Here is a 72,089-nt window from a genome sequence, read left to right on the forward strand (position 1 = left end):
GCTGGTATTTTTCCAGATTTATTTTCTTAAGTTGTCCAGCATTTTTGTTCCCTCTCTGGACAGCTGTGTCGATTGACTCTATTGTGGTATTGAAAGGGGGCATTTATTCTTTCATAATTGGCAAAAAGAACATCTACAGGATTAGAGTTGAATGCAACAAGAGATTCTCTCTTGGAAAGCAGCTTTGGCAGCCTTACATTCTGCATGACATTAAGCATTCTTTCTGGCAAGAGCTGCACATGGTGTTTACCGTTTAACCATTCCATGGCTACACAAAGCATTAGAGAAGAAGAAAGGAGCCATGATTCAACAGTCCGAGGAGGTATCTCAGAAGAGATGGCATTTGAACCATTCTTGGAAGAAAATTTTGACTTAGGTAGTGATATAAGCAGTAACTGAGATGCCAATTTCTTAGCCAATGCTATACTCTTTCTTACCCTGCTTTTCAACATTTTTTCCCTTCACCCGAGGAACCTATGATTAACGAAAGTATTGACATAAATCTCTACTTGAAGGCAGTAAGTACTTAACAAAATCTTGAATTCTACAGTAATTTTTCTGAGGTATAAGAAAACCCTTCATTATCGTTCTCCACTTGGCTCTTGATCAAGGTTTTCATTCAAATTCTGTAGATCACCTTTTGATCTAGTAATGTATTGATTTTTACAATGTAATTTTTTTCTGATAAATTCCCAAGTAAAAGTCACTCATTTAGATGGACAAGAGAAAGAGTGGAAGAAAAAGCAGCATACGTGGGTCATGTAGATAAAGTGGAGTAGGAAGAGAAATAGACATGCAGAAGAATGACTTATCAGAAAGTTACACTCCTTGAGACTCTCTTGGAGTTAGAATTACAAGAACTCAGCGTACCAGTTAAGGAAGTTCACTTATTTTGTCTCCTAATTTTTCTAGCATGCAGAAAGTTAGAATTATAGTACAACTCCATATAGGAAACAATTTGGAAGACTTTGCCACTTTGACATAGACAAAAACATTACCAGTAAGACAGAGGGGACTTTTCTTTTGTTCACCAGGGTTTGCCGGTGCATGGCATCTCCAGTTCTCTGATCAAACAGAGGCTAAGAATGGGTGATAGGATCAATGAGCCAGCCAATGTTCAATCAAAAATACAAATAAAACAAAATGAACTTCTTTCACAAAATGACAAGCCAGGGAGTTCCCTCAATAAAAATTTTGTTTGGGAATGGAGACTTATTAAGCTTATGCTTCTATTTATACCAAATAGAATATTCCCTTATACACCAACAGAAACAGAGGACCATCCAGGCCAAAACAAAACCATATGAATACCTTGCGGTTAACATAAGAATTTTTTATATATAGACAAAGGTTTAATAATATTATACAAATACATAGGTTTAATTATCTGATACAAAATCCTATTTGGTTGCAAATCTTAGGGTAAGATATAATAAGTTCAGCAATGAGATACAAGGAACCTAGTCAGAGTTCAAATCCTTGCCGGTTCTTAGGAGGACAGAGTCTTGTGTATTCCTATAGGCTGAAGATTGGGCAGAATACTGTCTTCATCAACAGAGGGATGGTTTCTTGTTTATTTTATTCTACTCAGTGTCTGTACAATGTCACCTTTGAGATAAGATGGAATTAAAAATTACAAAAAGAGTGTAATATGTGAGTTCTAGAAAATACTTCATGGCTATACTTTTCCAATCTATCACACCTATTACCCTGCTTGGTGACTACAATTTTCCAAAGTAAGCATTTTTTTTGGGGGGGGGGTTAAGAAAGTTTTAACAGACTTGGAAAGTTTAAAATACACTACAATTCTAATGATCGAGTTAATATCTGTAGATATAGACATATACACACGTGTACTGAAAAAAATATAGATCCTTGGGGTTGGGGGAATGAGAGAGATGTGGCTTAAGTCAACTAGTAGTTAAGTCCTGGAGAGCTAATACTTAGTAAAATGATTATAGACAATAAAACTGTATTACAAACATTAAACTTCCTAAGAGACTAGATCTTAGCTGTTGCCACCACAAAAAGAAATGGTAATTACATGACACCATAGAGGTGTTAGCTAGTGCTACAATGGCAATTATATTGCAATATAAATGCATAAAATCAACATTTTGTTCACCTTAAGCACACAACGTTATATGTCAATTGTGTCTTGATTTTAAAAAATGCTGTAATAAAGTTGGCTTATCTCCAAAGCTCCTAACCATAGGTTAAAGGGAGAAAATAACAAAATGCCCACTCTGATTAAACTCTAACTCCTGTAAGATAATTTAAATCTCCCCTATATGTTATGTGCAATATCTCTTATTTTAAGACATTCTGTGGGTTAGACAATAATAAAACATCATCAAGTGCTCCCTCCTCCAATAACTTCATTTTCCTTTGCCATGTTAATGCTACACAGTTAATGCTAAATAATTGCTTGATAACTAAAGGCATGAAAATGAAGTTTCCTTTGAATTTTTTCCTGAGATTAACCCTGTGGTTACTAACAGTACCAGACAACATGTTAGGTACTCAAAAGCATTTGCATCAATACATAAGAATATTCTAGCATTTTAAAACTCTGAACATTAACAAACGATTTTATATACACACCTACAAAAACCATTCACATTTATATCTTTATCAAATTTCTCCTTGGCAGAAAAAATCCTCCCAAGATGAAGATAATGTTCTATAGCATTGTATAAACAGCATGAATAAAACTTTCTGGCTAGGAGATTTTTGTGCCCACCCCCCGACACCCCAATTTAAAAAAAAAAATGAAAAATTGGCATTCTAACTTGCAATTCTTAGAAAATGTTCATGAGATATGTAAATATATCTTTCAGCTTCACTTTTTAGCCTACAGTATAGTGAGCACAGTTGTGTTTCCTTGTCCCCTGGTCCCATTCTCATAGATCTTCTCTCACACCCGTGGATGTACTGGGCTGTAACTTATGGAGAATTGTATTCACAATACAGTTATAATCGGTTGTGATCCATCCTTGTATGAACAATGCTATAAAATTATATTGTATGCATGCTTCATTAAACACAATAGCCATTTTCAAGTGTAAATTAAAAACATTTCCCATTATGAATTATTAGGCTTCCAGGCTGAACCCACTTTAGAAAAGCCTTGTAAAGTTTGCAGCCTGATCCCTGCTTACCTAAATAATCTAGCCCATTAGATGTTGCAGATTTATTCTGGAAAACAGCTTCCCTAATGTCATTTCTCTTATGCTTGGAATGTTGTCTTAACTAAAGTGTCATAGGGACGAGTCAGCCTCCACAAATGTTGGCATTTGTCCTTTCTTCCTGGATTCCACCAGCTCTACAGTGACAAGCTAGTCTCAGGAAGATGTACATCTTGGAATTGGTGGAAGTGTTAGCAGCCATTGGCTTTCCCCACATTCTGTTTGAAGATTGAAATGAGATTCTAATAACTTAAAAAAGAATCTGGCTTCATATTTTTCCCAGCTGGATTGATGATAATGTTTCAATGAAATTTGGCTTATTCTTTTGAATTGGCCACAGATTGAAATCTAACATAGCCATAGGGAGAAAATGATGAGGTGAATTATTTATCTTCCTGTCCCACAATCTACAGACCTATGAGAACTCATTTACTTCCATTTTTTTAACTACTTCAATTCATGGAGACTAATCAAGTCAACCTTAGCTGACATCTTTCTCCTGACTTCCTGGCCTAAAGATTCAACTCTCTAATAAAATGTTCATTTTAATAATGCCTTCAAATGGAGCTTATCATCTTTTTCCAACTGTTCAGACAGTTCGGTGTGCACAGAAAACAAGTCTTCGTTCAGTTGGAATTCAGGGGGCTCCAGGCCCACATTGGATGAGGGCAAGTGAGAAGGAATGATGGGAAATGGGCCCAGGGTGTGGCAGCTCACTAAGAAAGCTTATAATGTGAGACTGGGTGGTATTAAAAACTGGTATTTTATATATATACAGATATATATAAAATATATAAAATACATATTATACTAATATCACATATTATATATTATATATAATTATTATATCATATACAATATAATATATAATTATATATAATATAATTATTATAATATAATATTATATTATATATAATATATTATAATATATGCATATTTATATTTTATATATGTATATTATAATATATATTAATATGTTACAATATATTAATAATATATTATAATATATATGTATATTATATAGTATTTCCACATTATTCTTGTGCCCTGACTGGCCTGGCCACCAGTTCCTACCCAACATACTGAATCTGGTCTACTGTGTAATCTAACTCAGTACCTTAACGATCTCAAACACTGAATCTGGTTTGTAGGGTGTTCAATTTCTCCTTCATCAGGAGTGCCACTCTGCCACCTGCCACCACTTGTGACATCTGAACTCAGGCCACAGAATGATTGTTCTAAGGAAGAAGTTCAACCCTTCTAACCCTTGAAAGTTAACTGGACATCATGGCCCTGTATGCAATTCCTACTTTATTCCTTCTATGCCCACATGGACACTTGTAGAAACCAATAATGAATCATCACCACTTTTCTATGAGCCAATTGATTTCTGAAAACTTCCTTACTTTGGATACCAGCACTTCAGAGTGTCTAGTTTATATTCATCCTGATACCATGTACCATTCCTAGATGGAGAGCCAAATAATACCCATTTCCTGAGTACTCAACAGGGACTGCAGTTCCTCCCTTCAATACTGCTTTTCTGATTCCTTAAATCCAAGGGAGGGAGGAGAACTTTAACAGATCTGAAGCAAAGAGTCCATCTCAGAAGAAAGGTAAGATATGAAGGGAATTCTGGACCTATAGTCTTGGTTTCCACCTGAAGTAATTCTACTGGGGAGACAGCTGTTAGAGAAAGCCGGAGATCTACCACAGGATTAGAGAAGGAAGAGTTAGGGTACTATTTCAGAAGAATTTGATTCTTTTTCTTTCAGACACGTTGTGTTCCCTCTAAAGGCCTCCCCACACCATGGCTTCATTAGTATTGCTTAAACAACTCCCTCCCCACCAATGTGGACATAATTTTAACATATCTGAATTTTAATATTCAAATCTTTGTTCCAAAAAGGGAACAAAAGCATTTTTCTCTAAGTAAATGCATACTCAGTTATCTAATGAAATGAGCATATTGTTTCTGACCTCCTAATTTCCATGATGAATCCTAAAACTTAACTTATATTGTGTCCACCATATGTCAGGACAAATGTGTATTAGTATACCTGGGTAACTAAAAGGATACGTGAACTCAGATAATATTAGATATCTCTATGAATAAAATATGAGAAATTACAGTAATAATAAAAAACAGGCCATGCTTAAATCACAAGTGAATGAATCCAGAGAGTATTCAAATATTTTCATGGACTACTGGCAAACGTTCTCTGTCTCTGGTTTTTGTTTTTTTGTTTTTTTAATTGCTCTTCTATCACTAGTTTCAAATTTAAATTAGTATCCATTTATTCTTGGAATAAAAACAATATTAAAAAAAAAAGAAAATTAGCGGATGACCCTAAATGTCACTGTAGTCAGTATTAGGAATAATTTCTTAATCCAAGGCAGATAACATGAAAAAAAAGAGACAGGTTTTCATATGTATAGCTTAAAATAAAGCAGATTTAACATACAGGTTATAGTTACTCCATGATCCAAAACACTTAATATGCTTAAGAAGGTCACTGGTGGAAGATTCCTCGATTTTCAAAGAACACAATAACCTCATTTATTGATCTCTCAATTCTTTAGAAATATATGCATCAAATGTGTGTGTGTATTTACAAAAAAATCATAGAAAAACTCAATATTGTTTGATCAGTAATCAAAGCCTTTGCTTTAGAAGATTTTTTTAGAATATAATAACAAAATATTCAAACATGGCAGAGGTTTTATAAATCCTCCTCCTCTTTATAGGTGACCTAATTATAGTTCCAGGAATGTGAATTTTTGATTGCAAGATTATACATCTATTTAGCATTAGATATAGGTCAAAATTCAGAATATATGACTGGCAAGCCAGTATGTCACTATATTACTTTCCTTTTAATTTAACAAGAACCACCAACAGGCAAATGATGTCCCCTGCTTATACATGTAATGCTGACTAAAATGTTTACTGAAGATTATAGACATTAGAAGCAAGTAGACAGTTACAGGCATATAAAGAAGAAAGGCTTGCCCATAAAGAAACAGGCCTGGCAAACTTAAAATGTTTATAAAGCCCCCAAACTGTCTAATCAAAACTTTTTTTCATATACATCATCCTTCACATCTTGATTTCTGTCTGTTTATGTTTTATTTCAATACACTTTTTCTTATCTCTGATATAATGTCCCTGAAGTCAGTTTTATTCAACAATAACTAGAGAATATATTATAATCATGGACAACGAATAGCACATAATGTTTTTAACAAAACCTTTTTTGAAGTACAGTATACATACAAAAAAGTGCAGAAATCATAAGCATGTAGCTTGATTAATTTTCAAAAAGCAAACACAGTCATGTAAATAGCCCCCGATCAAGACACTGTCATATTTTTATACCTGTAAACATATCCTATTTATATTTAACTTTGTACATTGGATTGCATTTCATGATCACATCAGAGAGTTCTTTAAGAGGATTGACAAAGCTCTAAATTGTCTGAATAATCAAGCCTGCATTCAGCTTTTGATTACTAACTATATTATTCAAGAGCTTTCAGTTGAGCCTGAACAAAGGAAAATGGATTTAAACCAGATATGAACCTGCTTTTTTCACATTTCCACTTCCTCATTTAATAAATAACCATATTAGGCAGTCACAATCCTATCAACTTCCTATCTAGAAATATTTATTTAGTGCCTGATTATGTGGTGCTGTGCCAGTAACTATAATTTTATAGTACACAGTGTACTTCTTGACCTCCTTCTTAAGATTTCTTAACTCTGCAGACCTAAAGTAATCAAATTATTGGATATTATCTGAAAGTTATTAATTAGATACTGATTACCTTTCCAGAAGACTCATCACCAAAATTTTTACTCTGTCTAGCATTTAATTAAATTTATTTCAGTAAGTTCACTTTTCTTAAGTTTGCTATTAATAAGTCGATTAATTCCCTTCCCAGGCTAGAGAAAAGGTCTTCCCCTGTACCACTCATCACTTGTATGCATAAAGTAGAAGTTTTGCAATATTAAGACCATCTCCATGATTCAGAAAGTAGTCGTGAGTTATGACAATTAATGTCACATGGGACATGGGAGGAACTACATAGAAGCTACACACATACACTTCTAGAACATTCTGTTTACATAGCAAGTGCTGCTTAGGGATACACAAGTTGATTGGCTTCACAAAGAGGATATGTCCCTTTTATTAGTACTATCACTCTGTTGTAGTGCATTTATCTCTTTACCCATTTATCACATATCTGTCTGGATTATAGGAGGGGTTTAATTAAGGCTTATTGAATAAACACTATGGTAAAAATCTATCTCACTAACATGCTGCTTTACAGAGAAAGCTGAGCCTTGCTTACTTACTCTCTCCATCAATGATAATACCATATAAAAGTACCAAATTACCCATGGCTTTTTTTTTTTTTAAGATTTTATTTATCTGACACAGAGAGAGCTCGCTCACGTGTGTGCATGCAGGGGGAGCGGAAGGCGGAGGGAGAAGCAGGCTCCCTGCTGAGCAGAGAGCTGGACATGGGGCTCCATCCCAGGACCCTGAGATCATGACCTGAGCCAAAGGCAGATGCTTAACCGACTGAGCCATTCAGCTGCCCCCTACCAATGGCTTCTCGATCAGCATGTTGAACAGCATTGCTTAAGTACAACACTACTGTATTTCTCCCAGGCTTTTATTCTACCCATTGCAGTATCATATTGATTATTTTATTTTCCCATGACACAACCTCAAAGACGAAGGCTAAGGTGGATTTGAAGTACCCAATGTAAATGTCACACTGACTCAGTGTGCCAGTTCACATGCTTCCCAGGACTAGGACTTTGTAGATACGGGAACATTTCCCTCAAGAACTTATTGCTCCCTTTAACTCAAAAACTGAAATTCTTTTCTGATATTGTTCTTATGCCGGTGAAGCATTGGGAATACCTACATCAATTTTAATTGTTATTTCAATTAAGCAAAAAAAAAAAAAAAAGAAATATTTAGACACAACTACATATGCTTTTCGAAGGCAGGGATCCTATCCTGCCTATACTCAATAAGTCTGTTTAACACAGTATCTTCTTTCTTTTCATCCCCCCAAGTTATCTGAAAGCACTCCCTTATCTGAATCAATTTCTCCTTCCATAGACCTGATCTCAGTTCTTTCCTACGTTACGCTAGCACACTCTATTCCTCTTCACTAGATTTAAAGCTGCGTGGTGGTAGAGATTTCAGCTGATTCACAGTTCTCTGTGATGCCCGTCTGTAATCAATAGGTGTCCCTCAATCAATGTTGAACTGTGTTTATACGTTCACTCTTATACTTTCATTCAGGTCAGGGGGGCAGGTACATAGCCTCCCCTGAAAACTATGGATTTATAGTAAGAATGGTTCCAGAGGAAAGGAGAGCTGTAGAAAATAGTATTTCCAGGACCACATGGATGATATGAAATAATATTTTAAATTATCAAATGGATCTAAATTTTGACACTGAAACGGTAAGACACTATTAAGATTAGTGTTTTAATTTATCATGTTAAATAATTTCAGTAGAATTGTAAATGCTCCAGAGTGAAAGCTATGTATTGGCCTCAGTATTGCCTTAGAGAACAGTCTAAAGAATGGGATTAAAAGATCAGCATACCTGATCTACAAAATTCAAACCTTAAGTCCCAGTGGTAAGCAATATTAGTATTCAATGCCAAGAATGAAAAAGAGTGATTATTACGGAAGACAGCACCTGTGCTGCATTTCCATTCTTCCAGGGAAGACAAATGAATGACATAGAATAAAAACTAGCAACAAGTCACTGTAAAAATAGTCTATTACTACTATCAAGATAAAGGCAGGTCACTATCTAAAGCAGCATTATCAAGTTATAAATGAAAATTGACATTATTTTGTATGGTGCAGGGAACGGCCAGCAATCCCTGCACCCTGTACCAACAGAGGAAAGATTACCACGAACTTTGCTGTGAAAGAGAGGAGAAGGCAAGGGGGTCAACGCTCAGAGGCGAGGACCGTTTTCTTGTCTTTGCTCCTGCTTTTATTGGTCCTTTAGGATAATCACAAATCCTTATCACTGTTTAAAACACATGATGTGTGAGAAGGGGTCTTACTGAAACTGGTAGGATCTGTTTACAGGGAAAGACACGATATGCTAATTTGGGCGTGTTCTATGAGTTCTGCTAAACACAGCCTAAGGGACAATGGCTACATCTCTTAGAGCACAGGACTGCTGTTTGGGCTCGGAAAGTTTTGGGAAGGCATCTCCCCTCTGCATTCCAAGGGCAGAGAGGTCACATAGGCTTCTGCATTCCAAAGGCCTACGCCCTTCTCTGAAACCTTCCCTGCCCTTAGCGGCCAGTGTCTTACATTTTAGCCAGGTGTTATAGCCGATTTCATGCTTTACACTAACTGCAACAGTATGGAATGCCCAGTAAATGTCCAGGCACTGTTATGAGTAAGTGAAAGGTTGGGAAACTCTAAGACATTGGAACTTAATCTCCTACACCATAATTTTCAAGACTTTTTCTTCTTTATTTCCAAGTGACTTTACAGTTTTATCCTTTTGTTGCCAAAGGTATGTTTCTGCCTTGTTAGGGCGAAAAAAAAAAAAAGTATATTAAGCTCATTTCTTAAATGACTTTCATTTTAAAACTAACGATATGCCATTTTCAGAAAAATTATAATAAATCATCATAAAAGTAGAGTTTGGGAGGTATCAAATCAGATATTAATTCTGTTGCTTTCTTGATAAAATAGTTCTGCATAGTCCGTAAAAAAAAAAAAGCAAATCAAAGTTACAAAATATTTATAGTGCATAAAATGTTTTATAAGTGCAGTATAAAATAGCACAGTGTACTGAAAAATATCACAATTCTTTCAAAACCTCTTTCCAATTCTGAATATTACGGGGATCTGCACTGCCTTCTTCCTCACATTCTGTTACTATTTCATAAAGGGGATATATTTAAAGAAAGAAATATAGAACTTTAAATGAGAATGCAAATGACAACTTTTTCCACATATCACAAAAATGTAATTGAAGAGGAATACATTGATTTACCATTGTACCATTTTGGAGGACTTATCTGCCTGAACGGTTGCCTTGCATTGGGTTAGCCAAATGTCCTCAAGTCATTTCCCATTGCCTCCAGACCTATAAAAAGAGTTATATCCCAGTTTGATAGAAAGCAGGATCTCAAAGTCTAACTTTAGAGGAGAAAGCTTAACAACTAAACAACCGCAAACTTTTGCTCATTTATATTGGCAAAAATATGGAGAAAATACATGGGAATATGTTCTGAGGATGCCAGGCCACAAGTACAGAATCACTTTCAATCAGGCTGAATATGTCAGTAACAATGTATTTCCCAGAGATGGGTTTATGTTCTAGCTCAAACACATGGTACTGGCTCTAATTTGGTGACTTGCTCAATTACTGTTTTTTGATCTCAAAAATGTCCTATGCTAAATAAAAAAATGAGCAAGAAGTTGTTTTAGGATAATAGGGAAATAGGATGGCTGGATAGTATTTAACATTGTTATTCACTGAACTACCACAAACAACCCATTACCAGCCTACTGACATTACCTGACATGAGCAACATCCATTTTGACCTTTATCTTTAATTGACCTTTTGTTACTTTTGAGTCCTTTTTTTTTTTTTTTGAAACATTTTCACTATAATTTCCAGGATGCACAATATATATGAGGTAAAGATACCAAACAAAGACAATTTTCAAGAAGTCTGGCTGCGAATGAGGTTGTGAACAATGGGTAGCAGGGAGCATCTGTTTGTGTTCCGTACAAATCTTCATGTTCTATATTATTAAAATAGAGATAAGAAATAGCTTTTGACATTTAGAAAATGCTTAATAATTTTAGATAAATAAATGAATAGATTTAGCAGAAGTAGTGCTTCTCTTACTGTCATAAAGAACCATAATTGCTAAACACAATCTGACTCCTTCATATTAGGCTTAGATAACTGATTTGGGGGGAAAAAAAGTACAAATGACATAATATCCTCTAATCTCCTAGTGTCCACTCTAATCCTGGAGTGTGGTTAATTTTATACAGAGAGCTCATTTATATTAGTATAACTATCTGGGAAGTCAGCTCTACAAAAAAAAAAAAAAAAAGATTCTTATCTGGAAAATTCCTCTAATTGTGAAAATTAGGTATCTCTTCTTTGATGAGAAATGAAGATGTTCCATTAAACAAACAAACAAGCAAAAGAGCAATTTCGTTTTAGCAATGCAAAAAGTCATGGAGTCTTTTCCAATTCAAGGTGAAATGTGAGAATATATGAAATACAATTCCTTCTCCTTCTATGAATACATTTATTTGAATTCATTATGAATTTCTTGATGTAGGTATCATTAAAAACCTAAGGCTAAGCTTCACAAGGCAATAACTTGACAACAATACTTCGTTGTTGAGATTTTAAATTTATACCATCTTGGGCTGGGATTCGTTGCAATAGTTAAAATTCAATTTGTAATATTTAGGCATCAATTTGTTTTCAAAAGCTAAGATGCAAAGTCAAGAGGCTTGGAAGTGGGAATGAATTCACAATGAGTAGTTATATTCCCATCTGGAAATGGCATAAATAAAAATGAATAAATCAAATGGCCTTTCTTATTTGCATATTTGAAGACTAACAAGAAACAGACTGTTTTAAATTACTTCCATTTTAATAAATTGTATAACCTGAGAAGTTTGCATTTCAGAGCCCTCCATTTTATAAGATCACACCATGAGACTTGTTCAGACATCGCGTTACTTACTTTTGAGTAAAGACAGAATTTGGGAACTCAGTTATAGGTCAAATGAGCACTAATAGTCCCTTTAAGTATATACTTGTAAATTGCCATGTTCACATATCTTTCCAATAACCACATTCACATTATTTGGTAGGTGCACATGAAAAATGCTCCCAATAATCGTTTGCATATGCAATTGCTTTTTATGCTAAAACTCCTTCTGAGAAAGGGGAATATGACATTTATACTGTTGTTAGCTTATCAGATTGAGCAGAAATAACCATTTTAAATGTGTATATGATACTAAAGCAACTGTATATAGAAACTAAACCAGTTCAGTTTTAGAAAATATGAAGGCAAAATAATGAATTTTATTAAATTTATCCTTGATAGTTCTTGGAAGCTGACCTAGCTAGTGAGTCAATATAGTCAACATAGCCATTCTGATAGTTTTACATGCAAAAAACAGTATATGCCACAATTTAAAACAATGTATAAAGAAAATATAAAGATTATTGGGATGATGCAAAACACATAAAAAAATCTACTTTTTTTTTAAAGGATTTTTTATTTACTTATTTGAGAGAGAAAGAGTGCAAAAGCAGGGAGGAGCAGAGGGAGAGGGACAAGCAGACTCAGCGCTGAGCTCAGAGCCCAAGGTGGGGCTTGATCTCAGGACCCTGAGATCCTGACCTGAACTAAAACCAAGAGTTGGACACTTATTCAACTGCGCCACCCTGGTGCCCTGCCAAAAATCTACTTTTAAAGTAGCTTGTATTAACCAAATAAAAACTGTAAAATTTCCTATAAGCCTCCAAGCTAGATGCATGTTGAAAATATTTTATGGAAAATGTCAGAAATTACAAGTTCAACACTTTGACTAGAGATATTTCTACTTTCTCAAATTGTGTTGGAATTACTACTAAAAGAGAAGCTTGAGGATGAAACAGAGGAGACTGAAAGTTATAAATGCCAAGGAAAAATACATGGGCCATGAATTGTGAGGCATTTCTCTAAGAAAGAATAGACCATAAGATTCGTTTATGGAGAAACCATAGTGAAGAAAACATTACCAAAGCAGACAGCAGTGGGTTTCTTCAAAGGTGAGAGTTTTTCTGTCCATTGAGAACTTTAAAACTCAGAGGGAAGAAGCACAGAAATCATGATTGAACCACAGAGAATCATCAAAACAGTTAAAGACTTTCTACGTAGGGTGGGTGGTTCTCCCTGAATAAGCCTCAAATATCTATAAAGGACAGGAAGTAAAACAAACAAAAAATACAAGCTAACTAAATAACATGTTAGCCTGGAGTGAAAGAGATACTTGGACTGCTTGCCTGCTCCTTTCCGGGGAACCTAAAGGACATTCTAACTTACTACACCATGATGCTTGCTGGCCATGTAATTAATAAGTGTAATTTAGTGGGAGATGCACCCTCAACTCCAAATTCACGACTTCTCTTTATTATACTTAACTTAGAAAACTCCAGCCATCAATGAGCTTGAAAGGTACTTTGGACAACCACAATATTTTTTAAAAACTCGGTGGCTCAGTCGGTTAATTGTCTGTCTTCAGCTCAGGTTATGATCCTAGGGTCCTAGGATTGAGTTCCACGTAGGGCTCCCTGCTCAGCGGGGGGAGCCTCCTTCTCCCTCTGCCTCTGCTGCCCCCCACCCCGCTTGTATTCTATCTCTCTCTGTCAAATAAATAAATAAAAGCCTTAAAAAATAAAAACTGGTATTTATAGGTTTTGCACATGTAGCCCTAAAAGAATCTTGGGAGATATAAGTATCTCCTCATACATTTTAAATACATGCCCAAAATTGTTGTGTAAATTACAAAGATCATAATTTCAGATATAAATTTGAAGTTTTAAAATAAAATAGTTATTATTTTACTGGTTGAATATATATATATACATATATATACATATATATATATAAATCATGTATCATCATCTATTTAAAAATACATTAAGAAGTTTTGCTTTTATTATTAGAATGTTAGTTTATCTTCTTGACAATGTATTTCCATTCCACTTTCCCTGAATAATTTTATACAGTATAATATATTATCATGCTTAGTCTTTTGATAACTCTGTCATGTCTCTGTAACAGTAACAGAAAATGTGTGTATGTATAAATATCTGCATATGTGTATAGTGAAATTTGTTCGTTTTAATTTCTCCTAACATAAGGGTAAATATTTTTTTTAAATCTTTTGGATTGGGTTATCTTTTAGTATCTATAGCATTTAATAAAAAAAACCACTAAGTATATTACAACTTGTGATAAAATAATTTGAAATATAATTAGCAAATTTAAAATTATCTTTTTGTTTGGCATGGAAGCTTTCATATTCTTAGACAACTTACCATGGTAAATTGCGAGATGGGGGTAGATATATCTTTCTTTTTTAAAGGGAAGAAAAGACTTTTAAAAGAAAGGAGGTGTAGATGTCCCTTTAGGTAAACAGGCTTGAACTATGGAATGTAGAAAAGGGCCACATTGACCCCCTGGCTGAATACAGACATGCCCATCAGGAGACCCACTGCAAAATATGCAAAGGTCCTAATTTACCAATGGGTCACCTACAAATGGTAAACACATTTACCAAAAAAGGGAAAATTCCATATGTAGCCATACCCCCTCACCTTCCCTCCTTAAAAACAGCCTCCTCCCACTACCACAGTCTCTCTTCAGTCTCCCCTCAGCTGTCCTGCCCACCACTCCCTTGTGGTGTATTCCACACCCACTTCCTCATGGCAGACAGCTGCTCTCTTGCTGTGTATTCAATAAACTTCCATCTTTGTTGCTCTGCCACAGGAGGGACAAGATAATGTCAGCACTCAGTGCAGGCCCATTCTCAATCAGATCAATTTTGGAAAAGCAAGTATGCCCGTTAATCAGAATATGTTTTCCACAATTGTATACCTCATAGAATGTCCTCATGCACTCACAGTGCAGAAAGAGGAAGTTTGAGGACCACCAGTTTAATCAAAATTATTATCAGCATTCCTTTATAACCAACATGGGTATATATGTGTATACACACACACACACACACACACACACACACACACACACACACACTTGCACACAGGCAGAGGTGGTTATATGTATAAATATATACATATACATGTATATACATGTCTATACACATGTGTCTATATACCCAACAATTTTAATATCATGTAACAACCTAGAGAGATTCTTAAAAATTCACGTCAAGAATTCTAGCGACATTGTATTCAAGAGTGAAAGCTTGTAAGTAAAGGGCAGAGTGAGTTACATTTATATAGAATACCCTGCACTTGTTACAAACGGAGGAAAACCTACCTGGCAAATAGTAATAATTATGAAGTTAAACTTAATTGAGCAATTATCAGTTAACTGGAAATACACAACGTTCTGCATATGTTGTACCACATTTAATCCTCACCAACAGCTGAATGAGAAAGTTAAAGAATCTCCATTTATACGTATTTCGATTTATAATGTTATCACTTTCTCTAGCTCAAATAGTCTGTTAAATAAAGGAGTCAGGATTTGAAACCAACATTCTGACTCTGGATCCAGACACAGAACCACTCACTACACTTCAATGACATTGAAAGACATAGTTGATAAACTACTAAGGAGGAAAAAAAAATAATCTTACAATTAATATAGCATGAATTCATTCTCATGAAACAAAACTAAAAAGTGTAGCAGGTATATGCATACCTATTGTGGTTAATGTCATAAGGAACTAAATGTTAAATTTCCTTTACTTTTAATTACATTAAATTTAAATAGCTACATGTGGCTAGTGGCTACCATGCCTCAGAATACAAATCTAAAGCCATTACAATGGGGGACACCTGGGTGGCTCAATTGTTAAGTGGCTGCCTTCGGCTCAGCTCATGATTCTCATGATCCCAGCGTTCTGGGATCAAGCCCCGCATCAGGCTCCCTGCTCAGCAGGAAGCCTGCTTCTCCCTCTCCCACTCCCCCTGCTTGTGTTCCCTCTCTCACTGCCTCTCTCTGTCAAATAAGTAAATAAAATCTTAAAAAAAATAAAGTTATGACAGCACAATTTTATGTAATAAATCAATGAAAGTTGTGTTCAGAAAAAATCATCACCTGAAATGCCTACGTTACTGAGAAAAAGTGACAGTAAATGAATCAAGTACTATATTTAACTCAGTGCTAGGAAAGAAACAGCAATAACATTAATTTATGGAAAATATTAGTTAAAAAAAAGCAAAAGTTGGTAAAATGGGAAATCCAATAATTTTAGAATGGAAAAATGAAGCTAAGAACCATTTATCTGATTTAAGAGAAAAACAGTAAAAACAACTAGGAAATCGATCTATGAAAAACAGAAAAACCACCAAAAATTACTAATAAGAATAAAATAATATTAATGTAGGCTATTATCAAAGAATTATGAGTATTCTATCCAACTCTGGGCAAATACATTAGGAATACTAGATAAAATCATTTATTTCCTAAGAAAATAGAAATTATTATTTTTGACACATAGACATTTAACAAATCTAAATATATCACAGATCATAGGAGAAACAGAAATTGTCAAAAAACTTTCCCCTTCTCTTATGTCTTCCATGCTTATATAAAAGAAATAGGCTCAGATTTCACAGACAAATTAAATGATCAATAAAACAGAAGTAAAGAAAATACTTCTAAATACATTTTATAAAAATATTATATGTAATAATTTAGGAGATAAATTGATCTATTCAAATAAAATCATCCTAATTCTCTATTTGTTTTATCAATATCATGACAGCTAATACTCAAATTTTTTATATTTTTCATAGGAATTTGATTACTTCTGCATATTTCTCTAATGTAGAGATCCTCTTAGTTGATTTTTTTTTTTGTCTTACAGGATATCAATTTTTAAAAATGTTTATTCCTCTTGGAAATTGTGGTGAAAATAGTCAAGCCTGCAAAAGAAATAAATTATATCATATTTCAGTGGAACAGGAAGTAACCAGTTCACACTGGAAAGTAGTTTGTAAGCAAAGGCTCCATTGCTTTGACACTACAGGAGAGTCTGTATATCACATTAAACCTCAGCCCCACGCAGGGCCTGGGATCTATGGAGCATTCCTTTTATATAATTGGAGAAGCAGCATAGTGTATCACGTGTGTCGGTGAAGTGTTACAAGTAGCAATAGAAACTATTTCTTGGTTAAATTAAGAGAGGAGAATATAGTTGGCTGTGTAGCTTTCTGGAAAAAATTTGTGGTTAGCAGGCTAGTTTTGCAATCAGCTTGGTTAGCAAGTTTGAAGTATTTGTATTTTTTTTATATAATCACAGAGAAATATAATATTTGAAATATTTTTACAAATAGTAATGTCAGCTAAAATATTTCCCAATAGTAATGGTGATAAGATCCTGTTCCTTTCAAATTCTTATTTTAAAAAGAATATCCTACATTTCTCCATGAAGTAAATAGGAACTTCAGAAATAGAAGACATATATTTTATTGAGGAATATTTTATTCCTATTTTTAATATTTTATTGAGAAAAACTTACATTCCTAACATTTATTAAAATTATATTATGTTTATGTAGAAATATTTCATTCGTATTAACTGCATATTTATATTTTATTTTATTTCTTCTTTTTTTTTTAGATATGGAGAAGTTTATGGTATCAGTAGACTTACTTACATTAAATAAATTCTTGAATACCCAGATTATTATTTAATGAACCTTTAAGATTGATAGACCAATTATTTAGACCATCCTTAAACTGATACCGCATTGATTAAGAGTGGTTTCTTTAGGGCACCTGGGTGGCTCAGTAGGCTAAGCATCTGACTCTTGATTTCAGCTCAGGTCCTTGGATCTAGCCACCTGTTGGGCTCTGAGCTCAGTGGGGAGTCTGCGGAGAGATTCTTTCTCTCCCTCTCCTGCTTCCCCTTCCCCTGCTCCCACACACTCACGTGCTCTCTCCATAAAGATTGAATAAGTAAATCTTAAAAAAAATTACTGGTTTCTGGTTTCATATTTCCTAGGTTGATATTGAGTCCTTCCCTTACTAGCCATATAAAATTAATCAAGTTGCTTATCCTCATAACTGCACAATTTATCTATTAAATTGGATACAATAATATTCCACCTGTTTGTTATAAAGATTTAAAATGAAATACACATAAAACACTTAAAAAGATGCTTGGGATAGAGTAAGCTCTCATAATTAATCCATTAGCTTTACATCTATTTTCATAAATTATAGGTGTGCTCTTAAACTATCAATGTAGGTAGCCAGGATTATGTTTATCATTTGTAACAGCTTGAACCTTATTTCTGTTGAATCTTATTGGTATACGAAATAAATCCTAATCCAAATTTGTAGAAGTTAATTTTCATGAGAGATCAACACATACACCTTTGGTTCAAAGAGAGTGAGGTAAATTAGGTGGGGCAGATAACAGTGACTTCCTGCTTAGTGGTTAAGAATCCTAAGGTAAGGCTCAGGTCATGATCCCGGGGTCCTGGGATTGAGTCCCGCATCAGGCTCCCTGATCAGCGGGGAGTCTGCTTCTCCCTCTGCCTGCCACTTCTGCTTGTGCTCTCTCCCTCTCTCCCTCTCTCTCTGACAAATAAATAAAATCTTAAAAAAAAAAAAAAAGGAATGATAAAAAGTACTTCACAGCAAGGGAGCCAATGATTCGGTAAGTTCCCCTTTGATGAAAGATAGCATCTTCAAAAGGCACATGTGGACATAACATGTGCTCACACACACGTGTTTGCAAGCACACCTGTGTGTACTCATGCATACGTGCCAAGACTGCATGGCAAGCATTGGCCTTCACCTCACAAGCAAAATTTGACTGACCCCACGGTAGTGGCATGTTCAGCGGGGTTATGCACTGCAAGTTCATTTGTTGAAACCCCAACCCCCAAAAAGATGGGATTTGAAGGTGGGGTCTTTCAGAGGTAATTAAGTCATTGAGAGTGGAGCCCCCATGAGGGAATTAGTATCCTTAGAAGAGGAAAAACCTTAGCCCTCTTTCTCTCCATCATGCAAGGGTATAACGAGAGGGCAGCTGTCCAGATACCAGGAATAGTGCCTCCACCAGAACTCACCCATGCTGGCCATCTGATCTTGGACTTTCAGCCTTCAGAATGTGAGAAAGTAAGTTTTTGTTGTTTAAACCACCCAGCCTGTGATAATTTCTTACAGTAGCTCAAGGTAAGATAAGGTGGCAGAGTTTTTTGTTTTGTTTTTTTCTGATTTTGGCCAGAATAAACAGAAGAAAAAAAAATAAGCAAGAGAGCATGAGTAAAGGAAGAAGCATAAATTAGCCTAAATATTAATCCAGATAATTATAGAATTCCTGGAAGGAATTGACAGAAAAAGGAATTTTCACAATCAAAACCATAGGTGTACTTTCTTGTCATAGTGATGTTTGGCTTACTAACATTCATGAAAGTTCAGCTGACTGAGAAAAATGGATTACATGTGCACGTATAAGTTGTACATCTGTGTATGAATGTGCTTGTCTGCTCCTCCGGAACTGAACGAATTCTTCGCTTGCGCGGGGCTCCTGATGGCAAGTGCAGGACAGCTTGGGTGCTAAAGATTTACTTGATAATTAATTTTTACTTGGTCTATCATTCAGGCCCCAAGTACTACCTGTATTTCTGCCTGACTTTGATTTGGTTTGTCCCAAAGTACAGCTTTACTGTCACATGGAGTAACGTCTCTAGAGCCTTTCGTTCCAAAGGGATGGGGGAACAGGTGAAACCCATCATTCTCCACAGGCATGATAGATTGGAATGCTCGAGGAGTTCTCTGTAACTTTGCTTTTAAAAAGTTGTTCAGATGCTCACTGTGACCTACTGTTTTAATCACAGACAATAACCAAAACCAGTGCACTGATTGTCTCCTGAATTTCTAGGTAAGGAGGGGAAAATATACATATACCTGCGTACATGCCCGCGCACACACAAATGCACACATATTATATTGGGATTAAATTTACACTTTGCTGGTACTTTCCAATAGTACCTCGCAAAGATACTGCATTATTATAGGCATTTAGTAGACAATTATAAAGTGTTTAACATGCAAACCACTAGGGAGGCACACACCATGACCCCACAAAACCCACCTTACATTCTTGAATGATTATGACTCTGTAAAAATCCTAGTGCCATTGTTTTATTCGACAAAATAGAGAACATGAGGAAGAAATCTTCCACTTTCAACAGAGGCAATAAAATATAAAATAATCAATGGATTTGCCCCAGAGCTGATAATATGAATCACCTGGCCCACTATCATTTTTCCCATCACAGAACACAAAATAATTTTCTTGGTTAAAGGCAGTTGTTACCCTATCACCTGCTCAAATCAATATCAACTGTATGGTTGAGAATCCTCTGGCTAAAATTATATATCAAAGATGCTTAAAGTAAGGGAGAATCATTTTTATTGTGTTTCCTTGACTTCTCTACTCTCTTTTACTTTATAAATAACAGCCAAGACATTGGGATTTTCTTCAAAGCTTCAACACTGAGACATTTCTTAAGTGCAGCTTGTGATCTCATATTATTCTTCAAAAATATTGGCTTTTAAAATAAGATCAACATTTCTGCACAGCTCAGTCACCCATCCTGAGAGGAAAATCAAAAGAAAAATATAAAAATTTAAGCGAATTTTTCTTGGTTAGTGATACAAAATTTTAGGAAAGTTATCAAGAAGTTATTCCTGGTTACTTCACTTGAAAATTATTTGATTAATAATAAGTATGATGTCTATGGAGTTACATTTATATTTCTGATTTATAAATAATTTTAAAATGCAAAAGTGATCACCACTTTTCAAAAGTAATTATTTCTTATTTTTTAAAATTTTACATAGAATGTGGGGCGCCTGGGTGGCACAGCGGTTAAGCGTCTGCCTTCGGCTCAGGGCGTGATCCTGGCATTATGGGATCGACCCCCACATCAGGCTCCTCCGATATGAGCCTGCTTCTTCCTCTCCCACTCCCCCTGCTTATGTTCCCTCTCTCGCTGGCTGTCTCTATCTCTGTCAAATAAATAAATAAAATCTTTAAAAAAATGAAATAAAATAAAATAAAATTTTACATAGAGTGACACAAAGTATTATTATATTATTCCCTCAAGACTACAAAAGAAAAGAGCAAAAAACTAAAAGACAAACACAGATTTACATCTACTACTCATAGGTAGGGACCACTAAGAACATATATGGATGATATTGATGACCTCAAATAAATAGGAAAAAATAAATCTTACTGGCTAGTTTGCAAAACTCTTTTTCCAGAATTTTCAAATGCTCGGAACAATGTCAGGGATATGCATATACCCACTCTTTTATTTCATTTAATTTTTTTATTTCCATTTATTTCTACATTTCCATTAATGGATTAATACTCCAATTTTATTATTTTTCTAATCTTCAAGAAACAAATAATTTTCTTCTAATTTACCTAAAGTATCTCACACAGGTAAACAGAATGAAGGCTTTCAGCTCATTTTAACCCCACTTTGGGTATTACTGGATTCAGTTTGCTAAAATTTTGCTTAGATTTTTGAAATAACACTAATTAGAGAAATTGATCTATAGTTTTTCTTTTAATGTCCTTGATAGGTTTTGATATAAGGATTATTCTTAATAAAAAAGAAGCTAAGAATTATTTTATCTTTATCAAATAGAAGATTTTTATTTAAATGTTTGGCAGAATTTGCTAGTGAACTCATCTAAATCCAGACATTTTCCTGGGATTTTTAAAATAATAGATTTAATGCTCTGAGCAGAAAACGTGCTATTGAGATTTGCCTAATTCTCTTTTCAGTTTTGGTAGGTTATGTTTTTTTCTAAAACTGTGGGCATCTAAATTGTCAGATTAATATGCCTTATTTATCTATTTATTTATTTTCACAAATAAGATTTTTTATTTGTCACTATTAAATGTCTGAATTTTAAACAGGATTTTGGACTGGTGGCTCGCATCCATGAGCTCATTCAACTTCAACACTGGTTTCATCTCCCGTAGCTTTTCCAGAACCTTTACCTTCCCCACAAAGCTCTTTGAGCTTTCCCAATTCAAATGTGGTCTTCTTCAGCTTTTTTACTTTTCTAACAAAGACATCATGGAGTGGATAAATAGACTGACAAGTCTTTTCTATGTCTTTTCTGATGCTGTCTAGCATAAATTTACTGACCACTTCTTTTGGGTCATTTGTCTGCATGATTTCCATCATCTTTTTTCAAATTTGGTGGACCTACTGGTGCTGAGCGTAAGAGGTCTTCTGAATCTGATTGTTGCATTATCTTAGTAAAACCAACACAAAATAGGTGAAGCCGATAACCATCGGTCGTCTTGACATCAGCATGAGCTTCAATCACAGTCTGCCATTTTTTGACCATGGAACAAACACATTTTGTCATGGGGAAGATCCATGCCGTGGAAATAAGGCAGTTTTTGCCCTGAGCTTCCTCTGTAATTCACTTGACTTGTATAAATGCAACTTCATCATTCTGCAGATCAGCATGGCTCACTTCAAAAACTGACCCTTGAGGCCATCAGATGCAATTTTGGTTCCTTCAGTTCTTTTGACTAGTGTTTTTCCAATATTTCTTATACTGACCATAGCTGGTGCTTTCACATCATACCAGTCTTTCTTAGAAAGTGGATCAACTACTTTCTTCTTGGCTCCCTTTTTGCAACCTTTCCTAAAGACACTTGTTTTTGCTGACCACCAAGGCACTGCTCCAGGGGCTGAAAGGCAATATGCCTTTTAAATAACATATTCTTTAGATTTCTAATATCTTTAAGACCTTAATGTCTTTAAGCTACATATTTAATACCTCATATCTTTCTGACAATACAAATGTATCATCTTTTTCCTTGATTAGTCTGGCTAGGTATTTTTATTTATTTTCTTATGTTCTCCAAAAATTCATTTTTTTTACTTTATTGGTTTTCTCTACAAATAGAGGGAAATATGCTTACTTTATAATTTAATACTTTTTACTTTTATATTTATTTTTTCTTTCTATCTTCTTTGACCATTCTATTTTTAAGCTGCTCCAGTCTGCCTCTAACACTCACTACTCCGCAAAACTAAGTCTTGTCAAATTTAGCAAGATCTTCACGTTGCTATATCCACAGGGAATTTTCTTAAGAATGCTGGATATAGGTTATTGACCATCATGTCAGCAATTAAATATATAATGTAGTGACTTATGATATAGCCTCTGGAGGCAGAATTTCTCGGGTCAAATTCTTGCTCTGCTATATGACCTTAGGTAAATTGTTTTACCTCTCTGTATATAGTTTTCTTTATCATTAAAATAAATATTCCAAACATAATATGTAATTAAGTAAGTTGATACATGTAAAGGCCTTCATATAAGCCTGACACATATTTATATTGTTAATATATATTTGCTATCATTATTATATCCTTATTTTTGTTTTCATCCAAGCAGTCGTGAAAATTACAGTGTACCTCCATTTTCAATATTGTGGTCACTCTCAACGTGTGGTTTTCAAACTTTCATGTATGTATGAATCATCTAGGATGATTTCTAAATATTTTAATTCAATATTTTAATTTCCTTTTAATTTTAATATTTTTATTTAATAACTCTGGGCAGGACTCAAAAATTACATTTCCAGTAATTACTCCAATTGTTCTCATGTAGGTGGCTTACAGAGCACTTTTTAAAATCCCTGCTAACCAAGATTCTCTCCTTGACCAAACTGTAGTCAGATTTTTTCTTGCCTGTGCCTCCATCTTGGCCTATAAACACTTGAACAAACACCACTATAGTTTCTAACAGTTCCAGGCAGTACCCGTAGGATGTCTCTAGTCCCTCTTAAAACGCCTGCTTGAGAAAACTCAAAGCTGCCAAAAGAATTTACTGTCTGTTGCAGCCAATGCCTGAAGACAGGGCCCCTGTGCCCCAGTCCCTGTGTGAAGGGAGAAGCTAACCTTTGGTAAGTGCCAGTTAGCAAATCCAGGTGGATTTCACTTGGACCATCTCTACCCCCTTCTGCCTTTTTGTGATTTTTCACCTCCCTGACTGTTTAAGCCCCCGACATTTCCTCTCCCCACAGTCTATTCTCCTTTCAAAGGTCCGATCACTTCTGAACAAATCAGAATGGAGCTCAGCACTTTCCCCTATAGTCAGTAGTTACTGAACACAGTCTGTTCTCACTCCTTGAAATTAATGCCTGGCTGTGTTTATCTTTGACACTGCCCCACAATTAGCATTACTTTAATGTAATTTTGAAATAAATCTCATGATGCAAGACTCAAATTTTATCCAACTTTTTTTTTCTTTGTCTTGCTACTAGGTAACTATGTGTTTTATAAACCTCCCAGGTGCTTGTTACTGAACAAAAAAATTTAGACCCATAAAATCTAACTGTGACCTTGTTCTTTTTAACCATTAATGTAAAGGGTTTAATTTGAGCTCTCACTTTTGTTCAGTTTATCTATAAGTTTATCCTTCTGCCAGGGCCACGCTGCCCCGACTAGTATAGATTTATAGCAAGTTTTGAAATTGGAAAGTGTTTAAGTCTTGACCTTATTCTCCTGTCAAGTAGTTTTGGCTACTCTGCGTCCTTTGCCTTTCCCTGTAAACTTTAGAATCAACTTATCAATTTCTACAAACAAAAAAGCTTACTGGGGTTTTGAAATTGACTTAATTAAATCTATAGGCCAAGTCATGGTGAATTGCCATTTTAATACACTGAATCTTCTGATTCATGAATATGGAATGTTACAGCTTCCTTCTCACAGCAGCGTTTTGTAATTCTCAGAACACAAGTCTTGCACCGCTTTTGTTAATGTTACTTCTAAGTATTTTATTCATTTTTTGATGCAATTGTGAATGGAATTGTTTTTCTAATTTCATTTTCAAGTGTTCCCTCCTAGTATAGAAATATAATCAATGTTTCTATATTGGTGTTAAATCCTGCGATCTCGATCCTGACCTTATTGGAAAGTTTTGCTACGTTTTGTGACTTATTTGGATTTCCTACATACAGAATCAGGTCATCTGCACATAAAACAATCTCACATCTTTCTTTCCAGGTTGGATACCTTTTATTTCTTTATCATTTTCTTCTGATTTTTTTCTGTCTTATTGCACTGACTACACCTTCAATGGATGTAAGTGGTGAAAGCAGGCAGCCTTGCCTTTTTCCTGACCTTAAGGGGGAAGCATTGGTGTTTCACCTTCTTAGTAAAGTTTTCACTTCAGTGGTGAGACATCAAATGTTTTCCCCTAAAATCAGAAAAAAAAAAAAAAAAAAAAGCTATACCTATAGGACTTTTGTAGATATTCTTTATCTGTTTCAGGGACTTCTTAATCTGTTAGAAGTTATCATCAGTGGATATAAGATTTTTCAAAATGTACTTGTGCATTTATTAATATGATCATGAGGTTTTGGTACTTTATTTTATTAATATGGTGCATTGCATTAATTGATTTTCAGATATTACACCAACCTCTCATTCCTGAGATAAACTTCATTTGGGCATGGTATACATATAATCATTTTCCTACATGGCTGGATTTTTTGGCTAATATTTTCTTGAGGATTTTTGTAACCATATTCACGAGATCTATTGGCTAGTATTTTTTTTTCCTATTGATGTCTTTTTCTTTCCGTCTGCTGATAGGATTAGGATAGCACTTGCCTCACAAAATGAATTAGGAGGTGTTCCCTCCCCCTTTATTTCTGAAAGAAATGTTTCCATTGCTGTTGCTTCTTTCCTTCTCTGGATGAGTTCACAGAACATTGTTATTACTTACTCTTTATGATGACTAATTAAATTCACCATGTAGCCATGGGAGGTTGGTCTTTACTTAGTGAGAAGATTTTTAATCACTAATTTAATTTCTTCATTTGCTATACATCTATTCATATATTCTATTTTTTGTTGTTCTTATTCTTGTTCAGATTTAGTAATTTTTATCTTTTTTAGGAATTTTTCCATTTTATCCACATTGTGCAATTGGTTGGCAAAATATTATTCATAATATTCCCTTGTGATTTCTTTATTCCTATTTTGGTAATTTGTGTCTACTATTATTTTGTTGCCAACTCTAAGTAAATATTGGACAAGTCTGTTGATTTTTTTCAATAAAATTTTGGGGATTTACTTTTGTAGTATTTTTTTGGTATTTGATTATCATTTCTTTTCTTTTTTTTTTAAAGACTCATTTATTTGAGTGAGAACATACGTGCACACCTGGGTGTGAGAGTCGGGGGGAGGGGCAGAAGGAGAGAGAATCTCTAGAGCACCCCTCTGAGCACAAAGCCCAATTCAGCTGGATCCCATCACCTATGAGACCATGACCTGAGCAAAAGCAAGAGTCTGATCAGACAACCAGGTGCCCTTATTTCTTTTCTAATCTTTCTAATCTTATTTCTTTCTTTTTGCTTGCATTGGGTTTATTTGTTCTTTTATTTTCTAGCTCTCTAAAATGAATTTATCGGTTATCGCTTTGAAATATTTTTTTTCAAATCCAGACATTTCATTCATAAATTTTCTTCTAAGCACTGTTTTAGATACATGCCACGAATTTCTATATATTGTGTTTTCATCTTTGTTCAAGTCAAGATGTTTTCTGATTTCCTTTCTGATTTATTCTTTACTTCATTGGTTGTTTAAAAGTGTTCTGGTTAGGGCGCCTGGGTAGCGCAGTCGTTAAAGCGTCTGCCTTCGGCTCAGGGCGTGATCCTGGCGTACGGGGATCGAGTCCCACATCGGGCTCCTCCGCTATGAGCCTGCTTCTTCCTCTCCCACTCCCCCTGCTGTGTTCCCTCTCTCACTGGCTGTCTCTCTGTCACATAAATAAATAAAATCTTAAAAAAAAAAAAAAAGTGTTCTGGTTAATTTCCAAATATTTTTGGATTTCTCATGTTCTTTTTTTCTGATTTCTAATGTAATTCCATAGTGATCAGAGAACACACTTTATAGGAATCCAATTATTCTAAATTTATTGGGAATTCTTATGGACTAGCACATAATCTTTCCTGAAGAATGTTTCATGTATTTTTTCTACTGCTGTTGGATAGTGTGTCCTGTGAATGTCTGTTTGGTCATCTTCATTGGTAATGTCTTTTATAATATTATGTCTCAAGTCCTCAATAGTCCTGCTGACTTTCACTCTAACTGAGCTAGCTATTGGTGGGAGTAGGACATTGAATTCTCCAAATAGTTTTGTTAAAAGAAAAAAAAAAAGTCTCATATTGTTCAAAAAAAAGCTACTTTAAACTAAGGGTTTTTTTTGTTGTTGTTGTTTGTTTGTTTGTTTGTTTTCTCTTATTTTTTTCTTGGTATGAAGTAGAAGTACTTGAAATGTTTCAATTTTGTTTGAATCCCAATTGTTATCTACACTGACGATGGTGTTTTCTTTTATAATAAAATGTATTTAAATTAATCTGTAAAAAATATATATAACTTTTTTCTCCTCCTATATCTTGTGTATGGAAACATATCCAAACTCCTTTGACTGAATTTCAAAATATATTTACAGTTTTTTATTTTTTTTAATTTTGGGGTATTTTTTTTTTTTTTTGGTTTTTGTTTTTGTTTTGCTGTAAATGTTTAATTTCTTTTGATAAAACAAATGCACAGGGGTGCTTTTATATAAATAATTTATACAAGAAAATTCTTTGTCATACTGTTTGAAACAGTCTCACAATTGGAATAGTAAGACAGATCTCACAGGGCTTAGATGAAAACCAGGAAATGTTCACCAGCCTCTTTAATTTTCTAGTGAAATTTCTATCTTAGAAAAATGCCATATGGAGCTGGGGAAAAGTATGCCTTTAATAATGTAATGCATTAATCAAACATTAATTTTTGCTAATGTGAGTAGAGAAAGATCATATGATGATTCTGTGGCACATGTTTGATATATATAAACAGGAGTGCAACACAGTGCTGCCTGAAACTATGATTTGTTGACTAAAAGAAATTCTCATCATAAAAATCTCAAGAAGTCTTGTAGCTATTTAATAAAGATGGATGTTACCTTGATGTAGGTGGTGTCACTAAAGTTGATTTATACTGTCAATTTTTTCTCAACTTTAGTTTTTAAGTAGATTCCTATGCTATTATCAGAATATATAATATTCAAGGGCTCCTGGGTGGCTCGGTCGTTAAGCATCTGCCTTTGGCTCAGGGCGTGATCCCAGCGTTATGGGATCGAGCCCCACATCAGGCTCCTCTGCTGGAAGCCTGCTTCTTCCTCTCCCACTCCTCCTGCTTGTGTTCCCTCTCTCGCTGGCTGTCTCTCTCTGTCGAATAAATAAATAAAAATCTTAAAAAAAAAGAATATGTAATATTCAGACTTGTAGGAATTGGAAGCTGGAAAGGTTTCAGTAAATGGCTAAGAATTTTAGAACTAATAATACTGTTCAAGTTCACTTTTCGTTTTTGGTTTTTTTTTTTTTTTAAGATTTTATTTATTTGACAGAGAGAGAGACAGCCAGCGAGAGAGGAAACACAAGCAGGGGGAGTAGAAGAAGAAGAAGCAGACTCCCAGCAGATGAGCCTGATGTGGGGCTCAATCCCAGAACACCAGGATCACACCCTGAGCCAAAGGCAGATGCTTAACGACTGAGCAACCCAGGCGCCCCTCAAGTTCACTTTTCAAGTTCAATTATGAAATTATTCGCTCACCCAGTTATTCAGTTATACAGTTCTTCATGCCATTATTTGATTATGTATAACTTTAAAAAGGATAAATTGAATAAAATTTTATATTTAAAATTAAACATTGAAATACCTGGTACATTTCAAGGCACATAAAATAAGCTGAATCATTCTGGAAGGCATGTTGTCTCTGGATTTTCTCTATAAGCCTAAGGAGTGGGGTGACTAAGATTTTATCCTTATCACTATCTTGTTCTCATTGATGATTTTGCAAGTTACTCATATCTCTGTTTTCGTAAGATGGCAATTCAATGGTTCTTTGCAACTTATTCAGAATTCTTGTGACCTAAAGCAGCTCAAGAACTTACTTCATTTTATGTCACTACCTCTAGGTAAAGAATTAGCCAAGCAGGCAGAGGAATCAGATACTCCAGGCTAGGGTAGGCAAACCTTCTCTAAACACCCTGATATATGTATATATATATATATATATATATATATACATACACACACACACATATATATATTTAATATATATAAATATATATATTTAATTTTATTTTTATTTTATATATATAAAATATTTTTAACAACTCTTTAAAAATGTAAAAGCCATTCACCATTCTTAGCTTGCTGACCTATAAGCTTTTTGGGTTGTAAGAGGCTACAGGTAGAAATTGGGTTTATAGAGACCAGCTTATTTCTCACCCCCTTTATCCATGCCTATCCTAAGATTGTCTATCCATTCTGAAAACATGCCAGCTTTGCTATCATCTCAAATAGACTTCTTTATTAATCTGCCAATACTACCAATAACAGTTCACAGTTGATTTAGAAATGAGAATTTCAGTCTCAAAATTACTCAAGGATGAAATGGGTAAATGTGCCTTTGTGTAAAGTGTAATTTTAGATTCTTTCACATATTAGATTCCTTTATTTCTCACCTCCTTCCCTGAAGTAGATTCTCTACTATAAGCATGGAAACTGAGGAAAAAGAAGTTAAATAAGCCATGTGCGGTCTGATAAATTTTTTTCTTTTTTTAAAGATTTTATTTATTTATTTGACAGAGAGAGAAAGAGCGCACAAGTAGGTGAAGCAGCAGGCAGAGGGAGAGGGAGAGGGAGAAGCAGGTGCCCTGCTGAGGACCCAGGATCATGACCTGAGCCTAAGGCAGCTGCTTAAGGACTGAGCCCCCCAGGTGCCCCGTTGTGATAAATCTTCTAACTGGAATTTCAGTTCATGCATATCTGATTGCCAAACTCACACTCTCCCTATGTTCATGGTGCATAATAAGTATTAGTTGAGCACCTATTATGCCCAAGTCCATATGCCAGGCTTTTTACTTTTTTTTGTAGAAATCTCTTACTCTATCATTTAAATAAAGTTTCAGATTAAAAAAAATGATTTGAACTTGTTTTTCTGCTTATTCCAACATTACACATTTATAAAACATTCAGGAGCTTTGTATCTTACCAGAAAAATACATACCAAAAATCTGAACTATCATTATTTACTCAGAACAAGGTCTTTTCATTTACCTTATTTTCTTTAAGTACTGAGTACTGGCAGTGCATAGGCCCCCTTCAGGAGTTTTTATTCTAATACTTAGGTTACAAGGATAACAGAGTTTTCGTAGTTTTTCTGTAAATGGGTAGGACTCCAGGCATCCATCCTGGACTGAAAATATACTAGAATTTACATTTTTATGCTTAATAAAAGATAGCCTTAAAATAAATATGTTTCCATTTTGAACAACAAAGCCAAAATCTTATATTTCAGCTTTACTATAAAATGAAAATTTCCCTTTTTTAAAAATTTTTAAAAAATTGCTTTTTTTTAAATGTTATGTTAGTCACCATACTGTATGTACTTCATTAGTTTTTTGATATAGTGTTCCATGATTCATTGTTTGCATGTAACACCGAGTGCTCCGTGCAATACGTGCCCTCCTTAATACTCATCACCCGGCTAACCCATCCCCCCACTCCCCTCCCCTCTGAAACTCTCAGTTTGTTTCCCAGAGTTCATAGTCTCTCATGGTTCATCTCACCCTCTGATTCTCCCCCTTCATTTTCCCCTTCTTTCTCCTAATGCTCTCCATGCTATTCCTTATGTTCCACATGAATGAAACCATATGATAATTGTCTTTCTCTGCTTGACTTATTTCACTTAGCATAATCTCCTCCAGTTCCATCCGTGTTGATACAAATGGTGGGTATTCATCATTTCTGATGGCTGAGTAATATTCCATTGTGTATATGAACCACATCTTCTTTATCCATTTGTCTGTTGAAGGGCATTTTGGCTTTTTCCACAGTTTGGTTATTATGGACATTGCTGCTACAAACATTGGGGTGCATGTGCCCCTTCTTTTCACTACATGTCTACCTTTGGGGTAAATACCCAGTAGTGCAATTGTTGGGTCACAGGGTAGCTTATTTTTAACTTTTTAAGGAATCTCCATACTGTTTTCCAAAGTGGCTGTACCAACTTGCATTCCCACCCAAAGTGCAAAAGGGTTCCCCTTTCTCCACATCCTTTCCAACATTTGTTGTTTCCTGCCTTGTTAATTTTTGTCATTCTAACTGATGTAAGGTGGTACCTCAATGTGGTTTTGATTTGAATTTCCCTGATGACTAATGATGTTAAACATTTTTTCATGTGTCTGTTAGCCATTCGTATGTCTTCTTTGGAGAAGTGTCTGTTCGTGTCTTCTGCCCATTTTTTTACTTGATTATTTGTTTTTTGGGTGTTGAGTTTGAGAAGCTCCTTATAGATCTTGGATACCAGCTCTTTATCTGTAATGCCATTTGTAAATATCTTCTCCCATTCCATGGACTGCCTCTTAGTTTTATTGACTGTTTCCTTTGCTGTGCAGAAGATTTTATCTTGATAAGTCCCAATAGTTCATTTTTGCTTTGGTTTCCCTTGCCTTTGGAGACGTGTCTTGAAAGAAGTTGCTGTATATAGAAGAATGAAACTCAACCATTCTCTTACAGCATACACAAAGATAAACTCTAAATGGATGAAAGATCTCTATGTGAGACAGGAATCCATCAAAATCCTAGAGGAGAACATAGGCAGTAACCTCTTCGACACTGAAGATTTCCCTTTAAATGGAGCATCCTGCATTTCAAAAAGCTGAATAAAATGATGCTTAGAAAATCATTCCAGCCAGTTAATTAGGGCATAGGGGAAAGTTCAACACTAGAACATTCTCTGGATGCATTGTATTTTTATTTGATTATGAACAGGATTCATTTTCATTTAATTTGCCAACATGCCTTTCAGTGTTTTATTCTTAGATAAACAAGTGACTGTAGGCATGTTGAGCCAATTACTCTTATTCTGTTCCTAAATTGGCATTAATACAGTAGCCGGATGGAAATGGTCCCATGCTTGCTGACACATTATTAATGACCAGTGATGCAAAAAATATTGCTATAGCCATACTTATTTGTTTCTATGCTTGAGACCAATGGGCTTGATCAATCTCATGTTGCCTGTTGTTTTTCCTTTTTTGAGCCCACTGTCAGCATACTTTTACCAACAGGAAAGTCAGTTTCATATCTCCCAGCTCTACTGGAGGCTGAGTTCTGACATAGATAAAACAAAACTTTTTAATGCTTTTGCTTTGGTCCTAGATATCCACTAATGTTGGGACAACATTCTGACTACAATGTATTGTAACTTTTTTTTTTTTTTGAAAGGGGAGATATTAGATATATTCCATCAGCAGGTCATATCTTATCCTCATAATATTAATGGCCAAATACCTGATGATAGCCAAAAACAGCCTTAAAGCTTAGGACTAACATTTCATTACTGAAGTTAAGCACTCAAGCTCTGTAGTTGAAAAGATCTGGGATTTAGTCACGACTCTTCTACTTAATCAATGAGTTAACTTGGGCACATTACTGAATTAATTAGGCACATTACTTAAACTTTATCTAACATTTTTCATCTCTCAAATGAGGGCGGTATTAACCACCTTTTTAAAATAGAGTTATTGCGAGCATTAAATGAGATAACTCAGTCTATGTCATCAAATTAACCTTCATGTTCCTTCTGCTCCTACCTAATACTTTGCTACCGTAATCAGAATCTTATCTTGTTCATGGCTTCAAGCTCTTACTACAACAGATCCCAGGATTTAGGCCCCTTTACTCAAGTAGCATTTGGAGTCTGTGCCTCATTTTCACATATTTCCCCCCAAAAGCGTGATCCTATGTTGCCTCCCCTGTATTAGTAAAGATTCCAGTTCTTATTCTCTTGCCCTCATGGCGCTGTTCCCAAGAGTGTTCCTCAGCACACACAAATCAGTGTCCTGGAGTTTGCTACCTGAGGAAACTATTTAAGGCAGCCCCCATCTCTGGTTGGATTCGTCCCAGCTCTTCTACAGCTACCATCTACCTGCTCAGTTATATAGTTATTATCACCTATATTTATTACTGACTTTGGGTTCTTAAAAACAGAGCTATGTTCAAAACATCTATCAATTAAAGCATCTATTATCAGTCATTTCAAGTATTTGTTCAAGCTTTATGACCCAAGCATTGTTCCAAGTGACAATACGTATGTATTGTCTCATTTAATCCCTGTGACTCTATCAGGTGAGTACTATTATTATCCCCATTTTTCAGATGAGAGTGCTGAGTCACAGTACATGGAGGAGCAAGGATTTAGAATTTAAACCTCACCCCTCTGATTCCTGAGGTCATACTCTTCACCACTCTGTTTCCCCGTGGCTGTGAAGCTAACTGCCTCCCACTCAGGACTCCTGCAGATCTCCCATTTTCAGACTCCTTGAGGCTTTTCCAGCTCTCCGGTTGAAATACTCTCTGAAGTATATTTTTGTGCTTCTCTGCAGAATCTTGCTGAGGCTGGGACTTTGTCTCACTTGGCTTCTTCCTCTTCACTACCCTAATTCTGTACTTTTACAGATCTCTCCTGAGAGCACTTTCTTAGTAAATCACTTGCATATAATCCTCATCTCAGGCTCTGCTTCTAACAAACACAGGCTTAACACAAAGAGTTAATTATTAGAGTGGAATTTTGAGGGAAAATAGAGGACATGATTTATGAAGAAAATACTAAACATCATATGATTTCAACCACAAATATTTCAAGAGATAAAGGTTCCATCAGCCTTGTCACATCTAAGAGAAATTAACAATAATTCCTTAATAACATCAAAAACCCATTCAGTGTTCAAATTTCCATTGTCTCATTATGTTTATTAGTTTTTATTTGCTTGAATCAGAGTCCACATAAAATTCAAATAATGTAATTTGTTGATGTTTCTTGAAGTCTCTTTTGTAAGTTCTGCCCAATTTATTTATCCTTGTGATGTATTTGTTGGAGATAGGGTTGTTTGTCCTGTTACATTTCCTACAGTCTGCACTGTGTTGATTATATTTCCATGGCACAGATTAATATGTTACTCTGTAAATTGCTAACTGTTTGTAGAAGCTTGATCTGATTCAGTTTTGATTCTTCTGGCAAGATGGCTTTGTCGGTAGGTGGTATGTCCTTCTATCAGGAAGCACATAATGGCTGATATTTTCCCTTTTTTGTGTTAACAATTGTTGAGGATCAGTGTCTAGATTCCTTAATTCAAATAGAAGTTTCAAAGTGATAATTTCTAATTTTATAATGTCTTCTTTTTCAGATGAAAACCACTATAAAGGAAAATAAAACCCTTCATCTAATATCTGGTTTACTAGTTTTCTAGTTATTATCCAAAAGGCAATAGAAATGCCTCACCCTTCATTTACTAGTTTCAAAATAATGAGCTTGGATTTTTGTAGAATCTCCCAATGATGACCAGTGTGTTTTCTTTGCTCATTTTGTTTTCATTATGAATTCATATATTTAATCATACTTAATGTGTTTCACTCCACGGCACTTATTATTCTTATTAATGTTCGAATTGTCTCATCTTTGACCAATGAGATTCTCTTCAAATTGACTCTTCAGGAACTTTAGGGTAGCAAGCTTCATTTCTGTTAAGACAGGATGTTCCCGGTACATTTCCTGCCCCAGCATTGGAATCCCCTATTGCTCCCGGATGCCCTGGCTCTCTTTCCCAGGCCCACATAACTTAAACCCTTTCATGTGTTGCTCTCATCCTCCTGAAAATTGAAAATCTCCTCTTAAAGGTGACTGATGATCCTACAGTTTTAAGCCAGTGGCTCTCCCTCAGCCATTCTCTAGAATTTCCTTTAGAATTTTCGCTTTTGGAACTTCTTAATTTTGACACTCTGCTTTTTTTTTTTCCTCTTCCTCGTTCTTAATTACATTCCTTTCTACTATTTTTGTTAATCTCCTCTCTTCTGGTTCATTAAATGTAAGTGAATTTTACACATACACATATGTGACATGTATTTATATATCTCCTAAAGGAAGTAAGTAGTAATTTCTGACATCTCTGGGTATTGAAGAAAGGGCTCAGTTTCTTTTAACAATAATGTAATAGGTATTGAGAACATACTATATATCAGGCACTTTTAGGTGCTGGGATAAATCAGTGAATAAAACAGACAGAGCTGGTGTTTAAGTATCAGAAGACAGAGGATTAAATAAAATTAAAAAGTACACACATATATTTATATATAGTGGATAATTGCATACAGAAAATTATAGTTATAGAGATGGATTTCAAGTACTCAAGAGGACACTAAGGCCTCTATCAGAGGCTGAAACCAACCTGAGTCCTGAGGAGGTGCTGGAGTATACATACATCTGCATAGGGGAGAACATGCTGGAGAGAGGAAACAGCAAGTGCAAAGGCCCTGAGGAAGATGTGTGCCTTCCACACTGGAGACACAGTGAGGTATCACCTGTGGCCTGAAGTAAATGAACTCACAGAAGGGGAGCGAGATTTAAGATCAGAACAGTAAGGAGCAGGAGAAGCAGAACACATAGCACCTTATAAGCCACGAGGCTTTTACTGAGTGAATGAGAACTATTTGAGGTCATTAAGCAGACGAGTGTTGTAATATAACTTAACAGATTGAAGGGATCTCTTGGGCTGACATGTGGCAAGTAGACTGTAAAGGGGCAAGAGGAGTAGCAGGGGGACTTGTTAGAAGGTTATTGCAATAATCTCGGCCAAAAGACCAGAGCATTAGCAGGGGCTGGTGGTTAAGAAGCGGAGAGATTTGCCTAATTGAGAACTTATTCCCTGCCAACACCAGAAGCTGGCACATTGCCCTGATGTGCCAGTGGGAGCCAATTACACTGTGTCCAGGAGGCACTACGTTTTACTCTTTCCAATTAACCCATTCTTGTATCTTCAAGCAAGCTGTATTCTGATGAATGCAAACATGCCCACCTTAGTCAGAGGTTTTTGGCCATCACTCTGCATTCATCCTTTACACCTACCGCGACACAACACATCTTATGCCATAAGCATGCCACGGTCTGTAGGCATAATCTTTTCTGCTGCAGCCCCTGATTACCTACCTGATGGCCACCCAGCTCAGCCTGTGTTTCATATCTACATTAGAGATTCTCTGTCCATCAGTCCTCCTCCAATCCTTCAACGTTTAGTAACTGCTCCTGCATCTTCTGCATCTTTGATATTTTCAACCTGTTCATTCAGTCTATGTTGAGCTTTGTATTAAAAACTGCCAGATTACTCTTTATCATCTCATTCTGGACTTCAGATAAAATGGTTCAAAATTAAACTAAAGTTTATGAGTGAAGTACAAGTTATGTCATGAATATCAGGGTCATATGATGACCTGTATTTTTCAATTTCCTCAACCTTGGCTTAAGAGTCCTGAAATTGGTCGAATTAGGCAGGAATTCTAGAAAATACTGCCCAAAGAGAAACATCAAACTAATGAACAAAGGTGGTTTGCCTTATGATGATTACTAGCAAGGTGCAAATCATCTGTTATCACCCTGGAATGAACCCCACCAATTCAAAATAATAAGAAAAATAATAAGCAAAAGACTGATGTTAAGAGTGTCAAGAATAGATTTATCTGAAGTTAGTAGTTCTCAGACATTTTAAATAAATAAGTCCATAAAACTGATAATAAAACAAAACATACACACACATACTCATATACATTCAGTAAATTATACCAAATACCATCATTGAAAATCATGTACTCAAGAGTTTTATGCGAACCACCATAAGCTCATTCTGTCTCTAATGCAGATGGAAGGAAAGCAGGAACCACATATACCCTTGTCTACCTTAAGCTCTGAAGTCATAGATATTAAAGGGTGATGTACTCCACTTCAGAAAATTTCAGATCCGAACTCATTTTATTTTTTCCATTTCCCTGACTACAAATAGATAGGGCAAGAAAAAAAATATTGACTCTTGTGATAACCAGGCCTGGGTCTGGAAAGAGGGGAACAGAGTGAAAGGTGCTGATAGAGACTCAGCTGTTCAGGCAGCTCTAGGAAAGTACGGGAAGTCAATCATCTCGACCTAGTAGTTCTCAGTCTGCTTCCTGTCTTATTGGCCTCTTTGATTTTTGAATGGCATGGGCATCTGATATAGTCTGAGCATTACTCCCTGCTTCTTCCATACAGAGTGTTTTTGCAGTGTGGACGGCTAACCATGCTCCAGGGAAGTGCCTGAGAACACAGTTGCCGCAAAACAACAGTTGTGTGCAGTGGTGCCACACAATTTGGGTTAAATCCCCTGATCAGTAAGGCTTTCAAAGTGATTACTGTGCTTCCCAATATTAAATCATGACCTGAACAGCCTTTTGGTGAGGCTGGGACGGCTGCCCACTTTGCTGCACTTTGGATACAGCCAACTCTTCAGTACCATGCACTATAGTTAACATTTGTTTGGGCAAAGTAACAGCTACTCAATTCAAACCGGCTGACTCAGAAAGGAGTAGTGTACTAAGGAGATTCTTGGATTCAGAAACCAATCGGAAGGAATGTAGTTGGGCTTCAGAAATGAATCAGTTCTAGTCCAGAAACCAATACTGCACTCTATGTTAACTAACTGAAATTTAAATTTAAATAAATAAAAAGAAAGAAAGAAATTAACGAATCCAAGGATTCAAACAATGTTAAGGCTTTTTCTCCATTTTTCTCTGCTCCTTTCCGAGTATCTTTTTATTCAGCCCCCTTGTATCTGTAGACTATCTTCCTCCATTTCAGTTCATGAAACAGAAAACCTGGCTGTGGTGGTTCCTTTATTGCATACATTATGATTCAAGTATCCAAGGAGTTAATGCTCTAGCAACCTTGGGCCCAAGTGCAGAAATCAGGACAAAGTACTCACAGGTTCAGCTTGCAGTTGTTTCTCAACCACTGAATCAGCCATCTGGGGTGGCTCAGTGGTGTTGGCAGCTAGGGGATTCCTATTATCAGTCAGTTCCGAACCCCATGTCTTACTAGAAGACCAATCAACTTGTCCACGAAGAGCAGACATGGTGTGATATGGCTGCTCCTGCCTCTATAATGAAATTGGGAAAGAAAATAAAATTCTTAGAAAAAAAGGTGCTGGGGAAAAACTAGAATAACTGTATATTCTGTTTGCTTCCCTGTGGCCATGATCTTTTCCCCTTTGCATATTATATATTATAGCTTCCCCGTATTTCTTTCTAAATGCCCGATTGTCACTATATCTGCCCCTACACACTTAGGCATGCTGTCAACTTGAATAATTGGAAATTTTCATGTCCAGGAAATTTTGCAATGACTTGATGTCATTGTAATACAACATATGCTTTATGTTTCCTACATATAAAAAGAAATAAGCATACTGCAAAAACAAATGTAGAAACTGCTTGTAATGATTAAGAGGAAATAATTCTTAACTTAATAATATTGGTTTAGAAAGAGAGCCAAACAATAGATAAATAGGATACCTCTTCAGAAAAATAATTAAAACAAGGACTATAAAGATTAACTTCCCATTTTTATTATGAGTAGATATACTAAAATGTATGTTCATATTCTTTAGCGTATCAGTATTGGCTGAACATCTCTTTCCACTAAAATTAGTTTTCCAAGGACATGTACTACATTATTGAAAGTTGCTTTTTTAATATAGATTCTCCTCTAAAATAATTTTATAGTTGCTAAGCAGTCAAATGCCAAACTGCATACTAAAATATACATAATGTGAATGGAGGCAAGAAACAGGAGTAGGCAAAGGTGAGGAAGAAACACATGATTTCTATTCAGTTGGAAAAGGAATTAATGGCTAGCACGGTGAGAATGCTGGAAAGCTATCGCACCACCAGCATGATATTGTTGCAAAACTGCTTTCTGTGGATAGAATTCTTGTTGTGCAATCTTGATTCAGCTTTTAACAGCAATATATATGGGTTTCATCCTGGCTATCAGCACATTTATGACGGTCTTATTCAGGCCAAGAACTGGCTCAGGTGTGTTATTTCCAGACTGAGATGTTTCCGTGTATATAACTATATTTACAATAGAAAGGAATACCCAATATTCCTATTAAGACATAGATAACTCAAATTCATGGGAGATGAGGCATAAAATTATGCAGAACTCTCTGTCTAGAGTTGGTGACTACATATCACCTTAGGGCTGATCCTTACTTACTTTCAAGGATCACTAACAGGTTGCTTCCCATTGGTCCCCTTAATTGTGGAGGTCCGGGACTAGCTGGCATGAATTGCTTTGGCAAAAGGTGTAATGAAATATTTTATGACCTGCAAAGGACAGATCTGTTCAAATCCCCTTTGGTTGGCAGAACAGGTCCCTAAGAAGGAGATACGCCAATTTGTGTGAGTGAGAAAGTGACGAAATACAAAACTGCAAACCATAGTGGGAGGCAAGGAGTCCTGGCTGGTAATTCAGGGTCAGACCAGGGTCTGTGGGTTCACAGAAGAGACTGGATATGGCCCTGTATGTGGCTGATGGTGAAGCCCTCCAGAGATAGACACCCTGAACCATGGCTGAGCTTGTGGTTTGGTGGATTACACGAATGTATTGATATATGCACCTTAGCTGAAAGAGTAGATCAGGGAAATTGAATGTGCTTATAATAAACTTTTAAAAAATACAGCTGACCCTTGAACAAAATGGGTTTGAACTATACAGGTCTACTTATGGATGTATGCATAAGTATACATGGATTCCTAGTTTTGAAATAATCAGAAGTTATTGAGAAAAATACAGACATTGGAGTGGAAGATTAAGATTTAAACATTGCTCTTATAAACTCATGGCAATTAGACAAAATACTTGAACTTTGTGCCTTAATCTAACCCACAAATTTACCATGAGGATCAATTGTGCTGTCATAAGACCACATATACATGAATTAAACTACCTAATACAGCAGACTGTGAGTTTTTGTTTATCTGTCTCTGGTTTCAAACTTTGTATGAGTAAGGTTCTACCTGATTTGTTTTTGAGCTCCCGTGCACAACAGTCTCTCAATATTGCTTATTGAGTAAATGAAGTGCCTTCTCAACAGCAAAAAGCACCCCTCATCCTTAATACACAAATTTAATTAAATCATGATTCCTTTATTAGTTGGTAGTTAGAAATGTGCTTGTCAATAACCCTGAGCCTCAGGACATCATTACAAATACTCACTATTTCTGTGTTATTGATTCTTGGTTGCATTAGATAATATGAATTTTACGGGAAACAATGATAGATAAACTAAATTTCATAGTTTATTCTACAAAGGGAGTGGACCTTAATTTTTTTGTTTTGAGGGTAAATGAATATTTTATGTTATAAAAATACTTTGCCCGAGGCAAACATGCTTTAAGTGTCATGTCCAAAGCCACAACAATAATTAATGGCACATTTGGGATATAAAATGCATTACATCATGTCTTACACTATGTAAAATGTTAAGAAATTGGATGGAAGGTGCCTTGACATAAAGATCAACGCAAAGAATAGGTGTAGTAGGTATTTTTGTGTTGCTTTAGAGTAACAGCCAGCTGTTAGTGATCGTTACTATCATGGCAGTCCTCATTACCCTTCCTCTTCTCTAATCCAGTGTGTCAGTATATATGGACAACGGACACTCTGTTTCATGAATCAGTCCACATTCTTCAGTCTATGCTTTCCCCCTAGTCTATCTGATCATCTACTGATCATCTTCCATGGCATCTACTTTTTCTGGCCCACTAAATACTAGCAGAGTTAAATTTTAATTAGTATGTTAATTGCTTTTCAAATATTTTACATTTTAATTATTTTATTTTTTATATTTATATTTTAATTAATATCAATCGACTGTTTGAATTAAGGATATCTGCTTGGTTAAAAACTTCACCCAGGTTACACAACTAGCATACTTTTATATTTTAATTTATATTTATATTTTATTTTAATTAATTTATATTTAATATTTATATCTTAATAGCAATTGACTGTTTGAATTAAGGATATCTGCTTGGTTAAAAACTTCACCCAGGTTACACAACTAGCATATTTTTATATTTTAATTTATATTTTATTTTAATTAATTAATATTTAATATTTATATTTTAATTAATAGCAATTGTTTAAATTAAGGATATCTGCTTGGTTAAAAACTTCATCCAGGTTACACAACTAGCACTCAAGTACCTATTCATCAGAGTCCAATGCCCATCATATTTTCTTTTGTGGAGAATAAAACAAGGTATCTAAGAATTAGACGTTTTGGATAATGATGGAAGATCCTTGCAGATATTACTCAGTTTTGTTGAAATACCCTCTACCATGTGCCCAAACAAAAGCCCTGAACACACACATATATAACAAAATGTAGAAATTAAAATCTCAGAATAAAAGGAAACATGTATTGATGTGTGGGTATGGTTTTCCCACTTTTTTTTTTTCCTATCTTCCTCCTACTCATTATTCAGTTAAATATGTGTTCTGCACTTAAGCCTCCCTTTCTCACCTAAACTAGGTCATATCATCAAGCAAATATTCATATAACAGGTGGACATGCCATGACACTGATCATACTTTGTTGAGTTTATTTATTTAATGTTTATCTTTGCTGCTGAACTTTACTTTTTAAAGACGTAGAATTTATTTGCTCTCTTAGCCCAGTTTTCCATACATAATAAGGGCTCAATAGGAGTTTGGTGAATGAATGGAGAGCTAGCTACAAGGAAAGAAAGGAATAGTCCCTCTCTTCTTCCAATTCATCATACCACCAACACCAAATGTGTGCACACGCACGCCCACACACAGACACACACTACACACAATGCAAATGCAATTCATTAAAGGCAAAAGTTAGCCTTTGGTGACATACAAGGATTAAGAGTCTTTTATACCCAAGCTATTCTTGTTCTCTGTATATTTAAAATATGAAAGCATAGTGCTAAAAAAAAAAATTCAACTGAGTAAATTTTTAAGATTTTACTGGCTTTATTCAAGGATTCATGAATCAAGCAGCATCCCATCTAGCAAAGAGAAAGGAGCTCTGAAGAGCTGTACAAAATGAAAGACCTTGATAAGCAGAGGGGGATGGGACAAGAAAGATGTACTAGCAAAGAACTGATTGCTAGTGGCAAGGTCATCTTCCTTTAGGGGATGATAAGGTTCATCAGACAGATTACCTCACTAGTGCTGACCAGGTAATTCCAGATTGACTGCTTTAAGATTCCATTTCTGGGAGAGGCTGAAACTGTAATTAAGTTGAGTACTAAATCTCTAATTGGTGATGTGGGGCTTAGCACAAGTGACTCCATTTAGAATGTATTGTCTCTGTTTTAACAGTAGTGAGTTTTGACACAATTATGGTTGAAGAATAGCAGTGCTGTTTATGCCAAAATGCACTTAAAACATCAATATCACAGAATCTCTCTAGCATTATTTCTTATGGATGAACTGTGGAGAGTTGGGAAATATAATGCAGAAGAATTTATAATCCAAGACTTTATTTATTGAGAAAATCACCCATGCTTTATTGGCATATCACTACATTTACTGTAATTGCCTAATATAAGCTTAAGTATACATAATTGCATTTTTCTATCCTCTTTCCACTGACAAAACTGTGGCATGATTGTAAAAATACCAAACATGGACAGCAGGAAGGAAAAGTTTGCTCAAGAAAGAATGCACTGTTTTTATTTGTAAAATGACACATTTATTAGTACTACCTATTCTGCACTTCAATTATAATATATGCATACTGAATAGCAAATTGAGAGAATAAAATAAAAAGCTTGTTTCATATAAAATGGCATGGTATAATAAGAAATATATTTGGTCTCTGTCCCACCTTCCTGGAGCAAAACTCCTAAAATACTTATAATTTTCCGAGTGATAGGAATGTCTTTGTTATTCATAATGAGCTCCTTTCAATTACATCTTAGCTCATGCTAATGAAGTGACTAAGGACAGGGCCACTAGGCAGCCTTAGTGGGCTCATCACCAGAAAGGCCAAGTGATTGGAGAGCTGAAACTCTCAATCCTGCCCACTGATGTCCAGGAAAGGGGGATGGGCTGAAAATTAAAGATCTACAGAAACTCTTGAACAAAGAGAATCAATGAGCTTCGGGTTGGTGAATGCATCCACATGCTGGAGGGTGGTGCACTGCAGTTCCCCAAGGGGAGGGGGACAGTTCTTGCATTCAGGATCCTCTGGCTCTTGTCCTCTGTACATCTTCATCTAACTGTTCATCGAATCCTTTATCATATCCTTTCTAATAAAGATAAGTGAATGTTTCTCTGAGTCTTTGAACCACTATCTCTGGTAGAGAGTGTCAGAACTGAGTTAAATTCATGCGACACCCAGCCAGTGTCCACTGATAATTTGAGAACTGTCTGGTGGTGTTGGAAAACACACAACAGAAATGACTATGCCATATTGGATTCTCAAGATTTTGTTTAGGTCACTGATGGACTCACTTAACACTCATTCTTACCGTATCATGTAACAAAATGCTTATCGTATATTGTGCATTTTTCTATGAACCAAGCACATTTTTTTTCAAAACTCTATAGAAGAGACACTAATTTTATTCCCATCTTGCAAATGACTAATCCAAGCTCAAATGCTCTGAAAACTTTAAGTTATACACCTAACATATAAATGAGCTCTATACAGACACAGGTCCACCAGACTTCAGTATTCATGCTCTGAACCGTTGACCTATCATGGACCTTCTGCTACATACATGTGTAGTTCCCTATAGTTTGCCCTTTTTTCCTATTGTAGCTCTTAGAAAACTTGTTCTTTGTAATTAAGTTAAATCTAATTTTTTTCCCCAATAGAACTAAAGGGAATCAGGAGAGTCCCTTCTTATTCTTAGATAGTAAGAGAAGTAAATTCCCTAATCCTAACATCTACCATCTCTATATCTAGACCAGAATTGCTGTGGGAGAGGATTTTAAAACTCACTAGGTATCCAAGAGCTTTCCTCTGCTTCCCAAACTCTTGTGGTTGTTCTGGGTTATGTGTCTAGCTCTGGCTAATGGACTGAATGAAAGTCTCTATCATTTGGAGGCAGTAAAAAGTTTCTGGGTAATGCTCTACCTCTCCCTTTTTCTCATTCAGTAACCCTGGAAACCATGCATTGAGATGGCAGGACTTGAGATGTTAAGAATAATGAATCCTTAAGTCAATGCAATGAGTTTACCTGAAAATCCACTGAAATGTAGCAGAATTTACGTGGATGGAAATAAACCTTGCCTTATTCAGCTCAATCTGATTAACACAAACCCAGGGAAGAGACAATAAACATACAGTGTTTGATCCAAAATCTTAAAGTTAATTAGCACGCTTTCAGTTTGAGGTATCAGAAAATCCTACTACAAATTACTTCAACAATAGGAAATGTATTATCTTATATGAAAATGTAATCAGGAGGTGGTTTGTTCTAGCACAGTAACTCAGCAATGTGCTCACAATATGACTGCAAGCCCCAAACATCATGTTATTAAACTTTAATATCCAAGGTTAGAGGTTAGGGAGGAAAGTGTTCTATTCTCATGTCTAGTTTTAAGGGAAGGGGAATTTTCCTATTACTCCCTTCCCATATAACCCCTTCCCCCTTTATATCTAAGCGTCGAATTCTCCTATCTAAACTAATTGCTATAATTGAGTTGGGCTTTACTGGGATTGGTTCCCTAGTCTAATCAACATGCATTACCCAGGGCTAAGAGATTCCATAAAACGAACAGTCACCCAATTCCTGAATAAACACAGGGTTCTGCTACCAAGGAAAAAGTCAGTAACGGTTACTAAGGAGGTAACAGTGTCTGACGATAAGAAAGATATTCAGAGAGTAATGTAAAATGTTCCTTCGACATTATGCATCCGAATTCAAATGCAATTTTAAGGTCAAGATGTGGCTAATATTACTTTCTCTCTAAATACCCTCTTTTTTTTTTTTTCCAGCTGATTAATGTTTTATAGCAGCTGCAAACATGTTATCATTGTTTGTTAACCTAACACAGGAGTAGAAAAGCTTCTAATGGGAACAAAAATTTCTCATCAATGCTCAACTATTAATCTCGTTTCTTTTTAAATCACAAATTGGCCCACTTTCAGGTAGCTGGCTTTCAAGTATTATTTGTATTATTTGTATTTAATTTTAAACTATTTGTGCTGGTGTCATGTAGAAAATACCAAATTTGGAAATATTCACTTTCAAATATTAGAGCATATGGATCTTTTTAGGCAAGGGCTAATTTAGGGTTAAAAATGGATTCTCCTCATTCTCCAATAGGCTGCCACATTAAGCCAACTTGACTGAGAAGATATTTTGTATTTAAGGAAAATAGTGTTTTTTTAAATGTAAACTCAAGTGCAATTCCATATTATGACCATGAAAAGAGAAGCTCGCCCAAGGAAATATTACTGTAATTGTGAAGTTTGGTTAGGAGCTAAAGTAGACTATTTTGTTTTCTGGCTCAAAATTTCAGCAGTTTCTAAGGTGATTTCTAAGAGAATCCACTATAAAAGTCCCCAGTGTGTATGCTTTTTAAGAACTTGTGTTATAATCTCCACCTCTCCAAAGTATGAATTTAAATGATGGGCACTAATGTGCACACAGGATCAGGTGCGTTATTGGCTCTTCAGGATCACTGAAGCAAGGAGGTGAATGATGTGTGAAATGAAAAACCCGACCCAAAGCTCGGAGGGAGTCCAGAGAGAACTGTTTCGTAGTCCTGGCAGCGCCCGCTTAGCATGATATGAGAATTACACAGGTGGATCATAAAAGCTCCCTGAATCTCAAAGCAGGGAGGGCAGATGAGGGCGCTTTCATGAGCTATTTTACGCCCGTCCTTTTCCTTAGTACATTTTTCTTATCTCTCAGCTACTCAGGGTTATAACAATTAATAGTCTCTATCTCAAAGTGAAGTATTAAGGGGAGGAAATTACCTGAACCACTTGAGCTGAATAACTCAACTTTACCTCCATTTTCAAGAGATATAAATGGGCAAAGGGGAGATTAAAAAAAAAAAAAAAGGAGGAAGAAGAAGAAGAAGAAGAAGAAGAAGAAGAAGAAGAAGAAGAAGAAAAAGAGAAAGAAAGAAAGAAAGAAAGAAAGAAAGAAAGAAAGAAAGAAAGAAAGGAAGGAAGAAAGGAAGGAAGGAAGAAAGGAAGAAAAAGAAAGAGGTACTAGGGAAGGATTTTGTCCTTAGAAATACTAATTTCAGTTCTTTACCTAAGCTTTCTGTAGAGACCTAAGGCCTATACTTAGAAATACCGTATCCTGATCTTTGTTAGCCTGTGCAAAATAACATGAAATATAATAATAATAATAGTAATAACATAAACACATGCACATACTATACCTAAAAATAATATAATAAAATACACACATGCACAATAAATAAGTAAAAATCTATTAGTGTCTGAGCTGTCTGTAAAATGTTAAGCTCTTGGATCACCTTATCCTAAGTATCAATTGAAAAGCTTTCTAGGATTGGCCTGACGGGCTTGGAGGGATAGGGGAATGAGGAGAACCATTAAACAGCCACAGTAGACAAGCAAATCAAAATAAGTGAATTCAGTGTGACTGTTCTTACTCCCAGAACCTCATTTCATTAGATCTGACTTGTAGCAGCAAGGGTGGTAATTAACATGTGCTAGTTTCACTGTTTCCCAAAAATGGAACACACACTACCACATAAAAAATTTTTTTGGGTGTTGATCTGATTTTAATTTTGATAGTTACAAAGTAATTTTGGTACGTATTTGGGAAAAACATACCACAGACACCAGCATGTCATTGCTTGAACATTATCCCTTAGGAGACAAAGTAGGAGGTGTACCATATGACAACATATCTGAAACAAGTATCGAAGTGACATATGTAAGGAGCACTGAGATACAAAAATGGGAAGGGCTTACAGGGTTTTCAGGAGAGAAGTATCACAATTTTCTTTATGATTTTGTAAGACTCAATGACCCATTTATCACTCCTTTCAAAATTTCCCTGCCTCTAGTTTGCACGTTGTGACCACGTTACTCCACTGCTAACCCCGACTCTATGTCATTTATTTACCACTGCCATCATCATAATAGCTACCATTTTTCAAGTGTTTACCATGTGCAAGTCACTGAGTTAAATGCCTTGGGCGAAGCATATCACTGAATTCTTAAAAATGAATCCTTAAAATAGCAGATGCTGAAATTATGCCCATTTTCCAGATAAGGACACTGAAGCTTAGAGATGCTACCTTTTTTTTTTTTTTTTAATGATTTTTTATTATATTATGTTAGTCACCGTACAGTACATCCCCGGTTTCCGATGTAAAGTTCGATGATTCATTAGTTCTGCATAACACCCAGTGCACCATGCAATACGTGCCCTCCTCACTACCCATCACCGGTCTATCCCATCCCCCACCCCCCTCCCCTCTGAAGTCCTCAGTTTGTTTCTCATAGTCCATAGTCCGAGATGCTACCTTTTTAATCTGACTCCTCTTACCAGGTTATATTGTTTTCTGAAAATTCCACCTCCCTATCTGTATCTCCAATGTACTAATAGTACAAATAAGTACGTCATCATAAGAGCAAACATTTATTGATCACGCACTACGTTTATGACATAGATTTAAGTGATTACCTAGATTGTCTTATTCAAAACTCACTCACAAAACCCCTATAATACGCACTAATATTATCGTCACTTTACAGGAGAGGACACGGAAGTGGAGAGAGATAAAACAATTTGCCCAGTGTTATGTAGCTGTGGAACAGAAGAACTCGGTTTTGATGGCAGGCATTCTGACCACATCCCCACCCCAACCTCCCCAACCCATTCTCAAGGAACAGCATTTGCACTGGCCTTCAGTCTCAGCTGTGAGGTAGGACAAAGACACTAGTATCGGGGTGAATCTCTTACCCTCCCCATTGGCTGAGACAGACTTGTTAAGTTCTGGGATCTCTGTTTCTGTTCCATGAGGCTATCCCACGTGCTAGAGTTACTTGCAGGTAAGAGGGAAGGAGACAAAAGAGAGATAGAGAGAAGAAAAGGAAAATGAAAGAGAATTGAAGCCAAGGAAGATAAAACGATGTAACTCTCTACTTATGCTTCAAGTCTCCAATATATTTGGATACTTAAAAAAAATAAAGTTTCAAAGAACTTCTTGGCTCAGTTGACCTCAGTGTTCTGCGAAATTCTAAAGCAACAGTAGGCTCTGTCACACAAGCTCTAAAGACAAATCTGCTTAATGAACTGAACTTTTCAATTACAAATTAGTTAAAGGCCAAATTATGTTCACTATGTCCTTTAACAACCCTCCATTCTCAAATCCACCAGTCAGTCTAATCCCACGAATGTAAACAAGAGTCTTAAACCCTCTTAAGTTACATTTATTAATATATTTCCAAAGGAATATGTTTATTGTAAAGTGTTTTACAAAGTCTCCTTTGTCCAAAGTACTTAATATTTTATCCCTCAAATTTTCTATATTATTTACTTATGGTAAGAGGATTGAAAATATTCATAAAGTGTGTAAGGAAATTAACATGACACACTAATTAATAGCTAGTTAAAAATGTTCAGAGATTAAAGATGTCAACCTAAATCATTTGCAGGTGCATTGTTCACATAGTTACGTGGGAGGGATTCCATACTCTGCTTTATTTCACCATTTCAAAAAAAGACACATGCTTTTCCATTCAAACATTATTCGTCTCTAGCAAATCAACCACTAATACAATCTTCAACTCAACTTCTTCAGCTGGACTATTTCTGTATTCCATGAAAAGTAAGCCTTGATATAAGTGCTCACCTTTAAAATTATTGATCATGATCACAACTGATAAAAGTTATTAAAAGTAAATTATACTGCTTTTAGTCTGTGTGAAATGGCATCATCAGCTGACAAAACAAAGTATAAATTCTTTCATTTAAGTCTTCATGAAACCTGGCTAGGATTTACCTTAGGCTGATCGGAAGTAGCTATTATAGAAAATCTGATCAGTCCAATTGCTTAAAGTGGATATACTGCATACAGAAGTCCTAAAGAATAGATGATATATATTTCTTTCTTTTTTTTCTTTTTCTTTTTTAGCAAACACACATTAACTGAGCTTCCAGGAAACTGATGGTGATGAGGTATTTAAAAATATATGGGGCACTATAATAGTTACAACAAGAAGGGTAATAGTTAATAGTTAACAGAAAGGAAGTCAACCACCTGTGTTACCCATGCTTTTCTTGACTTAAATTTCACAACAATGTAAAGAAGAAGATGTAATTAATAACCCCATTTTAAAGGGGAGAAAACTGAGGCTGAGAGAGTTCTTGGATTTTAGCCAAGATTATCCAGCTAAGTGTCAGTCAGGATTCCAAACCAGGTCTATCTGTTGCCTGCGCCTGTTAAGCTTTACTCTTCTAGCAGTACCATGGTGGACATAGGGAGGAGAAAGGTAGTGGAAAATATGATCCTTGTACAAAATTCTGCATCAATGATAGTCATGCATGATTTGCACACATGGAAAACACTAGAAAATATAATAAGTTGTTCTTAATTAGGTACAAACGTGGGGGTGCACAAAAGGAATATGGCAGTTAAGATCAATGAGAAAAGCTTCTGCATCCATAGCGTTCCCTTACTCCAAGCCTGGGAGGTGGCATTTGGACAGACGGAGGGTGGGGGTACCATTACTGGCTGAGGAAAGAGTCTAAAACATGATCTATAACAAAATGTACATTTACATAGTCCTTCAGAGTTGAAAGAAAATCTCCATGCACCACACTGCATCTAATTTTCACTCCATTCTTGGAGGGTAGGTGTGCTGAAGATTACCATTCTGACTTTAAAGATAACTTTTGGAGGCTCAGGGAGGTCAACTAAGTGGAAGATTCTGGATTAAAACTCAACTTTTTCTGCTGACCAGTGGTCTTTCTAGTTAATTACCATTGAAGGTGGTAGAATAAGCATGTTATATGTGGTGAGAGGTTGGAGATGAGGATGAGTGGATAAAGGAAATAGATCAAAGGAAGTTTTTTGTATGGGAATAGAGGGAGATCTATGTGGGTATATGCAGTCAGATAGGTTTTAAAGAACACATTCATGAGCTCAAATGTGATTGAGGTGGCAACAGGGAAACAGTGTGGTTTGTGGAGGATAGTAGACAATATTCCACACCTAGCTTTACAGTCGGCAAAGCTAGGGTAAATATGGCAAGCTATTTAACTTCTCCAGCTCTGAGTTCCCTTATCTTTAAAGTGAAAGTATTAATCCCTCCATCACCAGAGTTTTATGGTGACCATAAAGGATAACTGTGATAATGGATGTGTGATGAACACAGTAAGCACTCTGTCAAGACCAGTGGTTGTGATTATGCTTCTGAATAAAGTGAAATAGAAACTGTGTTTCAAGCTGGTTAACCTGGAAGCAATGTAGAAAAGAAGAGAATCATGAGACCTTGGGTCAAGCGAAAAAATAATGTGGCATGATTTTAGCATATAAAATTCTACTCTCCATCATATCTTTTATGGGCCTCCTGTTATATTTGTGTTCAAGCAAGCAAACAAGGAGGCATTACACTGAGGTGGCTCTAATGGCCTGGTCATCTGCATAAGTAAGACAAACCCTAAGCCAGAGACAATTCCTGCAAATAATTCTAGGTTAAGAAGAGAATCAGTCACAAACAGCCAACTACACTTTCCCAAGTAATGCAACTGCTTCAGCTACAGCCAAACAAATAATTTCCTTGCTTTGCTTCCCACCTTCTCTATAAAAACCTGGCCCCCTAGCTTCTGTGGGTGGAGCTGTCCTACTTCCTTTTTGGTATTGCCTGATTGGAATTAATATTTGCTGAAATAAAATTCCCCAAAGTTCAATGTGCCTCAATTTATCTTTTAACACTCGGAATAAAATTCAAATGTTATCTACAAAGTCTGTGTGTTCTACAAACACCTGCTTAATGTGGCTTCTGCATTCTCTTCCAGATTATCTCTCCAGGATTCCCTCTTGGTCTGTGATCACCAGGTAGCCTGGATTCCTGCATTTACTTCCTGCTTTTCAACCTACTTGAAACATGCTTTCTCCAACTGCTCACCTGGTCTCAAGTGTTAGCTTGAGTGTTGTCCTTATTAATCAATTATTAAAAATTGTAATTATATACATATTTGCATGTTCATGTTCAAGACATTGAACTACTGTCAAGGAAAGAGAGAAACATCAATTAATGTGAACCTAGCTTTTCTGATGCTCTGAGTGCTCAAAGTAAATTATGGAGACCTGCTGAGGGACGTGAACCATTTATATATAACACTTCACAATATCAGTAGTCAAGATGCCAGACATGGTAATGAGTGGTTAATTGCCAAATGAAGAGGAAGAAGGAAAAAGTCTCTAAGTGTTAGAGTTGGGATGGCAGGAGGCTCTCGGCTCTTCTAGAAGCTGTTGAAGAAATTGTCAAGGGATTTTCTACTTAAAAACTTATAGTGATCTAAAGATGGCTACCATTATTCTCTAAGTTAAATAAGAAGCTATGCTTTCAATTCTTCAAACCTGGGGATCGATGGTGTGTGTCTTTCTTGTTCTTTTGTGTATATTTTTGCTTCTGTGTTTTGTTTTGCTTTGTTGTGTGTGTGGGAGTAGATGGGGTGTGTGACAACAGAGTGTTTTGAAAGCAATGGGAAATGTGCCACTTGATGGATGTCATTTTGTTGCACTTGGCTTATGCCTTCTCTCAAGTTTTTCTCATGGGAACATCACTAAATTAAGAAGAGTTAGACTGTCAGAAGCTTCTCTGTCCAACTAAGAATCTCTCTTTTAAATAACAAGACAATAAATAACAAGAAAATGCTTACTAAATAAAATCAATTAATTTTTGACTGCATGTGATATACCAAGTGTATAGTTCATTATTTATATACTTTTGTTGGATGGATGCCCCTATTTATGTCTTGTGCAAGGTGGGTATAAAATGTTAATTTCATTTAAGAGATGTAACAAACCCAGACGTCTTTATGAAATTTGAAGGAACATTTTCTCTGAAGCTGGTGAGATTGTGGTTTGCTTCATCAATTTCAACAGCTTTTTTTTTTTTTCTTCAATTTAAAAAAAAATTTTTTTATCAGAAGTACAAATGTAGAAGACAAGTATCCCACTGTGCCCATGGATCTGGCACAATCACTGAAAAATATCAAACATGTCACCAATTAACTAGTGGAAAGAAAAAAAAATATGCATCTAGGAATGTCAAGACAGATTTCAAGCCTGAAATGTACAGCAAAGGGAAGATCCATGAAATAAGGAGCAAATATCTTGAATTTCTGTCTTTGAGGAATTCTTTCTCAATCAGCCATAACACTGGTTCTTGGAGATTATTGAGGTAGGTTGGATTTGAGACTAGGAAATCCAAGTCATGATCAGGCAGACAAAGAAGTTTCTAGACACTCTGTTATCCAGGTGAAGAATTTAATTATCACTGCTCCAGACAGATCCTCTCCAACCACTGATTCTAATTTGGAAACACCCTTTGTCCTCAGTTATGTACCTCGTAGTACATTGCTCCTTCCATTATTTACTCTGTTCTGAAATTACATTGTTAATATGTTTATTGATCTGCTATTGATTACCTCCCCATATCTCCCAGCATAGACACTGTGAAGCCATCAACCTTGTTGATCTTGTTCACTGTGTATCCCTAACTCATAAAATAACACCTGACACATATTGGGGTCCAAGGAAATATTTACAATAAATGACATGTAAGTAATATAAAGAACAGAAAGAGAGAGAATGGCTATGGCATAGTAATATGTTAATTATCTGCTCAGGATTTGTTTGATTTTCTTTTTAAAATTTTGAACCAAACATTTGTAGTGACTATGGTAAAAGATGCAGTAATTATAAACCACTAAAAGTAAAAAATGCTGCATTTCATTTGTTAAAGGAGTGTTGATTACCTTATTTTTCATCACAATTATGGTACTGTTTCCTCAAATCAGAGTTAGATGGAGTCACTAAACGCCCAATGATTTTATCCTTGAAGAGAGAGCAACCTCTTTATTTTGTGTATTATCATTCATTTATGCTGTTATTCAATCATTCATTCATTCTTTCATTTCTGTATTAACACTTCTTGAGTGGTTAGTGTCATCCTACTAAGTCATAGGTCCTTCCTTCTGGGGAATCAGAATCTAGTAGGCAGAGAGGCAAGGAAAGCACCATGTACCCATGCAATGTGGCATGAGGGTTGTGTGCAGTGACCTGTGAGAATGCAGATCATCCATCACCTAGCATAAGAAGTCAAGGAAGGCCTAGCAGAGAAAGTTGCACAGCAGAAAGTAGAGGTTAGGTCAGGCTGGACGGGTCATGAGAATAGTGAATAAGGATATTCAACTAGTTGTTCGAACTGGGCAGGATATATTTAGGAATGAAGCTGAAAGGGTGGACAAGAGTCCTCGTAAGAGGACTTTTATGCCTTTTATGTATGCTACAGTAGTGTCATGTAAGAGCCACCTGTCACCCAGATACTGAAGCTGCAGAATGGCCCAGTTACACCATTTGAAGCCAGAGCCTACAGGAAGATCTGCTGGCCATGTGGGAAGCCTGGCCTCTCAGACTGACAGTGCATTCTGGTAATAAAAGGGCCACCAGTGTTCTTACATTTATAGATCAGAAACTCAATTTGTTTAGTTGGTCCAGTGTACTGGTTAGTTCAGGCTGGCAAAATTCACAGAAGACCAATAATATTCAGTCTAAGTGTAAAAGAATACATAAATTCGTCCATTTCCCCTGGGGCAGGAGCCCACAAATAGAACAAAAGAATCCTAAAACCTTATTGATAAAGATATTCAGATAAGTTGTCATAATAAATCCATTCATCTATTGGGGAAGAAACAAAATCTAAAGTTAATTATCTGCATGGTCAGAGTCAATTCAGAAGACCAAAAATAATTTCAAATGCATTATTGTTTTTTGAATCTTCTTCTCTAAATTTTTAAATTGCATTTTTTTAACAGATCCTTTAGATTGGAATAAACTTGATTGAACTTCAAGTTCTTAAGTTTCTATGAGGATATATGTTTCCTAAAATAAAAATGTTATCACATCATAAATGTAGCATGTAAACCTCAAATATTTACTAAATGTAAAAATATCAACGTGAAATCACCTTTTTGTCAAACACTTAAATATCAACTCTATTGATAGTTTATTGGAAATCATAATGTACACATAAACTACATTTCTTTGTAATCCTCTTTTGATTTAATGATAGATCATTAACATCTAGTGACATTGATTAATGTGTGTTATATTTTGTGTATAGCAATGTCCGTATCTATATATTCAAACCCTTTTGATGGAAATTCAGAATTCAGAAATTATATCTATATTAATTTCCTTTAATTATGAATATTATTGGAAAGAATAACCTTGAATATGTATATATGATCTCTTTACTTATTTTTATCATAGGATAAATTCCTAAAAGTTGAATTTGTGTCAAAGGTGTGCATATGTTAAAGATTTAGGATTAAATATGAACATTATTGCTTCCCAGATTTCACTTTTTAAGTTTTTTTTTCAGAATTTACCTTTTAAGCAGTAATTTTGCTACACTTTCATCAAAATTATATTAGTATTTTTGTTAATGTTATTTTGATAAGGAGAAAGTATATTTTATTTATATATATTAATATAGATAGATATCTTTGATTACTAATAAGGCTGGATACCTATTCTTACTAATCCTTTGCTTTTCTCGTTTAACTCTATCCTTCATTACTTTTCCATATTTATATAAAGATGCTAGCTTTGTAATTTTATTATTGATTTGCTGGATTCTATTAACGCAACTGATACCAAGCACCATTGTGTCCCCACGCTTTCTTCTAGCATCTAGGCTATAGGAGTAAGCAGAAAAAATAAAACAGTGACAACAAAAATAAATAGATAATTAATTAATTAATTTTTGTCCTCCACTGAGGGTCAAACACATGCTAACTACTTTTTCCCAACTTCTCCAGTTTTATATTTACAAACCACTTTTTAAGCTAAATGTCTTTCAATATACTTTATGATCTGATTCCTATTATTTTTCTTTTTCAGAGAGTGATCTCACTTCTAATTCTGGGTCCTTCCATCGGATCAATATTAGTTTGTGTAAAGTATCAGAATGTGTAAGAAGAAACAACCAAACCCCTTTTAAAGATTCCCACATATCCACAGGGTACCTTTGAAGAGAGCCTGGGTATTAAGAGGGAGTTTTCCCTTCCAAACCCTGGGTGTACCTTTATCTTCATTACAGTAAGGAGTGAGCATAGCGCTCTGGGCAAGGAAGGGAAGCCTGGGCAGTATGGGGAGGACGGGATGAGTCAGGGAAATAGGGGAATGTGCCCCTCTTTGCTGTGCATGGTTTGTACTGTTTTAATCTCACTTGTGAAAATGGGAACTTGTTTACAAATAAACAAGAGAAAAAAAAAGGTAGAAGTTTGGTCTGATATTCCCTAGTTAGAGACTTGAGAAGTAGGAGATCCTGCATCGACAAGAATCTCAGCTCATCTTATCACACATGCTCTTTGCCCACAGATGGAATAAACGGCTTTGCTACTGTGATAGCTAACCAGAGTTTCCATCAAGGCACTCTTGAACTTCACCACAAATTTAATTTGAACCTTTTATGCTCATAAAGTTTCAATATTTACTCTTCCCAGCCCACATTTTTACTTTACTTTTGATTGTCTCCGCCCTTGCTCTTTCGAACAAGATCTAAATGGGAAGTGTCAGAGTATTATATCAAAAACCATTCAGATTGTTTTTGAATGGAGTGCAGATAAGCGTCCAAACTTTTGAGTGCCTGTTCTAGCTTTGCCTGTCTTTCGGAGTCCCTTCAAGAAGCAGCTCCTGGGCTACGACAAATAGTTCTCATTACTGTAACTCACAAATGAGTCTCAACACCAAGAGGTGTAGGCCAATTGACAACCTGAGGCATAAACAAAGAATTCCAAGTAAACTGTCATCATCAAGGCTGATATTTGGTGGTGGTTGTGTCCCCTCCCCCACTGAGTGATGTGCCTTAATACCTGTATTATCTCATTGGAAAGCCTTTGAAAATTAATCTCATAGCAGAGTCGATGTTATTTCTGTGTGTAGATTTTTATCATCAGCTAGTCAAAAACACTAAAAATATTTTTTTTAAGTGGTTGTTAAAAAACAACTGAAACTGAAAAATCCTCTCTAGGAATAGTTTTTGCAATTTCTGCTCAAACAAGGTACATGGACAGCCTCTCTTATGCCTAATTCAAGCTATCTTTTTTTTTATGGGTCATTTACATATATTGACTTCTTTGTGGGTGATTTTCACATTTACATAATACGTCAGGGAGCTTCATGTATTTTGCAAATATTAAATCATTTAAAGGTCACTAATCTTAATAGTCCTAGGAAAGAGGTAAGAATTTTTTAAAGCACCTGAGAACTACTCTTGATCAAACCATTTCCATCATTTCTGGGAACCAGTCATGGCAGTGTGGAGCAGAGTTTTCTGTAACTGGACCATGCCAAGAGGGATCCATGGGATCTTTGTTGTTACTAAGAGTGCAAAAACCTGGGGTGGGGTTCAGCCATGAATGTACCTACTCTGTGCTGAGAAAATTGGCTTAAACTGGATACTACTAGAAAAATGTTAGCTCCTGTGTAGGTCGAAGAACATAATAATGACCCCTGCCACTTAGACAAACTACCAGAAGTCACTCCCTAGTATTTTCTGAAGCCAGGGTTATGATAACCCCTTCTAGCCTGTGAGTTGTCTCTGAGGAAGGACTCCAAATAATCATTAAATGAAAGCAAATCATCCTCACATCAAGTGATAACATTTAGTTTTGTACCTTTGAGACCATTCAAGTATTTTCAAAACAAAAAATATGAGCCTTCTGTGTTTTCCTGCAAAGATTTAAAGCATTAAAAAATCTATATGAAAAAGTGAAAGTACAGTAAATTTAGCCTTGGCTGAAAGGTGATTTAATTATTTTTAAGTATTCATTCATTCATGCATTCAACATTTCTTTCTTCATTCATTGAGGACTAGAGCCAGGACCTGTTAGATTCTAAGAATGCCAAGAAGCATAATATAAAATCTTCCCCTCTGAGAGTTGGCAGTCTAATCTTACTCGAGAAACGGGGAAGAAGCTAACTAAAATTCAAGTTGATAATTGTTGTAAAGTTTAAAGAAGTAGCACATAGAACTTAAAGGCTCTGACTTTAATTCCAGTGTCCCTGGGCAAGTCACTTAATTCCTTATAATGCTTTCCTTCTCTGAATAAATGGGACTGATGAGAACATCAACCTCACTATATGGTTGTCAGAATTAAATGAAATCATATTGGTAGCGCAATTGAGCTGGCATTAGGCAACGCTCAATAATCTTAACTTTCTTCACTGTTGTTATTTTTGTAGGAGTGAGTGTCCTTCAGGTACAGAATAGGTTGCTACTAAGTCTTCCTAAAGGAATAGAAAAGCACCCAAAGAATACTATACCTTGGTATGAAATTCAACTGTTTACTCGTTTTCCGCATATGCAAAAATATTTTTAGAAAGTCTTATTTTATTTGTAGATTAACCCAATCCTGGCCTTTACCTAATGAAATTCGGAAAAGGGAGCAATCATTTTTGGTTAAAACGAGACTTCACTCAGTTCTAAGTCTGAAATCACCATTAGGAAAAATTTTCTCTCTCTCTTTTTTTTTTCCTGACAAATTCTAATGGGACATTTAATAATTGAGTATATTTACGTTAGAAAATGAAGTATATATTTCCTTCTCTTGCAGAAAAGAACAAACGGAAACATATGCACAGAGTCAACACATTGTCATCAGTTCTAGTTAATCCCTTCACTGGAGTTTCTTTTAAATTTAAGCTTATGTACATAACGTCCAGCTGCTAGTTAAAATAGGTCTCCTTCAGTCAGATGTTTATAAGCAGAAGTTTAGCGGGCTGTCCACAACTCAACGCCCAGAAACTTGACTTGAGCATGCAGTGGGCTGTTCCTGTTTGTGGCATATTTATAGTATTGATTGAAGAAGTTTATGGCTTTGACACAGTCATGTATTGAGAATGAGTGGATTACATTTTTAAATGAGAATTATGGTTATATCCTGATATATACGAATGTTGAAGAATAGCAGTTTCTGTTAGACTTGAATTTTTTTATACAAGGGTCAGGGACAACTTTCAACCAGTAGAGCTAAGAGAATACTTCTGCTACAATCTGAAGTGCCTTCAGTACATCTCACAATATTCCCGAGGTAAATTGTACCCCTCTTGTTTCAGTGCCCTCTGTCTCTGCACCCATTCAAAGTATTGGCTGCAAGTACCCACTCTTCACTGTGCGTGGAAAGCTATGTATCTCTCCAGTATCTGCAAAACTCCAACATTATCTGGGCAGTTACTAAACTGAATCTGTCTTAACTCTATATTTGTAGCTCAAAAAAAAATTTTAGCTGCTCTAGGCTATACGTGGGATTAATATTTGCAAATGTAGGGAAGGAATCAGATTTGTGTAAATCTTTTCTTGTGGGAAGTTTCATTCCTTGTTTAGACTACTTTTTGTGAAAATAGATCTCTAATTTTTGTACAAATATGAATGACATGATGAACCCCAAGCAACACCATTAAATATCCCCAGGACACCAAAGGATCTTACACTCTCATCATGGTGTGGGGGTGTTGTGGGCGTTTGTGTTTGTGTCACACTAGTATGCAAGTGTTGCACAGCCTGGAATTGTTCTATTTCACGTGTTAATCATAAATTCTCAACTGGCTCATCCACCCACAGAATTCAGTCGTAATGCTTTTGAGATGTCTACATCTGGAGTAAGATATATTATCTTACGTAGTTTAGGAACTGATTGTGAAGATGTTTTGCACAGAGGGATGCCCACAATCATTTGATGATTGGGGAATATCCCAAAAAGTTTCCTATAAAGATATAAGTGAAAAAACATCACTCATCCAGCAGATTATTTTCAACATCAGTCACATTACTCTGTATTTAAAGTTTGTATGATGAGCGATGCATTTGATAAATGTTCCTTTGATTGGGTAAATAAATATTAAGTGAGAAGCCATAATCCCAACTCAATGGCATGTACAACCCAGAGATAACACCATGTACCTCGCTTCTAAAGAGAGTCGATTCCTCTTCCTGTTTCTTCAGTAGACTATCCAGGAATTTTCTCAAGCCTTGCCTTTGATAAACCTCTCGTGTCAAACTCTGGATGGCTAGAATTACCTTCTTGTAGGCTGATTCCCAATCATGTGGTCTTATTTCATTATAATTATCATTATAGCCCTGGCTGGAGGGTTCTGCTTAGTTTTCCAGAGTTACAATTCCCTCTTGACTATGATTAAACTGTCTTTGGATTCATGGGCCTGGAAAATTTGAACAGTCCAATTTAATGAAAAACAATTTTCATAGCCATCTGGCAATGGTCTGAATATTTCTAGAAGTTAACTTTTTGCATATTAAACTTTGAAAAGAAATAATTAAATCAGCTTTCATAATAGCCCACGTGGAGAGAGTCTGCTCTGTACGTTCCCACCAGCCCACTGATTTGTGTATCTATTGTACTTTCTCAGTACTTTTGCAGAGAAACAGATCATTTATATAAATTATAATCGATGGGGGTCTGAGTGCTGAGCATTTTGAAATAGCCTCTTGGGTAAGTTAGATAGTTAGAGACTAAGAAATTAATCTTATCTCCTTGGATTCTTTCATCAAGGCAAGATTTAAATCAATTAATTATAATTTAGGAAATTTTCAAAGCTAAAAAGCTTTCGGAGTGAAAATTGTGTTTGGGTAATTATGAAGAAAGTTCTTCCTACTTAAAAAGATAGCCTCACAAAATGCCATTTTCCAGGTCCTTTAAGTTGTTTATAAACTTTTCATTTTGCCTTTATTTTCTATCTCAAGAACAATGCCAAAATTGTGAAAAGAATTAACCATTTATTGATTATAGCATTTGAGCTTTCTAGGAGTAATAACTCAGAGTTTCTCAGAGACGAAGTAGACAATTTTGAATCCTTCAAACCTGAATACAGTCTGTAAAACTACTAAATAACATTTATGCTTGCCTGGAGAAATTTGAAACAAAACAAAACAAAACACCTTCACTGAGCTTAAAATGAGTCTTATTTAATTCCTGGTGGAATTAATTACAGAGCTAGTAAATTGTGTCCCCTTATATATTTAGTTGGGCCTTCCATGAAAAGTCAAGACAAATACCTTGATCCTTATCCCTGCTATTCCTTCTGCCATTTTTGATGTAAGATTGTGAGTCACACCCCATATATGGTACTCCCTTTCTATACATGTAAATGGATAACAATATGAGGAAAAATTTGTGGGGCAAGTAATATAATGAATGGTTAAGTCAAAGTATTGATGCGGATCCTTTGCACATAATGCTTTGAACACCATTCCGTGGATTTAAAGGCACGGAAGATTCTTCATTCAAAATTTTTAGGGCTTATGTAAACAAAAAGAAATCACTTGCTTTATCACCCAACTCTTAATAACTTTGGTGGAAATGAATGCATTCTTTGAAGGCCACGTTTATTTTATCACTGTTCAAAAGGCCTAAAGTCAGAGGTATTTGCAAAGCTAAACATTCACAGGTAGCCAATATCCACAATAATGATGCTGATAAATCTAAATCATAAGGTACATTTGGAATCTTAATTTAAAGTAATACTAACAAAATATGTGATTGAGCTGACAAAACATTTGCTGTTTAAGTAAGTAATTAAGCTGATGCAATCAACCAAAAACTGTTTAAAGAGTTGATTGCCTTTCACAAGAGAAAGAAATCTACAGTTTTATACTATTTTATAATATTCTGTAGGAACTTTTTTTTTTTCCTTTGGCTTTGGCTGATACCACGCTAGTAATTCTTGAGAAGTAAAATAAGGCCTTATTCTGTCCCTGCTGTTTATCACTTTCCTGAAATCATAATCCTCTCTATGTCACCATAATCATCTCCACAGGAATTAATTGTGATGTCACAGAAGATTATGACATGAAGTGGGAAGCAAGCGGCAGGATGCTGAGCTCTATTAAGAGCAAAAATCTCTTTCTTATAAAAATATATGTGGTACACATATCATGCATTTGTTTAAGAATAAGATCAAATTAAATAAGAGCACATAAATACCTAAGATGGATAGGCTTCCTTACTCTGAATTTTTCAGACAAATTTGAGGGTCAAATTTAATGATTCATTAAAGTCAAAAATTCTTTTGGCGATTATATCAGAAGTATAATTATACTCTTTCCATCCTATTATTAACTGGTATGTATCAATATTTAATTGTATAACAAATGGCACATCCCTAGTGGTTTTCAACCTTAGCTGCAAGTTAGAATCTCTGGGAAGCTTGAAAAACTCCTGGTACCCTTACTCCACCCCAGAGCATCTGACTGAATTGGCCTGGGATGAGGTCTGCACATCAGGAATTTTCCAAAGCTCCCAGGTGGTTTTCAGGGGCTGCAAGGGTTGAAGACCAGCATTCTGTCTCACTGTGCTTGCAGCAGGAAATTGTCGTGGGAAACATTTATTTCATCTGTCATGGACTCCTCAGATAGAATTTTCAGAGAGAACCCTATTTTCCGAGTGTGCTTTTGTCATCTGAGCATATCTCCAGATCGTATCTCTGAATTTAATTAAAAAAGGCACATCATTTTATGGAAAATTTAGTGTGAGAAGGTGTTGATGTGTGATCTTGGGACATGAGAGGAAAAGCCTGCTAATTACCCGGGAGTAGTGGCAGAGCAGCAAAACAATATGTCGTGATACTTCAGGGAAGAGAAGGCTTTCCCCAAGGGTGGCTTTCAGCCCCAAACTGCAGCATTGCGTGGGCTTGCTTATGAACACGTGTGGCACACTCACCAGGAACTTCCAAAAATATGTGGGATGCAGGAGGTTTGAGAGGACAGTTATGAGGTAAGAGGTTCACCCTTTCAGATATTATGCTTGAGTTAATCATCTTCAGTGTCTACCATATAGAAGGTGTTTGAAAATATGGGAAACTCAAAGGAGTATAAGAATATTTCCAATGCCATCCCTCAATTACAAGGAAACACAAGAAACAAGTTGCCACTCCACCAGAAAGCACATCTAGATGCATAATAGGTGAGCCATTGAGGGCCACAGATAAGCTACGGAGGTCACTGTATGAATGAGAAAAGTTCTCTCCACGGGGATCTGTAGCTTCCCAGACACAGGGCCTGTGGTTTGAAGTCCAAGTCACATCCTAGGCGAGGTGACTACACAGTACACGACAGTTTGAGCTCTAGGTGCAGACCTGGCAGTTAAATGATCTCACAGCTCTTAACAGGGGAAGAGAGAGACTTTTCAATCCCTTTGAAATTCTGCCCAAGTTTACTCCACTATCCCGATGTATGCAGAGTGGGGATCTTCAGAAAGCCCACTCTGGAAGGTGTATGATTCTGGATCGGCTAACCTGGTCACTCTCCCTTGGAGCCATATTTCTTGCTGATTGTTTGAGATGCAACCAACAGGAACTGAGTTCGGCTACTTATGGAGACATGGATTTATTTTATAATGGATAGAGATCAAGCCCATCTTATCACTGAATGCTAAAATCAGAATTAAATACATTTATTTTTCTAAGTGTACCAGTGGAGGCTTTGGGTTATTTTTTAAGCTAATTTAAAATGAAGCAGTTCATCAGGGCATATATATGTATATTGTAGATCACTGAATTGTTCTGCACAAAAATTTCAATGACTTCTGAATTTCTGGGCACCCATCAAGACCAAAGATAGGAGTTGAGGCAGAAATGAGAAGATGAGGACAACAAAATACAAGAGGCAAAGCATCCAGGAGGGGAAGGCTGGTAAAACATGCCTAAGCAGGAATGGATGAGGATTTTAAAAGCTGGAATATTTTAAATTATATGGGTACATGTTGCTGTAATGTACTCAACATAACTCCATTATTATCCTCAAAATAGGATGCCAAGTAGATTGCAAGTAGTTATCTTTGTAAATCATGTTTTAGGGAAATCAAACTAAACCAAAGAAAAGGTCTTCGATTTTTGAACCCTTGCAAGACAGAGAAATGAGCTAGTTAAAAAGTTAAGGAAAAGGAGATTGAGAAATCAACAACAGTATGAAATTGGAGTTGGCTGTGGCTACAGTGCACCCCGTAGGGTTGTCTTCTGAGTAAGACAATAAACTCAGGTAAAGCCCTTGACACAACACTTTGCATATAAAAAGCTTGCAATAAATGATAGCTATTATCACCATTATTATTTTATTAGTCTTAGAGCCCCTAGATATTGATGGCTATAAATAATCTCCCACATTATGGAGATTCCTTGGAAGGAATGTGATATTTTCATTTAGATCATCAAAGAGGACTGAACCTCCATTTTGATCTCCATCAGTCCTCTATGATTAAGTTCTTCATTTCAGCTTCTTCTTTTAACTCAGGAAAAAGACCCTGTGGGCAAAGCATCCCATGATAGGAACCAATACTCTCCCTTCCAGCAATAAAAAATGCCCAGAGGACAGCAAGACTCCATGTGATTGATTTTTCATGGCATTGATCAACCTGACTTTTACTGCCCACTTGCAAGTACCCACTGACCTCTGTCCCACAGTTTTCTTATTTAAACCTATAGGTATTTTCAGCATTTTGAGACGTGAGTCCACCGTCTTCCCAGTTGTTGGCCTCACTGAAATAAATGTCTTTCTCATTTCACCACCACTCATCTGGCTGCCTTTGGATTTTGTCAGTGGCAAATGGCCAAACCTGGTCTGTTTGGGACCCCCAAAGCCAGGTGCTCTTGCACCCTTGGGCCCTGGTTACAATAACAGTAATTTATGGTGTGGTCTGATATTCTGGAATATCGTGGCTTAATTGGAAGTATATTTAGTATCTCAGAGTGTTTGACTGATTCCAAAAGTATTTCAAAAGAAGGTCCTATAGAGTTGTTTTGCTCAGACATTACTTACCTCTATTAGCCAAGAGAAATAAAGTTTGATTTCCCTTGAGTCATGTCATGCTTGATAGTAACAAAACAAACCGTACAGAAGAAACAGTATAGAAATCTAGATTTCTGAACATACCTATATTTTCCAATTTCAATGTTTTTGCTTACAAGGAATGAAAAAGACGAGTGAAGAAAAGATCTGAAGGTATGGATGGGGGTGGGTCCATGATGCTAATTTGTTCTCCTGGGGACATATCCCTGGTAGGGTGCGCATTCCTCTCTGCACTTTCTGTAGATTCCTTTTATTAAACAAGTTTTTTAAAGCCTACTTTTTTGATATATTAAAACAATAAGGATAAATCTACATTTACTACAAAGATAAATTGCCCCTAAATCTAATGTAGAGAAATGCATTTTTGCTTTCCTAATAACACTAGAAAAAGAGCTAGTGATCAGATTTCCTATTAGTGAAAATAAGCACTTTAATAAACTGCTCGGTATCTCCCAGGTACTGTAAATGGCAGCTGCTATTAGACCTGGTCTCAGTAATGTAACAGATAGCCATATAAACCCACATACCTAATGGAGCATAAATTAAACACAGTCTTTGGATGGCTTTACCATGTAAATGCAGCTTTTTGAAAAATGTTTAAATTTTTTTGTTTAATGGTCTTGCCAGTTTTCTACAATGGAGGATAGTAAACTTCATCCCTTCTGACCTTTATAAGTTACTCTATGATGGGGTTCAGGACAGGCCCCCCAAAATACGCCAGTTTGGCATCTTGATCATTTTGAATTAAAATTACATAAGAAATAGGCTATGCAAGAAGGACACTCTCGCCACTGTTTGTTCCCCGAAAGCAGGAAATAAATCTCCTGCGTAAAAGAAGGTACCCTCCCTGTACCAGGAGGGAAGGACATATCCTTATCATCCAAGGCTGACAAGTCTGTATAAACAAACCTTGTTACTTCTTTATTAATTTACTACCCCAAGCCCAAACTTCTTTCTTTGTCTTGTTAATTCTTCACAGATCTATTATTCCTTTGTTTAAAAGCACCTGCTTTGGTCACTTCTTGAAGCCTCATATTTCTATGAGTTTCCATATGTACAAATTAAATTTGTTTTTCTTCCGTTACTCTGTCTTATGTCACTTTAATTATTAGGCGGGCCAAAAACCCTAGAAGGGAAGAAAGAAAAACTTTTCCACCCCTACAATTATAGCCAACAAAATTCTCCACTTTTATGTTATTTTTAAGGCAAATACTCTTGGTACCAAATTCCTTAAAGTGGCATCTATGATAGTATACAAGTAAAACACAAATTATAATTCAGGTTGTGTAATATTTTGTTTCTATATTTAGTAAAAGTATATTTAGGTTTAAAAAAGCTATTTTTGCACATTTGTGTATGTATAGAATACATATGTGTGTGGGTCTATGTATGTGTGTGTTTGTGTTCTAACACTACCTACATTCAAAGTATTCTGATTAAGGCACTGTGGGTAATATATTTGAAACATAAATAAAACAAATCAGAGAATGATAATTTATAATTGGAATGGTGTCTAATTTCCCTGTTCTAATTATTATGCTAATATTTGCTTGTAGCACTTATAATTATTTTTTTACTAATATTTACCACTTCTTCTATAAATTATTAGAATATATATGTGCTTATAATTATATTTACTCACAGGAACATCATAATAATTAGCTACTCTAAAGTCAGATATTTATCACAAGAAATGTCACAGGCATAGCCAAAAATTATAATTCCTCTATGAATAGCATAAAGGCTTTTCAATCAAAACAATTTGTCATCTAATAGTTATTAGGGAAGCAAATTTATATCATCTATCTCTTTAAATCAAGCACCCTTGATGTTGACCAACAAAATCTGAAATGTTTGCTTGTAAAACACAGTATGTTTTCTATAATTACAATTTAGTCATGCACTCAGTTACCAAATAAGCTAACTTGTATGATTAAAAGTGCACTAACTTGTAGCTCACTGAACTATTGGGTCAGATAAAGGGAAACATTTCATTACAATTGGATGTTACATTCTAAAATGCTGAGGAAAACGACTTTTCCTAGTCTTACTTTAAGAAGGGGAAGTCTAAGAGGAGATTATCCTTCGGGCTACCAGAAGTTCATTAGCTAAAATGTTGACTTGGATTGTATTTTTGGTTTGCTATGCTGTAATTTATCTTCTCTAATGGGTTTACAACTATTTTGCTATAGTTAATAATCTCCTTCTGTTTCTCCCTTCTGCTGACACACCCAGACACATAAAGCTAGAGTCTGTCAGTCTTCATGGTCAAATAGGAGTATTGTAGTAAGAATAATATACGGACATGCCATTCATAATGAATTCATTATACAGGAATTACTAAATTAATTTCCTAATTTGGAAAGGTGGAAATTGGGCATCTTTCCATACTTGTTCTTAATAGCCTGTAACTATCAATTGTGGTGACCTGACTTTTTCCTCTACCATGACTGATAGAGTCATGTGGTTCTCTCCCATATTCCCTGTGACTCCACTTGTGACCTTCCTGAAATGGTCTACTTGGATTAAGATAATGATTTTCTCAAAGCAAAAATGTCAATTTTGATCTGTTGTATTAGGTTATTCATGGTGACTTTTTACTCAACAAATGTTTACATTTTAAATGAAAATTTATACTTATGAACATAAAAAAGACCAGCAGATCAACAATAGTATTGTATTTAATTACGCATTTCTTAAGAGAGAAAGAGAGGGACAGAGAAAGTGAGGAAGCCTATCAACATACATGAAAATTATCAGATACAACCTTCCTTCCCCATTTACCCTGGAATCCTCAATGGTCACCACTCCTAGCTGGCTTCCCTTGCCCAGCCATCTGCCATCCCACAGACCATTCTGTGAACCCAACCAAGTGGTAAAGTTTATGAGTCTTGGACTCTTATTCTAAAAAGCCTGTGTCTCACCAGGTGGTCCTTTGCAACTCCAAACTTCTTTGACTTGGCTGTAGAACCAACACTAGGAAATCCCAGGGTTATGATATTTCTACCTTGCCAGCAAGTTTTTCAATTCCAGGGGTCACATTACTTTTCAATTCTGCTAAATCTATTAGCTTTATGGGAGTATTGCCTGATGTGGTGCCGAATGATCTGCCTTTGGCGTTCCAGGAACAGAGAAGGGAAATTAGCTTCTGCTTTAGCTGAATTCCACTTCTGTGCAGCTAGGAAACCATGGCTCACATTAGAGGCAAAATGGATATTTAATTTAGACTATAATATAGTCCTAAATTCCCTGTGATGCTTTCCATTTCCATTCTTTCCCCCTCGGATGAACTGACATAAGTTTCATTTTTAGAATGAAAAGCAAAGAACATATTCAGTTTAGGCTGTCACAGCACAGAGACAAAAATATAATTCAGAATTATCCTCCTTTAGAATAAGCCTTTGAATTGACAGTGCAGTATTGTATGCTACATAATACAAGCTTTTTACGAGCATTAATATACTACCTTACAACCTTGACAATTTACGCTGACATTTTGCATTAACATTGCAGTTAACTATTTGATGATACCACGCTGCTGGAATAAGAGAGTATTTTAGTGGCTGATTTTTTTTTTCCCTGAAGTACTAATACAAGGAACAATAATTTGCCCACCATGTCATTTATAATATTTCAGGATCTTTTCCTAAACACCCAAAAGCATGATTTTATTAGAGTCTACATTTGGTGAAGAAGTACTGCCATATACATTCATTTTTCTCTTTGACACCCAAAATGCAATATGGGTACATTTATTAATCAAATATTTAAGCATGCCAGGAGAGCTTTTTTGTGAATTTGTCTAAGCTCTATGCTTTTCGGATTCTTACCTTGAATAAGAAGTTTGCTTTTGACTGACAATAAGTGACAGTGAAATTTTATTTTAAATTTTCTATTAGGTCATATTTTATGTACACAACATGATTTTAAATTTTCTATCAGGTCATATTTTATGTACACAACATGATATAGAAGAAATGGCAGATAAGTGAGCCAGAAACTCCAGGCCATCAGTCTTTGACTTAAGATGATGGTTTTTCTCAAAGCAAAAAGGCCAATTTTCATCTCATGTATTGGGTTGTTCGTGCTGACTGAGTTTCAACCAAATTTTGAATTTCAAGCAAAAATTTAGGTTTATAATTATAAAATGTAGCAGCAGAAGATGACTGGTGATTTGTATATAATCATACATTTCCCAAGAGAGAAAGAGAAAGAACGAGAAAGGAGGGAATCTGATAAACTATAAAAACACTTTGAGGAAGTAGAAACGTTCATAGCAACTCAAGCCAAAACAAAAAACATAGACGCCAAACTTTCTTATTCAGCATTGATTTTCTACAGCAGTCATGCTTTCATCATGCATCAGTTTACTTCTTCAAAACAAGAGTTGCTAATATATCCATTCTTCTTGCAATCGCCTACAGACAATTTTGCAATTGTTCCAACTCAAAAAAAAAAGAGTCCATTCCATTTTTGTGCCAGAAGATATTAGTGACAAAAGCACTTCCTAATTTTAGATTTAAAACACATTTTTTTTTTATTGTTTGCTCAGAAAACTGTGGTTCGAAAACTGGCATTTTTGTTGTTGTTGTTGTTGTTCTACTAAAACCTTACAGGTATTTTGTCTCTTGAATCTTTAAAAAGCTCACTCATTACAGGTTGTGGGGTGGACATCCGGGAGCCCCTCAGTGTCTGGTGACAAGCTGCTACTGGAAGATCGCTATGCCCTCCCTGTTTGTACATCCCAACACTTGCTCCTAGAGACCTGATTTACCAATATTGGCATTAAGTTCCTAGACAAACCCTACATATATTGCAGGTGGGCAGTAGGGGAATTTTTTAAAATTTAAATTCAATTAGCCAACATATAGTACATCATCAGTTTCAGATGCAGTGTTCAATAATTTATCAGTTGAGGATAACACCCGGAGTGGCAGTGGGGGAATTGTAACCAAACCAACGTGAGTTGCTCTTTGGTGAGTCACAGGTAGAAACTATAAGAGGTAAGTTGCTGCACAATGGAAACTTCATTTGCAGCAAATAAGGAGATCATGAGGAATAACTTCCAAAGCCATGACTCCCCAAACAAAGTAAATGGATTCCTTTTATTTAGGGTTAAGATGACTATTTAGATAGGGAAGGCTTGTCATCGTATAAGAGTTGGTCCTATGGTCACTCACACACCTTAAGGAGACATACGTCTTTACATCCATTGCATGTTATGTAAGAGGCTTGTGCTCTTCCTCGGGTAGAGATTTTAATATTATAATGAAGTAAAGGTAATTGTCAATCATTCCAGAGGTCACTCCATGGTCCATCTGCACAGGCATCAGTCCAGGGTTGAGCGCAAACTGGGCTCCAGTCATTACTACCTGGGGGTTAGTTTTGATTTCCAGCATGGGATGCTATGCACATAGGGTTCTTTGCCTGAGTTAAGAGATGAGCTGGAAGGAAGAGCTAAGGGAAAATGTGAGACAAAGGTCAGTGGGTAGAAGTGGGTGAGCAGTAAAGGTCAGGTCCTGAGGTCTAGCTGATGACAGCATGAAGGACAAAATTCTCAGAATGTGAAATTATAAAAAGATAACCAGCATCTGCGGTTGTTTTTAGACACAACTATAGGAGAGAGAGAAAGAAACAGAGAGAAGAAGAGAAAGAGGAAGAAGACAGTGACAGCAAGAAGGAGGAGAAGGAGAGGGAGGAGGAAAAAAAGAGAGAAAGCAGATGAGAGAGTGAAAGGGAGATTCTCTTCATGAAGCAATGAAGAGCTTCTGATAGTGCTTCTTACCCTATTTTTGATCAGGAATTTTGTTTGCTTGTTTGCTCGTTTTCACCCTGAAGATAATGTACTCACTTTACAGAAAATGAATATCCTTTCTCATAAAAGCATTCGATAAAAAGTTCATTTTCCACAAACCTTCCAGAGTTGACATACTCCAATTTAAAAAGAGTAATTATGAACACTGTAATTTGATTTATATGATCTTCTTGTAAAAAACACAGATCTGCCGTGTTTACACTGCCTGCCTCACCCTAGAAACCGGAGAAATTATATATATATATATATATATATATAATTTCTCCGGTTTCTTTACAAGAAGATCATATAAATCAAATTACAGTGTTCATAATTACTCTTTTATATATATATATATAAAATTAAGATTTTATTTATTTATTTGAGACAGAGGAAAGAGAGCATGAACAGAGCAGAGGAAGAGGGAGAAGCAGGCTTCCCTCTAAGCAGGGAGCCCACGGTGGGCTCGATCCCAGGACCCTGATCATGACCTGAGCCGAAGGCAGATGCTTAACCAACTGAGCCACCCAGGTGCCCTCCTTTTTTTCCTAAAGATTTTATTTATTTATTTGAGAGAGAAGAGAGACCACGAGCCGGGGGAGGGGGAAAGGGGGGACAGGGAGAGTAGAAGCTCCAGAAATATTCTACTTAATCAACTGATGGAAGGGTATGCTCCTGAAGGAGGTGAAGATGTAGCAATTTGGATTGCTTAGATTTTGTGGTACCTTTAATGCTTGGTATATCAGAACAGATCTTCCTCTGCCACCTCACAACCCTGCAAGGTTAACTGCAATTCCCATGTTCACCTCAGTACCCTTTCCCTGCCTTAATTATTTTTCACTAAAGACGATAACAGCAGTCTTCAAATTGTTTTGCTTTCATTCTTCCTCAAAGAGCTGTTTCTAATTACAAATATTTCATAATTTTTTTTAAAGATTTTATTTATTTATGTGACAGAGAGACAGCCAGTGAGAGAGGGAACACAGCAAGGGAGAGGGAGAGGAAGAAGCAGGCTCCCAGCCGAGGAGCCCGATGTGGGACTCGATCCCAGAACGCCAGGATCACGCCCTGAGCCGAAGGCAGACGCTTAACAACTGCGCTACCCAGGCGCCCCTCATCATAATTTTAGAAGTTTATTTTTGGTTAATGGGAGATAAGGATACTAACTATTTTGTAAGATGAAATAAGGATTTACTGTAATTGGAATAAATAGTTCATACTTTGATAAAATGGGTTTTAAACACCTATTGAATATTACACAGCCAATCTTAAAGAATCATGTACATTTTTTTTATCTTTGGATTTTATTTAATATATCTTGAGAAATTTGGTCATCTTGGACAAAAATTTAGTTAGGTTTAAGAGAATCAGGTTCAGTTACCCCTAACACATAGACCTTTTGAATTCAGAATGTGCAAGGAAAAATAGGAAGACCAATAAGTTTAAATCATATCCATGAATGATTAAAGAAGTTTCTGCAAAACCAACATATTTAATCTCTTTGTTCCACAACTCAGGTTAGGGTTATGCCTTCCTTTACTGAAATGAGGGAAGGATTAATAGAATCATGACCTAAATCTCTCAGGCAGCTTTAGAAACAGACTGCATGGGAATTAAGGATCTAGAATTTGAGGATCTCGAAATGGATTCCTGTAGGACTGTTTCTGGGGGGTACCACTGGGAAAGTCTTTATGTACTTAGAAGTCTTCCTCCCGAAAGACTGATCATCTCAGTACAAAACTCAAGACTTGTAACCTGGCAGACAAGACTTCCCTCGATCTGGCTCTGCCTATCCCTCATCAATCCCTTCTCATCATTGCCCCCCGGAAACCTAACCTGGAGTTCTTCATGTACCATGCCATTTCACAGAGTCATCTCTTAGATATCAACTTTCACTGGATGGGTAAAATAGGTCTTCATACATACACACCTGCACATTAGATTAGCGTTAATATACAATTTTCGTGATTGTAGTGTTAAATCCAACTTACCAGACAATTACTGAAATCCTGTGCATGGGGGATAGATTCACATTTGACTTCATATTGGTTTTGTGGCATATTTCAATCCCATCCTAAGCCCCAATATCATCACCAGCTCCAAACTACTAGACATCAAAATGATGGACCCTTGGAAATAACAAGGGCTGAATTCTCTACCGTCTGGACGTGACTCAAAGTTAGGATTTAAAGGACAAAATGTCAACTCTGTCCTTGCAGCATTTACCTGTCA

At 35.9% G+C, this 72,089-nt stretch overlaps 1 pseudogene; it reads right to left on the bottom strand.

The window, feature by feature from the left end:
- Positions 1-21,929: 21,929 nt before the first annotated feature.
- LOC113267170 (40S ribosomal protein S3a-like) lies at positions 21,930-43,231 on the bottom strand (annotated as a pseudogene).
- Between the last annotated feature and the right edge of the window lie 28,858 nt (positions 43,232-72,089).

The sequence above is a fragment of the Ursus arctos genome, unplaced genomic scaffold (genome assembly GCF_023065955.2).
Source record: "Ursus arctos isolate Adak ecotype North America unplaced genomic scaffold, UrsArc2.0 scaffold_25, whole genome shotgun sequence".
Lineage (NCBI taxonomy): Eukaryota > Metazoa > Chordata > Mammalia > Carnivora > Ursidae > Ursus > Ursus arctos.